The sequence below is a fragment of the Phyllostomus hastatus genome, unplaced genomic scaffold, assembly GCF_019186645.2.
Source record: "Phyllostomus hastatus isolate PE091 unplaced genomic scaffold, TTU_PhHast_1.1 phas_scaffold_755, whole genome shotgun sequence".
In the NCBI taxonomy this organism is placed as follows: Eukaryota; Metazoa; Chordata; class Mammalia; order Chiroptera; family Phyllostomidae; genus Phyllostomus; species Phyllostomus hastatus.
The window spans coordinates 3,920,824-3,992,912 of NW_025334039.1; positions in this window are offsets into that span (position 1 = coordinate 3,920,824).

The window sequence follows — 72,089 nt, forward strand, 5'->3', positions numbered from 1 at the left end:
GAATTTCCCCAAGATTGCACAGTGCAGGAGTGGCAGGGCCAGGCACCCAAACTCAAGAGACCCCAGGAGAGAGCTGACTGTAGCATGACGCATCTTTCCAAGGGGGTCCAGCGGGCAGAAGCAAACCATGCAAATCCCCAGGCTGGGACACTTTTTTGTTGCTGTTATTGAAAGTCGTGGTTTATCCTGTTACAATTAGATTAGGAGGACAAGGAAGAAGCCACTGGTCGCAGGAAGAAGCAAGAGTCCTCCAGGGTCTGGTGTTTGATGAGACAGGCATTCAGTCACTGTGCATCTCCATTGTTTTCTCATAGCAGAACGTACCTCAGAGACTGAGAACACGCATGCCTGATGCCAGGGTGCCCTGTGTCCCATAAATGTGCTGCTTGAAGGGCTTTTGTTGCCATAGCTGCTGGCTGTGCCCCCAGACAGAGGGGTGCTGGTCTGTCCCTGCGGATCTCTATCCCGGTCTTCATCGCAAGGAGGGCACTGCCCTGTGCTCTCAGCCCGAGTCTCCCGTCCAAGGATCTGGGTTTGGTGGACAACATCCTGCTCAATGCAACTTTGTTCTTACAGCTGTCGTTACAGAGATATGATGACTGGTTTTGGCCAAGGAACCTGGTGGATAGCATTGAAGGGACAAGTAGCCAATTTGTTTGTGACATCAGGATGAATCCAGCTGCTCTGGGGAGACACACTCTCCCCACCGTCACCTTAACTCCACATCAGTGCCCCAGCAGCACTCACTTCCGGCCCCTGACCGTTGAGGGGTGGGGCCCCCACTTCCTGTGATGGGATTGTGTGGCTGGGGGCTCAGTGGTGGGCTTCCTGGGCTCTCCCTCCTCAGACCCCTTCTTAGGCCTTTTCCCCTCTTCGGGCTGGAACACTTTTTGCTGTTGCAGAACTGAAGCTTCTGGTGCCCTTGGCTGCACCAAGTCGGGCAAGAATGTAAAACGGTGTCAGGCAGCAGGTTCGGTTTTTGAATGAGAGTCAAAAGGATGATCTGATTATGCCTGTTAATCACACACGCTATCTGGAGATTACTTTGCTCTTATCACTGGACCAGTAGTACCAGCATCTCCTGGGAACTTATTAACAATACAAAAATTCTCAGGCTTCTCCCCAGACCTTCTGATTCCGAAATCTGTGCTCTTCTTGTGGTGTAGATACACACTAGGTTTGGGGAACCATTGCTCTGTGGAATAAAGTAGAAGGGCACAATTGTTCTGTACATACAGGGTCTCTAAGACGTGACTTCTGGCTGTGTCTGTCCTTATCTCCTTGTTGCATGCTGTATTTTCTAGTAACACTGAACTGCCTGTAGTTCTACGCACATGTCTTGTTGTATTTACCCCTCTGTGCCTTAGCGCATGTGATTCTCGAATGATTACCTTCTTTCTAGAGTACTATTCCCAACTTGAAAAATAAAAAATGCGTCTGGCTAATTCTCAGCCAGCCTTGAAGATTTGGCTTTGGTGTCTTCTCCTCCCAAGACTTTTTTGAAACCCCAGATTGCTTCGGTCAGTCAGGGGCCACTCCTGGACTGGGGTCCAGCCAGTTGGGTGTGAGGGAGATGAATATCTAAATATATGCGTGTTTTTAATTTTATCAAGAGGAAGGGACGAATGGATCTCTGATGGCCCAAAGCAGCACATAGCCAGTATTCTTGGTTTACAGATGGCTACACTCCCCTGGTTTCCTCCCAAACCCTTATGTACATTTCTGTACTCACACAGACTCTTCCGTATTGTAAATACTCATTTCTCTATGTTTCTCCCCATGAAGGAGTCAGTTCCTTGAGGGTAGAGCCCAGGCCTTATTCATTTTTAGGTCCTTAGCCCCTAACACAGACACTGACATGTGGTAAATGCACCTCAGATGCATCGATGAATGTAATTGAATGAAGAATGCTTCCTTCTCGCTTAATGGAAAAGTCTATTTCCATAGCAGCAGGAATAGAATCCCTGCTAGAGCCCAGAAGTCAATCTGTCTCTATAAATTCCACCTCCGATGCCCGGGATTTCCACCCCGCAGATGCTTTTCGCATTGTGAAACACCCAGGCCTGCGGGCCGCCTGCGTTCACGTGTTTGCTCCATCCCCCAGCACTCCATTTCCTGGGAAGAAGCGAGAGCCCCGGGGGCCGTGTGCTCGCCGCAATGTTTTCCGTTTCATGTTTCAGCCAATAAGTGAGAGGGCTCGCTCACAGGCCACTTAACATGTATCGCAGACGTTTCCTTAGACAAACGGTCTCTTCTTCTTCCTCTGGGAACCCAAAGCCTGAGTGATCTGCAGACCCGACGGGGACGTAGAGACGGGCTTGGGACACCCAGTGGCTGGGGGCAGAGCATCTTTTACTGAACTGTGTGGCCCGAAGGTGAGCAGTCTGACCTGGCATACTTCACACTCTCACAGCCCAGGTGGGCGGATAAGACTGGACATCTGGGGCGGGCGGCTAACACCTGGATGACCACGCCCAGGGACTGACCCTGGTATCAGCTGGGGCTGGGGCTTCGGCTCACGTTTTTTCTTTCTACCCCTTTCATTTTGCTTCTACAATGTTAGCTGTCTCTGACCATGAACAAGGGGCAATTTCAGCAGGGGTAGAAGGCCGAGTTGTCTCTGAGTCCCATTTCATCTTCCAGACTCATCATTACCAGCCAGAGTCATACGAAATTAAAACTCGGGCTTGGCCGTCCGCGGCAACAAGCAGAAATCTAAGACCATAATACATAAAACACAGCCTCTGACAGAAATAAAAATCTGTGCAAAGCCACAGAGCTCAGAAATAGCATTTGGTTCTTCTGCGAAACTACCACTTTTTCCCCCCCACTGCCAGACCAAACCCTAGAGAGAATTGACTGCATTCTTGCTCCTATCCCTCCAAATGGAAAAAAGAAGGGAGAAGTAAAATAAGAAAAGTGAGACTAATGTTCTAAAAATGGAAATGAAAATGTTTGGCAATTTGGGCGGGGGGTTAGAGGGAAGGACTCAGGGAGAGAGAACACTGTCAAAATGGCATGGCACCAGGCGCGCCTGGCAATATGGCTTATCTCAAGAGACGCTTCCTTCCAGACCTCAAAACTGGCCCCGTGTCGCTCCAGAAATTCTTCGCTGCATTCTAAAATAGAACTTGTAAAGAGAAGTTGGAAGTAACTTTTATGTGGTTGTTTTCTAAAAACCTCTCCAGCAGATACATCCCAAACACTTCGCTCAAAGCAACCGAAGGTTCAAAAGATATTGGATGTTTACGCAAACCTTCCAAGGCCCCTGTATTTATGAAAGGGAGTCGAGAATATCCAAGAACAGTTTGTGTAGTGGAATGGCAACGTTTCCATTTTTGCTCAACTTGGAAACCAAAGATTACTTTAGAGATGCTACCGCATCCATATGACCACATCACATTGGAGCTCATGTCTCATTAGTTAAAACCTATTTTGGAGAGAAAGACTGGGTGTCGAGAGTTTATACAACTTGAGGTGAAGCTGGGCTCCAGCAATGGTTCAATGGTCATTGCACATATTGATCAACCAGATCATATATTAAGGATTTGATGAAATAACATGGAAGTCACTTAGCAGAGCATGTAGCAAATAACAGGAATTCAACATTTACTATTTTAATAATACAGTTTTTACTCCATTGATTAAAAATACACGTGGTCTCATTTAACACATAGGGATTAATTTTTCTGTCTTGTAGCATCTTTAGTCTGTGCCTCATCTAATGTTTCAACCACCCATATGGCTGCCCAAATTGGTAATAGTGGTAACACTAATCATAACTTTTATGAGTATTGTTATAGGTAGGGACGTAGGTAGGTAGATATTATGAGGGATGGAGAGTGGAATCAGGCATGGTCATTCATAAAATAATTAAAATCTTTGGAAAAAAATCCCTCTTCTCTAGTAATAAATGAAATGCAACTTAAAATACAAAATACTTTTTGCTTACCAATATTTCGAAACTCAAAACTGTAATTCTTGATGTTCTTACACACTACGAGGCCGAGTGTCCTTGGACATACCTTATTTTTGGAAAGCAACGTGACAATATGTAAATGAAGTGCCACAAACATGTTTCTATCTGTTTACCCACTCTGAGGAATTCATCTGGAATTTATCTCTAGGAGGAAACGGAATGTCTCCAAAGATCTAAGGACAGAATGTCAACTGCCCCAGATATCCTTGAGGATCTCGTCGGGAGACAGCACACTCAAACCGCGTCACTGGAGGACAGTTGAACTGGAAAAACGGAACAACAACAACAAAACAGCGGCTTACAAGTGGGGGCAGGATGGTGGGGCCAGCCTCAGGGACGCTCTGTCCCTGCTCCAGGACAAAAGGGCAGGGACCGAGTGGCTTCCGGAACCTGAGAGAGAAGCTGGTTGGAGAGGGCCTCCGCCTGGTCCACGTGGCACGGCATAGCGGCCCACCCGCACCTTCCTCCAGCTTCTGGTCTTCTGCCGGCACCTCCCACTGGGAGTCCCAGCAAAGCCCGGGGCCAGGGAGCCCTCTGACAAAGTCCATATGGGCCCGGGGTGCACAGTGGCTCTCTAGAGACAAATGAAAAATATCCAGCACACTCTGTCATTTTTGAAAACAAGAATAAAAATGGAAGGTAACGGAAGTGTCCAACAACGCATCGGGAAATGAGTCCAGCAAGCGTGGTACATTTTGGAGTGGGAGGTTGTGCAGCCATTGAAAACAATGCTTTTTGAAGCAACGATAACATAGGAAAATGTCTTCAATATAGAGTCAGCTGAAGAAAAGCAGGTAGGAAATGATATGTGACTCCGATTATGACCAAAATGCACATATGATGCTTTGAAAAAAGACGAGAGGGGACTTGCCCAAACTTAATTTATGGCTATTTTTGATGTGGAGAATTATAAATGTTCTTCTTCTTTTCCTAGTATCTTAATTTTCCAAATTGTACATGAGTACACATTACTTATTATAAGGAATAAATTATTTAAAATAACTTCTCTTTTGTCCTGGCCAATGTGGGTCAGTCGGTTAGAACGTCGTCTGATAGCTGAAGGGTTGTGAGTTTGGTCCCCGGTCCGGACACATACCTGGGTTGCAGGCACGTACCCTCCTCACCCTGCCGCCTAGGTACACACAGGAGGCATCAGACTGGTGTTTCTCTCCCTCCCTCTCTCCCCTCCTCTCTCTAAAAGCAATAAAAAATCCTCAGATGATAAAAAAATATATTAAAATAACTTGTCTTTTGCCTGCTATAGCTTATAATCTAGTCAGAGAGAAAAATGGATTCCTAACTAATTACAGCGAATGCAATGGAAGCATAAAGGAATAATTGATTTCACAGGCAGGCGGGCCAGGGAAACTTCCTGGATGGGTGGCATTTAACCTGGGCCTTGAAAGCTGAGAAATGACGGAAGAACGAAGGCGAGAGGACAATGAGAACCAAAGATGCAGCGCTCAGGACAGGGTGGAGTATCCAGGGTACAGCACGGATGGATGATTCTAGAGCAATGCATTGGCGAACATCAGAGGAACTTTTACAGCGTACAGATTTTTGGGGTCCCTCTTTGATCTACTAAATTGGTATCTCTCCTGGGGAGCTCAAGATAAATATTTTGAAAATGCTTTCTAGTGATTCTAAGGCATGGCCAGTGTTTAGAAGCACAGGTAGGGAAAGCATACAAGACAGTATGGTAGGCCCTTGCATGGTGACTGCTTAGACATTGCCAGCTGTCTCCCTCCCCTGAGGGGAAAGGGGTCCAGCGGCCACCTTACACGATATGACCCTGCCCAGGGCTACGGATGACCGACTGGGCTGGGTGGGCCTGACCCTCTGGTGCTCAGGTGTAGATGTGGACAGCTTCCGCCTGCTCTGCGGCCTGGAGGAACAGAGGCAGAGGAAGCCCAGAGACAGAGCAACGAAGCTGATGTAAGGAGAAGAGAAGGGACGGGAACTTGAAACAATCCTGTCACCTTCCAATCCCTGACTCCAGTGCTTTCTGAGGACCCACTGGATCCACGGCCCTGTGCTTACTGAGACTTCCTTTGTCCTCGCATTGGTGCCCAGATTTTTTTTTAAGTTTTTTAAAAAGATTTTATTTATTTATTTTTAGAGTGGGAAGGGAGGGAGATAGAGAGAGAGAAACATTAATGTGCGGTTGCTGGGCGTTATGGCCTGCAACTCAGGCATGTGCCCTGACTGGGAATCGAACCTGCGACACTTTGGTTCACAGCCTGCACTCAATCCACTGAGCTATGCCAGCCAGGGCTTGGAGCCCAGCTCTTGACGTGGGCATGGCTGGAAGTGGCCTCAGTTACCTGCAGAGACAGGCAGGGCAAGCCGTATCTTCAGACACAGCAGCAGCGCACATCGCAAAGTCCCAGCTCCGAGCTGTTTGTCTCAGGACCACAGGTTTGGTGGAGTTCATGCGTGCTTCAGCACAAACACATACAAGAAGGAGCTATCCTTTGGCTGAGGAAGTTGGGGCATCTCCGGATTAACAGTCACATTGGTTTCTCATTTACACAATGTTACGTGTCAATGATCTCTCAATAAAGCTGGGAAAAAGAAACTGTCAGGCTTAAATGATAAATACATCTTCCCCAAAATGATTTCTTTACTAGAAAAATTCTCAGAACTTTTATAGTCTCTTGTGCACTGTGAATTTCCTACAGGGGCTATAAAATTCAGTGTTCCCCAAATTTATTTGACTGGGGTATCCTTCTGGTTTTTCTCCTCTGAAAACATGTTTTAGAGCTGGTGCTTAGCCCATAAGAGCTAACTCACTCATTTATCTATTTCTTTGTTTTTTTTTTTAAAGATTTTATTTATTTACTTTTAGAGAGAAGGAGAGGGAGAAAAAGAGAGAGAGAAACATTAATGTGTGTTTGCTTCTTGCATGCCCCCTACTGGGAATCTGGCCTGCAACCCAGGCGTGTGCCCTGACTGGGGATCCAACCAGCAACCTTTTGGTTCGCAGGCCAGCATTCAGTCCACAAAGCCACACCAGCCGGGGCTCATTCATCTGTTTCTTCATTCAGTTAACATTTAGGAAAGTAGCGAAAATAAGAACTATTTCCCAAAATGGCATGTTATTTTATGAAGTGGATACACTAGACTTCTGGGAATTGTGTGTGTTTATTTGTGACCCTTGCATGTGTATGTGTGTGCATGTGTGCCCCATCGATGTGCATGTGTGAACATATGTATACAACTGGGGGCAAATAAAGAACAGGAGAACAAGACAGAGAGAGGGGTGGGTCCCAGCCTTTGATGCTCACATGCTGGGCTTCCAGGCGCCCATTAGTGAAGATACTGTCTCCGCCTCCAAATCGAATGACGCGGCGTCAGGTGGACTCGGGCGAGTGGCTCTGATTCCTTTTGACTTCCGTTAAAGGAAGCCTCCAAATCGTTTACCCTCCAGTCCATCAAATGAAATACTCTGCACAGCGGGGCGTGCTAACCCTCGAACCCGTTTTTAATTCGTGAAAGTAACTGGCCTGTCTCTGTAATCTTTTTCAATGTTTTTTTTTTTTTCTTTCTTAAATGGCCTCGATCAAAAGAAGTTCCCCAGGTGATAATACGGGCAAGTTTCCCAATGATAGCAATGCTTTTGTCAGGGAAAGAAGGTGGAAGTAACATTTGTTGGGCATTCCTTTTAAGCTGCTAGGCTGAGCATTACAAATACGTAATCTTACCTGAGTCTCCCAGGAGCCTTGTGAGGGAGGCCATCCATTTTTTCCTTGTTACAGACAAGAAAGTTCTGCGAAGGTGAGGATGCCAGGTCTTCGTCAGGTGGCACCTGACCTGCAGGTGGCCTCTGTGACACATTTACTGAACGAATAGACACGTGAAGGAGGAGACGGAGCCTACACGCTTTGGCTCGGGGTCATCCAGCTGGTCGGTGTCTAAAACCACACCTGAACCCAGGTCTGTGTGACTCCTCAGCCCGCCCGCTTTCTTCCTCCTCCTTTCAGAACCGAACACAACGTTTTCGCGTGCATCGTTGGGTTTAATTCTGCAGACCTGTGAGGTGGGGAGGCCGCACCATACCATTCTCCTTTCCCAAATGCTGGCACCGAGGCTCGGAAATCAAGAATAGTGTCCAGAGTCACTCAGATTCAGTTCCCCCTCTCAGGCCTCTGGCCCCCACCCCAAGTCCCCACCCCCACCACCCCGGCTACATCAGAGACATTCTGCGAGCAGCTGGCAATTTTCCTGGGAGCGAGTGGTGTTCAAGCTGGTGTTCGTGAGGCAATGCCTCTCCACCCTCTCCTTAGACTCTAGCTGTCAGTCCCCACATGGACATGAGTGCACACGTTTCTCCAGAGCCTTCTGTCCTCATTTGCTGCCCGGTCAGGGGTCTCAGGCCTTCCTTGCCTGGGAAGGAGTGGGCCAGGCCCAGGCTGGAAGTTCTCAATCCCCTGGCAGCTCTCGGGGGCAGAAATGTGTTATTTTTTTTCTTCCTTTGCCCTTCTCTGTTTTCCTTTTTCACTTTGGTCCAAACTCATAATGCGTCTCTCTGCTTCTGTCTTTTTGGTGCCACCGTTATGGAGTAAAAAATGGAAAATGTCCTCAGGAAACCTCGTGGGCCCTTGGTTTCCAGTCAAAAGACCGAGAACCGGTTCGGCTCAGCCTTCTCCTGTCTGCCGCGTGGAAAAGTTGTTGAGGGACCTCGGGGAGACCGGTTCTGGCAACTACTTGTTTCTTGGCTTCGCCTGCCAACACATCTCCATCACGCTGATCAGAAACCTTTGTTCGTAGAGAATCCTTCTCCTTACTGTAGGGTTTATCCAGTGAGATCCCTGGAGGCTGGAAAAGAGAGCTCCCTCTACCACATGGAACAAGAGTTGTCCCTTCAGTATTGAGAGATATCTGCCACCTTCAATGTCCACACCAGTCCCACCCCACTGTTCTTACAAGCCAAACCCAGACACTGGTTTTCCACGGACCTGCTGCCAACCCCAAATGACCAGTGCTTATTTTAAGCACTTTCCCCAGGGTACAGGGAGTATATGTGTCTTTGGGGGTATGTAAATGGGTGGGATAAAGAGGTAATAAATGCCATCGCCTCAGGCTCTGTGGGTGCCCCCAGTATCGCTGGTGCCAAGGTGGGTGCTTTGCCAAATGCAATCCCTGCTAGTTTTCGCACTGTCCAGAGAGAACTCCCCCATTGACTTCAATTTCTAGGGGAGGAAAAGGAGGCTTAGGGAGGGTGAGAACTGGCCAGGGTGGCAAGATGGAGACCAGAAACTAGGTGCTCTTACTCCAAATTCAGTTGCCACCCGATCATTCTGTTACTTCTTTCTTTTTTCAAGGGAGGCTATTGAACAGTACACATTCTTCCTGGCCTACAAAATGCAGTCAGCTACACATTTTATTTATTAAAATTGCATTGCAGTCCACACATTTCTTCATGAAAAATATCAAACACTACGCAATAGTGATGGCTAACATTGAACCAATATTCATTATATAGCGCTCACTGCTACTAGTGCCTTATGTGTATTGGCTATACTCATTATATAATTCTCACTGTCCTATTATTTCCCATATAACGAATTTAAAACATGTAGGCACAAAGAGGTTAAGTAACTTTTCCTGGGTCCCATAGCCAGTGTCGACCTTGGCTCTGAACTAAGGCAGCCTGCCTCCAGGGTCCGCACTCTGAACCATGGACCCACTGGGTTTTGTTATAGACAAGAATAAGCAAACCACGTGTATTTGATTTCCTACTCAAGACCAGCGAACACACGAACCATTATAAATGCATCCCTTACAATATTACTATGTGATTCAAAACAACAGGTGGAATCAGCTAAGTGTCTAGCACTTCTTAGGTAGCTGACACATGTTAGTTTCCCCTTGCCCTCCGCTATGGGGGAGGAAGATCATTCTTTCATCTGTTTCTTCCCAGAGCATTTGGTGAGCGCTGCTGATGAGTGGACCCTGTGCCCAGGAAGGGCCGGGCCTGTGCATTGATCAAGGCAAGGTCACTGCCCTGCAGAGGCTCCCAGTTAGAGCGAGAGGCACACGTGTCAACAGAGCAGGGCTTTCTGTGGGCCCCTCGGGGGGCACGGGGAGAGAGTAATGGACATGGCTGGTGAGTGAAGGGGCACTATATGGGGCTATCTTGAAGGCTGATCTGAAATCGATGGTGCAAAGAACCTGGACTTCAGCAAGAAGAAGTTTGAAATTCAGGTGATAATAGCAATGAATAGTCTGTAGGACATACTATGGGCCAGGCACTGCTCTAAATGATGTATATTTAGATCTATCTATGAATCTGTTAAGCACAGAGAGGTTAAGGAACTCACACAAAGTAACGAAATAAGTGGCAGGGGTGGGATTTGAACCCAGTACCGTCGGGCAGTAGAGTCGGTGCTGTTGCATCATCTCTAAAGAGGTAGAAAAGTTGGGGAACGTGTATCATGTGCAGCCAAGCAGATCCAGGCAATTCTAGGCCATGTTTGTTAACCATTCAAAAGCAGCCGAATCCGCAGCTGGAATCCTCCCCTCTTTGTGAATGAGCAGGAGGAGAAGGAGGCCGGAGCTCACAGCTCTCTGCGAACAGCAAGCGCTCCACGTCGCGGAGGCCAGGCCTCTTCTAGGAAAATCGCTAAAGGAAGAAAACGCGGCAGAGACCGTCGCTGGGCTGAGGAGCCCTTTGCAATCCGGATTCCTTGGAAAACTTCCACATGACGTTAGCCCCCGGCAATCTCAGCAGCGCCTGCACTTGAGATCCTTAAAGTGATCTCAATAAATCACCCCTAATTCATGCAGGGCTGTGTTGAATGGTTCGTATTAAGCTGGATGTCTGAGGCTGTGAGTCTAAAGAGATTTGAGTAAATTGGAGATATATCAAAAATGCTGGAGGAAGGACAAACATAAGTGTTTGGCCCTGTTTTTCTCCGTGGACAAGAGGTTTGCTGTTCTTGCCTCTGCAGCTTCGGGCTTTGTTTTCTAAGGAGAAGGACCCGGGAGAGCCTTGGAGCTCTGTGCCCACCGGTGCCACTGCTGGGACTCTCCAGTCTCCCGACTGTCATTCATTTCCCTGGTGAACACGGACGAGGCCGGAGTAGCAAACTTGGGAGTGAGTGCCATCTGCACTGGGTCTGGGCTCCTGGCTACTACCCCGCACTCCCGTGCTGGCCCACACTGGCCTTTAAGCATTTGTTAGCATCTCAGGTGACTTCTCCCTGCCTGCTTGGACAGGGGCCACCTCTCTCTCCCACATTGCACCAAAGGTGAGGTGCATCCTGCCCCTTTTTGGAGAGGTGTGCTTTCTCTGGAGTGTGGCTTACTCAGTAGCTGTGCAACCTTAGCTCTCTGATAGCCTCAGAAAAGGTAATGATTTTTTTTATGAATTATCCCGTGTTTTCTTCCTTATTGTAGGGGGATCAGTATTCTCTTGGGACTTTCAACATTCTAAGCAGAAGTGGCATTCCTTAACTAATATCTATCCTAATAGTAATTACTGTCATACAACGTTTCAAGAGCCTGGATTTAACTCTTGGCTTTAAAAGTCACAGGTTAGGCAACAGGTGACTTTTGACAGGTTGCCTAACCTCTCTGACACCTGGTTTCCTTGAGTCTAAAATGACAGAATTATCTCACAAGTGTCATTCAGTTCTCATAGCCCATTATTTGGGAAGAAGGTCCTGGAGCACTCCATCTGGACTGGAATGTTCTCGGTTCTGCCTCACTTCTGTTCTATTCTATTCTATTGTATTCATTTTTTATCCTCACCCAGGGGTATGCTTATGGATTTTAGAGAGGGAGGGGGAGAAAGAGAGAGAGAGAGAGAGAGAGAGAGAGAGAGAGAGAGAGAGAGAGAGAGAGAGAGAGAGAGAGAGAAGGAGAGAAACATCAGCGTAAGAGAGAAACATTCTCATACGCGCCTCGACCAGGGACTGAACCTGCAACCCGGCATGTGTCCTGACCTAGAATCGAACCTGTGACCTCTCAGTTCATGGGACAACGCACCAATCAAATGAGCAACACTGGCCAGGGCAGTTCTGTTTTATTTTAATGTTGAGTTTTCAGGATACCTTGTCTTGAATGTATAAAACATATTTGTTTGTCATGTCTGTTTTTTTCCCCAAGACAGGGGTGGAGGGTAAGGAGGTCCTCCTTCTGCGCATTGTGGACTTTGAGGCGCTCCTAGTTACAGGTGAGGTGTAGCCTTTGCAGCAGACAAATCTTAAATACTTCTTGAACTTACTGAAGTAATTAAGGGACTTATGTTAAACTGATTTTTAGTTTATTTCTAGCACGCGGGGAGTGTTGTATTGGTGCCAGGTAAGGTGCTATCTGGCAACAGGGCGTTTTTCATTTTCTGCTCCTCCTGAGAAGTCCAGGCACTTGAGCGGTACCAGCCATGCCAGGGCCTGGGTGTGAACGTTGGAAACGAGCTTCCCAAGCAGATGCCACGGCCAGCTCCCCTCTCTGGCTCATACGGTTTTTCAAAAGGGTTTCTGTGTTGCGGACAGGCCCAACGCTGGCTCCTCTCTAACATAAGACAGCTCCTAGCAGCTGGGGCTGTCTACAGAACGTACGCAGCCTTTCGGGTGAGGACAGCCTTTCCAAGGGTCCTTGGGAGGCTTTGTTTGGAACTGCAGTCGGGACACTCACAGAGGAGGAAAGCCATGCATGAGGGTGCAACAGGACTTGCACTCTTTTCACTAAAAAGAGTGTGAGTTGGGAAAGTCATTTTATTTATTCCAAACATAGCCACTGGGCAGCTATTACACGGCAGATACTGTGCTAGGTGCTTGGGACATCGCAGTAGGTCTTTGACCTCACGAACCTTGTAGCCTACATGGGAATAGATTGGTTAGATACTTATATAAAGTAATATGTTAAATTATATTTGGTATAAGTACTGGTAGTAATAAGTACAAAATATTATAAACACTTTATCTGAAGGATAAGGAAAGACATTGCTGTTAAGCGACACTGGCACTTAAATTTGAACTATGCAGGTGCTGGATAGATGGAGAGGGGAATAGATGGAGGAGGAGACACAGCAGGCAGCAGACACAGCATGTGCACAGGCCCCGAGGCAGGAAGGAGTTTGGAGAAATTGACCCGTACAGGAGAAAAGACCTATATTGGCTGATATATGGGGAGGCCTCCTGATTAAATGCATATATCGATTCTAAACAGCTCTGCTCCACAGCCTACCAGGTGGCAGGCCCGGCCCACACATGCAGGCTGCAGGGCTTCTGGTCAATGTGACAGGATTGCATCCTTCAGTAGAGACAACTAAGGATCTCAGACCTTTGAGAACAGTCCATACCATGCAAGTCAGAATCACAAGAGGAAATACAGAGGGACTTGGAAGAGCAATCTAATTTTCAGGGAGCAGAAAGACATTTTAAAGTGAAGCAACACTATACTAAAACACTCAGAGAAATAAAAGGAATTATTGCATCCATGACAAAAGAGCAAGTTTGTATAAAAATAATATTCAGAGAATAAGAAAGAAAGAGCTCTTGGCAATTAAAACGATGAGTTGTGACAGTCAAAATAAAAAAAATAATCATTAAGAGGGTGGGATATTCAAGTTGAAACTATCTTCTAGAAAGTATTAAAAAAAGTCAAAGAGATAGAAAATAGAAAAGATATGGAACTAATTCTATCGATACTGGAGATTGGTTCAATGGCCTCCTAAAGGAGTTCCCCAAAAGAGACAACAGAGGAGCAGAGAGAAAGGAAATAACATAGAAAAAGGTCTCACAGGCATACAAAAGTAATCATAATACTCTGTCAAAAGGCGGCATCTCTAGCCCTGGCTGGCATAGCTCAGTGGACTGAGCACATGCTGCGAACCAAAGTGTCGCAGGTTCGATTCCCAGTCAGGGCACATGCCTGGCTTGCAGGCCATAACCCCCAGCAACCGCACATTAATGTTTCTCTCTCTCTCTACCTCCCTCCCTTCCCTCTCTAAAAATAAATAAATAAAATCTTAAAAAAAAAAAAAAAGGTGGCATCTCTTTCTCCACTCCCTGAGTGTAAGCCGGCTTTGTGACTTGGCGCAGCCAACAGGATGTGGCAGAAGTTCTGAGCGAGGCCCCAAGAAACTGCACACTTCCACTCTTTCTCTCGGGACCGCCGCTGACTGCTGATAGCCTGTGAACAAGCCCCGCTGCCCTGCCGGAGGGTCAGCGATGCTATGGGGCACAGACAGGGGAGCCCAGCAGAGCTCAGCTTGTATCAGGGGAGCCTGGCCAGATCACTAGAGCTGCTCGGCAGAGTCCAGACCAAATTGCTTTCCCAAACTAAATTTTGGGGTGGGATGCGTGCAACAAAAGCTGATACAATGAGTTTCTAGGTTTAAAAATTCTACCGAGGGCCCATCCCAATGGATGGATTAAAGGCCCACCCAAAAGCACATTGTTAGTAAAACTTCAGAACGTTATAGGAGAAGGAGAAAATCCTAAAGAGAAACCAGATCCCTTCAAAAGGGACAGAAATGAGAACGGCCTTGACATTCTTAACAGTAACACGAGATGTTGGACAATGGCAGAGTGGTATCCCTGAAGTACACAGGGGAAAGTATTTCTAACCTAGATATCTTCTATCTAAACAAGGTCTATTGGTTTGTATTGCTGCCATAACAAATCACCACAAACTTAGCAGCTTAACACAGCACGAATTTATTCTCTCACAGCCTGGAGGTGAGCAACATGGCCGCCCTGGCTCACTCCTCAGGCTGGGGGCTCACAGGGCTGAGTCCACGGGGCTGGCGCAGCCGCCTTCCTTTCCATGGGCGCCAGCTTGGGAATCTTGTTCCAGGCCGTTGACAGAATTAAGTTCATTTCTGTTTCAGGACAGAGGTCCCCGTTGCTTTGCTGGCTATTGTTCTCAGCTTCTAGAGGCCATCCTCCCTCCTAGGCTCACGGTTTCCATCCCTCCCCTGCAAAGCCAGCAGGGGTGACATCATGTTCTTCTTGTGCTTTATATCTCTCTGATACCGCCTCCGTCTCATCTCCTTCTTGGCCAGAGAGCGAGCTCTGCTCTCAGGGGCTTGCATCACATTGTTACATCGGGTCCATCTGAGCAGCCTACAGTGTTTTCCCCAGCTCAAGGTCCATTAGCTTAATCACATCTGCAAATTCTTCTCTGTGATGTAATGCAACCTGTTCGCGGATCCTGGAGATTATGATGTGGTCGACTTTGGGGGACTATCATTCTGCTTACTCAGCTATGAAACACATGTAAGCCTTGGGCCTGGAAATAAGATGATGGTGAAGGGAAGCCCCAACACGAGAACTCTATGGAGAGCTGAGGGATGAACATATGAATAAGCCTCATTGAAGAGGAAGAGGAAAAGGTGCTGAGCAATGTAAGTCTGGAAGTGAGTGCGTCTGCAAGACTGTGGCGAAGGGAACTGGGCATAGCACTATCCTCTAGCTGATAAAGCTGAGCCCCATATATTGGCAGGGGTTAACGACACTGGGACCACTACACGTGCACCCTGGAACTGAGCAACGGAGCAAGTAGATGACCCATGCTAGGAACTAGGTTTTTCACTGTGGGAGCGGGAGATGACCGATGAGCCATGAAAGAAGGCTAGAACGGTGCATGTCTTAATGGAGCAGAGTTGGAGACCTCTGTGAACTCATGTGCACTTTAATATAGATACAGGCGGTTACATAGAGAAATATTTACAGAAATATATCTGTACACCAGATAGGACATACACATGTGTCTCCTTGTTCTCTTAGACGAATGGGTCTAGGAGCAATGACACCCTGGTGGAACTGAGCACACTTCATGCGCAGATCTTAGTGTCTAATTCTCTTCCCCAATAAAAGGATCCAGGGCTTCTTGGAGAAAAGGCTGACACTAGGACTGCAGCAGGAAATGACCAAGACAATTCTGAAGCACCTTCTAGTGCCAGAAAATAAGGAAGAGCTCATATGTAAACAAGCAAAACCCACAGTAATAATAATAAAGATATGCTAAAGGTATAGAGGAGCCAACAAAAGTTCAACCCTAGTTGTTCTGAGCAACAGAATAATTAAGGCAGTAAAAACAGTATTGAATTTTAGCCTAAAGTACAAAAAAAATCCATGAGTTCATACTGATAGAAATAAATGATTGAATAAATAAGTAAATAAGAGGAGAAAAGACAAATTTTCTCTGTGAAAGAATTCCAAATAATTTATGTAGATGCTCCATGATCAAGGAGATAGAGCATAACTCCCCACTCCTAAAGTGTGAGCTGACAGAGTGACTTTCTCCAGAAAAGTAGAGTTGGAAGGAAGGAAGGAAGGAAGGAAGGAAGGAAGGAAATCTGTCAGGGGGTGGAGGGATTGAGGAAAAAGGACTCATGGACATGGGCAACAACATGGTGATTGCTTGGGGTAGGGAGGTATAAGGAGACTAAATGGTAATGAAAAAACACAATAAAGATTAAAAAATTAAAAGTTTAAAAAAAAGAAAGGGTAATTTTATAGTGGAGAAACCTGACCAGCATTGCCTCAAGCCAGCTGATCAAGGTCAACATCAACGTTAGTAAGTCACATGAATAGTGTGTCCTTGATGAGACGCGATGAGAAGGGCACTTTACCTCTGTGGTGCTCCCCCGCCCCGCCCCCAGCACCCATAGCCTCAGTCTAATTGTGGGAAAAACATCAGACAAATCCCAGTTTAGGGGGACATTCTACAAAATATCCGAGCAGTCCTCCTTAAACCTGTTAAAGTCGCCAGAAACCAGGGAAGTCTGGGAAATCACCATAGCCAAGAGGAACCTAAGGAGACATAAATGTAACATGACACACTGGATGGGATTCTGGAGCAGAAGAAAAATGACATTAGTTAAAAACTGAGGGAACCTGAATGAACTGTGGACTTCAATTAAGAACATTCTAAGCCCCTGGCTGGTGTAGCTCAGTGGATTGAGCGTGGGCTGCAAACCAAAGTGTCGCAGGTTCAATTCCCAGTCAGGGCACATGCCTGGGTTGCAGGCCATGGCCCCCAGCAACCGCACATTGATGTTTCTCTCTCTCTCTCTTTCTCCCTCCCTTCCCTCTCTAAAAATAAATAAATAAAAATCTTTAAAAAAGAGAACGTTCTAACATTGGTTCGTTAGCTGTGAGAAATGTGTCATACCGTGGAAGACGTTCATAGTAGAGGTAACTGGGGGTGCGGTATATGGACGCGTTCTGTGATACCTTCACAAAATTGTTGTAAATCTAAAAAAAGTTTTAAAAGATATTTAAAAAGAATGGATTAGAACATTTTGGGAAGCATTGCAGTAGTAAGAATAATGATCGTTTCATGAAATGTTTGCTTCACCTAACTATAAATATATATGTAGACCACACTAGGTCTAGAGGTAAAATGCCCTTCTTAGTGAAGATTGTTTATATCAGGTGTGAAAAACATGGATTAGAGAATTGCTACTAGCTTGGATATTTCTTCAAATTATTCATTTTAGGTTGTTTAATGAGAGGTTTCATTCATTCAGTCAACAAGAGTTCAGTGATGAATCACCTTGTCCGAAGCACTGTGCTTTGTACTGTGGGGCACGGAACAGGTGAACTGGACACAGGGTGTCACCTGCTAGAGACACACGTGGAAAAACAAATACAGTGTCATGAAAAAGGCTGTGAAATAAATGCTAGCTAGGGGTTAATAAAATGGCCATGAAAACACAGAGGACAAAGGAGTCAAGAGTTGACTCAGAGAGTCAGGAAAAGCTGAATGGGAGTTGGCATTTCAGTTAGGCTTGAAAAAAATACCTGAGACTCACTAATACTTTCTCAGTACTTCCTGTGCTGTCCGAGTCTCTGCAAGGGTATTACAGGGATCGTGTCATTTTATGCTCATATACCCAGCTGGCTAGATGCTCATTTTACCCTCCTCTAAAGAAGAGCAAACGGAAGCTCTGAGAGGTGGGCGAACCGCCCCAGGATGCACAGCGCTGAAGTGGTGAGGTCAGATCTCTGCTTTATCCTGTGCCTTAGAATTAATTACCCCACCGACACCACCTCCCAGCCGTTCCCTCCTGTTTGTTCCCCCTACTCAATTTTCCTCTAGCCACAAAGCATGATTCAGGGGTTCCAGTCCCCAGAAATAGTGTCTTTTTTGTTGCCTTGCTACCCCTGCACCTTCTTCTCCCTTCTTAAAATGCTCCCACACAGCCTTCACAGGCGAGCACAACTGCCCCTCCCTTCTGTACGTGTTCTTCACTCGCGCCTCTCCAGCAGAATCCAGTGCTCCTGGACCCTTGCCTCTGTTAAAGCTTTTGTTGAAAAATGCATCTCCCCGCACTGCTGCCCCAGCTGCCACACTCAAATCAGGGCCAGTCATCTTTCTCTTCATGTCTCTGCTTCCCAGCAGAGTGTCTGGTATAGTCTAGTGCCTGATAAAGGAGACGGGAAGGAGAAGTGTGGGATTTGATGAGTAAAGTACAGAGAATCCCAAGCTGAGAGGAACAATACAAGTACAAGTGGAGATGTAGAGAGCAGTGGAGTGGTCTGGCTGTGATGCTGGATAAGGCGTTCAGATGCACGTAGCACAGGAGAGATGGCCGCCTGGGGCTTTATTCTGTTAAAAAAAATAAATAAGTGCACCATGGTAGGGTCTTGGGGTTGAAGGACAAGATTTGAATTGAGTGAAACATTTTATTTTTATCTTCTCACCTTTGAAGAGGTTGGAGACAAGAGGAGACATGAAAACTGTTTATTATGTACCTATTTTATTTCTGGAACTGCCCTAAAGCCTTTACATAAACCCTCTCATTAATTCCCATGATCACCCAATGCGCCAGATGGTTTTCCTTGTTTTACGATTGAGAAGATGAAGCTTAGACGGGGGAAGCCACTGATCCCACATCCCACAGTTGAGAAGTGGCAGATCCAGGATTCGAAACCGAGTTTGTCTGGCTCCAAAGCTCAGATTTTCTTACCACATCATCTTGTCTCTTTAAAAAGTTCTTCAGAGCCCCTCCTCTTCCTCTTGCCCACTTTCCTTCTTCCTTGACCCACTTGTCTTTGCCTTTTCATTCCTGTTTCCCAGGACCTAAGGGGCAACTTCCCCTGGGAGAGGGTTTTATTTCCCTCCCGCCATGGAGGACAAGGACGCTGAGTCTGGGACACGCCGGTGAGAGGCGTGGCTGTGAGCACAGTCCCTGGAAATGCGGCCGATGTCCCCGGCTCCTGGGACTCTCCCAGCTAGCTTGAAGGAGACCTTTCCTCCAGCTCATGAATAACGTAAGGTTCCCTATTTTAATGTGTTTGGTGTCTGCTGGTTTGAAATCTCCTTTTAGAGGTACTTTGTTGTTTCTTTCTAAAATGCTTTTCTTCCAGGCCTTTCAGGCTAACGAACCAAGGACATTCACTGGAGGAGTTACAAACTGAAAAAAAAAAAAAAGGCCAGTCCTTCCTTTCTTTAACATGCCATTATGATTCTGACTTTCCAATTCAAGCCTCTCCAAAGTCTTCAAGCAATATGTGCCTTCTGTGTGCTGGTGATTAAAATATGATGTACCTTAAAAGCCATTCCAGCCTCCTGTGATGCGGTCATAAAAATTATTTCAGCATTAAATACCTCATTCCCATCATGTCAGCTTTGAGACCGCGGCTAGATGAATCATGGGAGAAATGAAACGCTTAGCAAAATGTTTTTCTTTCTGATTGCAGGGCTGAGGTTTATTCGATTAAAGGATAAAGGTAAATTGATTAGATATGTGGATGTTGAGAGTTTGCTTTTATTGCTCCGGAGCACACTTGGAAACGCCGTGAGCTGATTGGATGCTCCCCTCGGTGGCTCGCTGTGCAGGAGAGGAGCTGAGGAGGAAGGGCTGACCGCCTGGCTCTGTGCTGGCACGAGTGGCTGGTTTTCACTGTTAGTTCTCGTGACGCTGCCACCACCTGGAGAGATCGTACCAGCGTCAAAACAGCCTCAGAAAAGCCTCGGGGCGATTTCATGACAAGCTGACTTTGAAGTTTCAGGGAGTTAAAAAGGAAACAAAACAGAACCAAAAAACCCCATAGCTTTGCAGACTCAATCTGCATTGTCCACTTCCATTACCATTTCTCCTTTCAACTTGGGGTCCCTGTGGCCCGTCACTCTTCTCCGCTGCTGTCACCCTCACTGTCCCATCGCCCCGGGAGCTGAGGTTTCAGGAAACGAGAAGCTGAAGGGTGTGCGGGCAGCACAGGGACCCTCGGTTTTAACTTCAGCAGTGTTCTCAATCCCAACCCCAGCGTGCTTCCAGAAGCTCCTGGGTCTGGGGGCGTGGCCAGTCGCGTCCCTGCTTTGCAGTCCCCGACATTTATTAAATTTTGTTAGTGAGAACTATCACTGATCGTAACCATAGTAATAAATAGTGAAGTTGGCTAAGTGTATTCTTTGTGCCCAAAGCGCACTGCATCTCCTGTAATCCTCACAACAACCCTATGAAGTAGGCGTCAGTGTCGTGCTTACAGATACAGGCTGACTGAGCTGCAGCCCATGCAAGTAACTGGTAGGAGAAGTAGAACTCGGATTTGACCTGGACCTCTGCATTGGGACTTTGGGTCCCCAGCATGTAACCACTGCATTAAACTGCTTTCCACAGATTGGAAATGTAATATTCAATAGTTTGTTAAAAGTCAGTTGCTACAAACATCGTAATGGGGAAAGTTAAATTTTTATCACCCACCCCGCCCCCACTAGTCTCTACCTTCCAGAACATTCCAGCCTAGATGAACTCGTCCAATTCTGTCTCCTCCCAACCTCTACAGAACAAGGATCCTATAAAGGGTCCCAGATTCTGCATGGAGCCAAGCTGCCTGGGGCAGGTGGTGTCTGGGAAGGGACGCCCCCAGGGGGTCCAGCAGACCCTCGCCTGGGGATGGCGAGACTGGAATGTGGGCGCGTGTGGTGCATGGAGCGTTCCTCGTGTAAACCGAGCCTGGGAGGTCCCCGAGCCGCGCCCCCAGGCTGTGCTTCTAGAGGATGACAGTCTCCACAAGCTCTCCCCCTGGCATTCAGTGTAGGCTGACCCAGCAGCCGGCTAGCCTCTGAGGCTGAGCCTGAGTCCCTGAGGTGGGAGCAGCAGGGAGAGAACCTTAGGAAAATCAACTTAATCCGACCTCCTTGAGTGGGTTATCCCAAATTTCCTGCTTCACACACACACACACACACACACACACACACACACACACACACACGGGAATTTATTTCTCTTTCCCTGCTCTTTTCTGCACTAGGAGGTGATGGAGAAGGAAACAATGTTTCATTCATTCATTCATTCACTCACTCAGTAAACATAGGAGGCCAGTTGTTTGGCCTTCAGAGGTAAATAAGTGGTGAACAGCATGGGCCTTGGGGGCAGTTCCCTGTGTTTGCCTCTGGCTCTGCCCCTGCTCAATTGTGTCAACTCAGTCACAGTTTTTCACTCTCTGGGATGCCGTTTGCTCATCTATAAAATGAGATTGATGATATTTACACCCCAAGGAAGTTGGGAGGCGTGGGATTACCGTGTGTGGAGCCTGCAGTGCCTGGCTCGTAGCAGGTGGTGAGCAAGGACCTAGGTGCAAGTGTAGGAGGGGAACAATTCAGCCTGGAGGGGTGTGGAGGGGGGATAGGGGAGGGGTCACTGGGCATGGCCAACTCCTAAGTCCGTAAGATTGAGACTTTCTGCTACTTCCCTTCACCCATGCGCCTGGCCGAGCGCCCTGCCATGGAAGGCGCCTCTGGATCATCGGCTGACCGTGCTTGCAACTAAAACTAGGCCGTACAAGGGTCTGGGACTGGCCCTGTGTTCTGGGAAGTAAAGACTTGGGAGACCTAGAAAATACTGCTGGACACCCTGACAACATCTACTGATCAAGTTGATAAACACAAGCAGAGGAAGTTCCCTGTGGGTATTAACAAGATGCAGGGAGGGTGGACTTTCTCTGGCAAATGGTTTACAAACAGAAGAAGGGATGGATGGATGTGCTGGGGCCAGTGAGGACAGATGCCACCATTGTGACTGACGAGGCCAAACCATTTACAGAAATAGCAATATTTCTTGCACAATCAACCTCTGAAAATGCATCAGCAAACACAAGGCTGCTGGACAAGCCAGAGGCACGCTGGGAGATGCTCATCTCATTAAGCGACCCGGGCCGACCCAGGCCAGCGTGGGCAAAGGAGTGGGTGATGCTGAGACGCAGCCTGAAGTGAAGGGGAACTCATCCAGTTCCCCCAGCTAAAAGGGCTGGAATGTATTATTAGACTGGGATTTTTTTTTCTGGCTCTAAATTTAGCCAGCTGGAGTTCATTGTTAAAGCACCATCCTATTCAGACTTCTGAATTGAAGAAGTCGCCATTTGATGGGATTTGCGTACAGGCAGAACAGGACCTCCTAGGCCTGGCTCCGCCTTTTGTACGTTCTGTCGCCACCGCAGCAGGATCGCCCGCAGCCGTGGGACATGTTCACAGAGCAAATATATCCATAGACTTGACCTTTCTTTGTGGTGACACCGCTAATGTCCTTGTGACTCTTAGCAGACCAGGAGAGAGGAAAGCGCCAAGAGTGAGGGAGAGAAAGGAGGAAAAAAAATTAGAATGAATGAGGATGTAAGAGAAACAGTATACCTGCAAGGCAACCGCACCTGCAGGATGTACACACACACCTTCCTCTCTGTGCTCAGGGGCGGACGCTTGTTGACACGGGCTTTAGCCAAGAACTCAAGTCACGTAAGCACTGCCATGCTTGACTTCACGTTAATATGAAAATTCATCCTCTGATGCACAAATAGCAATCACGCCCAAGTGTGAAACTCCCTCCCAGTCGGTTTATATATCAGAAAAACGTTGTGGGGAAAGGCTACTGAGTGTGTGACATTGTCAAACCTTGGATCCACACACGGAGCAGTTACAGTAGAAAGGAGAATGGTGGAAGACAGACTAACATTACGTAGCACAGCCCTATTTTAGGCATATAACAGACCCACAAACACAGTTCGAAACTCTAGACGCATTTGTATCAAAGTGTTAACAATGGGTATGTCTACGTGGAAGAATTAGAAATGGTTTAAATGCATCTTCCTTTTTCTCTCTTTTATTAAAATACTTTAAAAGTGAACAAAAGCTACTCTTGTAATTGGAATTTTTTTTAGTTTAAAAACTTGACGAGCTGATACATGAAACTGAATGAACTATTCACTCCTCCAAAATGTGTAAGAGGTGCTCTGGGTGGGGCTAAGGCAATGCGTTCGGGACTGGAGGGAGATGAAAACCTCCTGGGGGTGATTCCTTCTAACTGCTCCATGGGCAGGTTTGATGGGGTCACACACTCAGCAGCCTTTCCCTGCAATGTTTTCCTGATGTATAAACTGATTCGGGCAGAGTTTCACGCCTGGGAAGGATCTTTTTGAAAAAAAAAATCATATCATATTCATTATTTTTACCAAGTGATCAAAGACATAATATCAACTGTGGGTAAACTGTGCTTAACATATAGAACGTGTTGAATGAGTGAGTGAGTGAATGAATGAATGAGTGAATGAGTGAGTGAATAAGTGAATGAACGGAGCAATAACAGACACAGTCCTTGCCCTGAAAGAAATTACAGCTTAGTGGGAGACATAGACAGAATCAAGTGCATGAAACAAGTGTCAAATGGAATGAGAAAGGCAGTCACAGAGGGACAGCTGGAGGAGGAGGTTACTATTTATCAGACGCCTTCCAGGTGCACACTGGACGGAACGCCTCCCATATGGTGCCCCATTTAGTCCTTCAACTATCCCGTGGAGTAGGCATCATTTTCTCATCGACAACTGAAGCAACCAGGGTTCAGAGAGGTTAAATTAGTTTCTAAAGATGTTACAGATGGTGCAAGACTGAACCGAGAAAGGAAGATAGGGTCTTCGAACGCCAAATCAGTGTTGGATCTGCTCTGTCCCAAAGCTGCCCCCATGCGTGATCTCGTGTAAGTGAGGAGACTACAGGGAAGGTGGGCGGCACCCAGCCAGCCCTAAAAGCAGAGACCAGACGTGAGGGCTGTGCCAGCAGGGGATGTGCCTGCAGTGTGACGTGGCAGCCTGGCCCTTGAATCTGTCAGTCTTGCTTTCATACGTACCCACTAACACATGAAAACGTGCGCTTGGAGTCTTCTCCATCCTCATCCCAAAATATTCACCCCAACGCACTTTGCGCCTCACATCCCAGCCTGCTCCAGGCCCCCTCAGCCCCGATGCTGCCAGCAGACCTTCCTCAGCGACCCCACAGTCCCCTCGCATCTGGCACTCAGCTCTGTCTCTCCGCACCCCCTCGTGGCTCCTCCTGCACCACAGTGGAGCTGCTCCCCGCCGTAGTGCTTCCTTGGCGTTTTCAGTAAAATAAGTTGCATGAAGCGCTGAGCACGATGTCCCAGGCATTGTCAGCTGTCAGGAGGCGTGGGCCCTTGAGCCCTAGAGTTACGTGGACTTGGATTCAAGTGTTTGCTCTATCATCAGACTAGCTCCTCCTCCTCTATTATTTGATGAACCTTTAGACCTTGGGCAAGTCACCAAACTTGTCTGAGTTTCAGTTTTGTTTTCTGGAAAATGGACAATGATCACGGTTTACTTATAAAGTGGTTCGAATATTCAATGAGAAAGTGTAAGTGAAGCATTTAGCACAATGGCAGTCATAGAGTAAAAGGGAGAGTAAAAGGACAATAAACAGTATCATTATTATTAACAACATTAGCCATCACATAGTTGCCGTGGTTACAGAAATTCAGTTGGGAAGACTGCAGGCCCGGGGCCCTGTACCTTGGCAGAGGCCCTGTGAGGATCAAGTGCACTGGGCTCACCCAGCAGAACAAGCAGAAGCTAGACTTTTGGAGTTCAAAACCAAAAACATGAAGTGGATTCAGCACAAGGGCACACAGAACAGGGAAGATAAATAGCAGGAGTGGGCATGATGCATCTGTAGGGCAAAGTATAAAATCGACATTGAGGAGTTTTTCAGCAGAGGTGTTATAGAAGGAAAACATCATTCACTCATTCATTCATTCATGCGTGTATTCAACATATGCTGCCCGTTGTTTGGAATCCAGAGATAAACAAGGCAGTTCTCCTAGCTTCCAGTCTAACAGGGGATACAGTTCCCTAATGAGATGAGCAAATACAGTGTAGAATGATCTACCCTGCTGTAGTTGGAGAACAGACAAACGAGCAGCAGTTATTGAAAGGGCTAAGGGAGAAGCATAAAATATTTTGATAGTAAAACACATTTTTGGTAAAAACATACCCAGGAACATGCGTATGCTGTGGCTTGTGATGCCTTGTCTCACGTGCTCTTGTTCATGGAGCCAACTCAAGTTCCTAGTGAACTGCAGCGTAAATGCCAAGCGCCGTGGAGATCCCACCAACGGTATCTCCTGCTGGCTGACTCCCATGCTCCCCCAGGCAGCCCCGTCTTTTACTGTCTGCAGAGCATTGTGTGAGCATCTGGGCGCTCCCCTTCACTCGTGACTGGTTGACCTAGGAAACTCTCCTCCCCCGCCCATCCTTTCAGTCCTCGGGAAGTATTTACAGATGGCTAGATGGTGACTCCTGGACAAGATAACAAAAGGCTGGAAACCTCAGCAGCAGGGTTCATAGATCGGAGTCACCAGGTTTCTTTTTTTTTACTCCTTGCATGCTTTTGAAAACGTTTCCCCATTCTCTCTGTTTAGCCAATGTGGTCACCATCACGATCCTGGTGGGATGATCCCAGGTTTTGGGATGATAGACTTTGAAGACCCATTCCCTGAGGTCAAGGGTAAGTGAGGACACTCTGGCTGGGCCGAGGACTCTGACCCACCCTGTCAGGGCTTTCAGGTCAGAGACTGTCTGTGGTGAGCAGAGTCCACACCTTCGACTAACTGAGCGCGCTGCATTATGTAGTTCAACTTTGTCCATGCCTGGCTTCTTGTGAGACGTCCTCACTTTGGGTCAGAGAGACATAGTGGAAGATGATGGGAAGCCAAGAAACAAAGCTAATCCAGCCTTGAATGTGGTTCTGACCCAAGAAGGCCAAGGTCAACAATGAGTGGGTAACAGGAGAGAGCGGAGAGAGGCCCTGTGGCGTTGAGGCTGGTGTCCTTCCCAGACCCCTTCAACTCCACTGTTGAGAGTGAGGCTGAAGACGAGCCAGGGCTGCCTCCTCCAGGGCATGGACCTCACCAAGCAGGAGACACTGACCCTGCGAGGGGAGGGAGGGGAAGAGAGCCTGATGACGGTGGGGCACGGAGATGAAGAGCTTGAGTCATGCTCCAGAGCTCCAGGATCAAACGGAAGCCCATCTGCAGCCAGCACTGACTCCTTCCTTTGCTTCCGTCCCCTGCTCTCTCCGGCTGCCTCGTCCCTGCTCATGAGAACAGCCCCCCAATACATTGTTTTCACAGAATCCTCATCTTAGGCTCTGCTTTTAGAGAGCCCTCACCTCTGCAGGGAGAAAGCAGCTAAGGACCAAATCCAGGGTCAACGTGAAGTTCATTTTTTAGTAAAATAAAATTTAAATACACTTTATTGATTATGCTATTACAGTTGTCCCATTTTCCTCACTTTATTCCCCTCCCTGCTGTACGCCCCTCCTACCCACATGCCCCTGCCCCTTAGTTCATGTCCATGGGTCATAATCATAAGTTCTCTGACTTCTATATTTCCTATACTATTCTCAACCCCCCCCTCTATTTTGTATCTAGCATTTATGCTACTTATTCCCTGTACCTTTTCCCCCTCTCTCCCCACCCCGTCTCTGATGATAAACCTCCATGTGATCTCCATTTCTATGAATCTCTTCCTGTTCTAGTTGTTTGCATAGTTTGTTTTTGTTTTTGTAGGTTTTGTTGTTGATAGTTGTAAGTTTGTTGTCATTTTACTGTTCATATTTTTGGCCTTCTTCTTTTTCTTAGATAAGTCCCTTTAACATTTAATACAATAAGGGCTTAGTGATGATGAACTCCTTGAACTTGACCTTATCTGGGAAGTACTTTATCTGCCCTTCCATTCTAAATGGTAGCATTGCTGGATAGAGTAATCTTGGATGTAGGTCCTCCCTTGCCTTTCATGAGGCAAGGGGCTGGAATTTCATCTTTCCAGCCCCTTCTTACCTGTAAGGTTTCTTTTGAGAAGTCAGCTGACAGTCTTATGGGAACTCCTTTGTAGGTAACTCTTTCCTTTTCTCTTGTTGCTTTTAAGATTCTCTCCTCTTTAATCTTGGGTAACGTAATTATGATGTGCTTTGGTGTGTGCTTTTTTGGGTCCAACTTCTTTGGGACTCTCTGAGCTTTCTGGACTTCCTAAAAGTCTATTTCCTTTGCCAGGTTAGGGAAGTTCTCCTTCACTATGTTTTCAAACAAGTTTTCAATTTCTTGCTCTTCCTCTTCTCCTTCTGGCACCCCTATGATTCGGATGTTGGAATATTTCAAGTTGTCCTGCAGGTTCCTAAGCCTCTCTTCATTTTTTTGAATTCTTTTTTCTTCATTCTGTTCTGGTTGAATGTTTATTTCTTCCTTCTGCTCCAAACTGTTGATTTGAGTCCTGGTTTCCTTCCCGTCACTATGGTTCCCTATATTCCCTATATGTTTTCCTTTATTTCACTTTTCATAGCCTTCACCTTTTCCTCTATTTTGTGACCATACTCAACCATTTCTGTGAGCATCCTGATTACCAGTGTTTTGAACTCTGCATCTCATAGGTTGGCTATCTCTTCATTGCTTAGTTGTATTTTTTTCTGGAGCTTTGATCTGTTCTTTCATTTGGGCCATTTTTTTTGTCTCAGTGCGCCTGTTACACGTAAGGGGCAGAGCCTTAGATGTGTACTGTTATATTCAGCAAACGCAAGAACAAATTCGGAGGCTTTCAGGATATCAAAGATGTTGCTTTATTGGCCTAGTTTAACCTGTGCAGGGGCGAACTCTTAAAGTGTCCGGAGACACAGTACCCACAGGGGCTGCAGAGTCACGCCGAGTGCTCACAGCTAGGTTCTTATATAGGGGTTTTGGCGTGAGCAAGCAAGCAAGCGTTTTACAGAAGCTGATGTGGCAGTTAGCTATTTGCTTACAGAGACCGCGCGGGAACAGGGTAAAATTCAAATTTTTAAAACTAAACAAAGCATTGCTTATTTAGCAGCCCCAGGGGAGAATATTTGCATGACACAGGACATTTGCTTAGCTACATCCTACACTCTGTCTCCCTTGTTAGTTCCTTTTAGCTACAATGCGGTTCCTGTTTACTAAGGTCACATTTAGTTCTTAATTTTCTTGTTCCCAACATGTACCAGGGTGAGGCGACCCACATGGCTGCGTCATGATGCTGTATGTGGAGGAGGGGTCCAAAGGGGAACAGTGCCTCTTGCTCCACTCTCTTCTGGCTTCCAGTCACTTCCACCCCTACCCACAAGCATATTGGGCCCTTGTGGTGCTGATTCCTGGGTGGATGGGTTTGTGTACATTCTAGGACCCTGTGCGTCTCTCCAACAAACTCTCCTGTGAGGCTGGGAGTTTCTCCTGCCACCACAGGTTTTTTTCAGTCAGAGGTTTGAGGCTTTACTTCCCCACTCTGGCATTGTGGGTTGTGAGGTCTCTTTGGCTTCCTAGTTGTTCCTCCTGGTTTATCTGCACACAGATGTGGGACTGCTGGTCTGCCAGTCACCACTTCACTCGCCCACCGGTCTTCCAGCTGCCACCTTGTTGCGAGTCCTCTCCACCCCGGCTGCCTATCTCCGCCCCTCCTACTGGTCTGGATGAATATTTCTTCTTTAACTCCTTGGTCGTTAGACTTCCATACAATTTGATTTTCTGGCAGTTCTGTTTATTTTCTGTTTTAATTTTGTTGTTGTCCTTCTTCTGGTTGTGCCAGGAGGCATCATGCATCTACCTACGCCTCCACCTCTTTAGTAAAATATTTTAACTACAGACGCCACGGGTGTCACGGAGCCAGAGCTGTCTAGGCAGGGGTGTGCCAGCACTTGCCCCGACTCTTCCTGAGCTCAGCCTCAGGAGCCACAAGTCCCAGAAAGTGCTCCCAGAGCCAAGGTGACCTCTGCACTCAGCTGATCACAAAAAGGTGGGAACACATCCTAAAGCGGTTCGTTGTTGCATCATCGAAAGCAAAACAAACTGCTGTGAACAGCTTGGTGTATGCCTTTAATGAATGTTATGGCACAGGATTTTAATTACATTCTATGTTAACTGAGTGGTGATTTTTCACTTAATGTTAAATGTTAGCATTTCTCCTCAGTTACTTAAATGTCTGATGCTCCCTGTGTTGTAGCTACCTACCGTTCTCTCATTTGTGTGCATCATAATTTACCTGAAGATCACCTCACAGTTGGCCCATTATACAGATAATTCGGACTGTACTTTTGGGTTATGCCTTTAAGTTAGATGCCCACAAGTGAAACGAGGGGGACAAATATAAGCATATTTTAAGTCTGAGAAGCCATATTTATTTCCCCAAGGGTTACGTACATTGACTATTTTACCATATATTCCCTATTCACTATAGATAATATTTCACCAGTAATGTATGTGAGTACTTTTTGTACCCTGCCACCTCCCACCTTAAATATCATTTAAATGTTGTTTCCTGATGGCATGAGGAAAGTAATATTTCAGTGTCATTTAAATTTGCTTATAAAACGGGGCGTTTCTCCATTTCTCCATGTGCTGTTTAGCAGGTATGCGTCTCTTTCCGTCAGTGTTTTCTGTGCGTCCTCTGACCAGCCAGCACTCAGGCCCTCACGGTCCCACCAGTGGAACGAATTCTGTATTTGTAACAGTTTTGTCGTGTGTGTGGCCAGTATTTCCTCTCCCCTTTTCTTGCTTTTGTTTTCTAGTATTCCCTTTAAACGCACAGGTACGTTACGTTTTTGTCCAGTCAAACCTACTGACAATTTTCTTCGTGATTTATTGCCGTTGTTTTTCAACTTAGTAACTTAGTAACAAAACCGTTTGGTTTTTTAAAAGACTATAAACACCAAAATGTTAGCAGATGTACATTTTCTCAGGATTAAAGGATGTTTGACTTTTCTCTTTTTCTTATTTATATTTTTCCACATATTCTGGAATGAATCAATTTTTGGTAATAAGGAAGAACTTTAACGTATTTCCTAAAATGTCTTCTTTTTCCACATCTAACTTATTTTAGGTAGAGGTGACTCTTTCAGATTCTCCCAGGGACTTGTCATTGGCATCATTTAAATGATCACTTGCTGGGGGACAAAGCAACAGTCATTTCTTATCATAGCTCATGCGTCTGTAGGTCCTCTGGGGGACAGGTGGTCTCGGCGGGGCTGTCTCCTGGGTCTGCAGGGAGACTGGAGGGCTGAATGGTGCAGAGCTGGGCTGTGGCTGCTAAGCTGGGGCGCCTCTGCTCCGTGTGTCTCCCAGCACCTCCCCATTCCCCGCCACCCCGGGGCCCACCCGCTAGCTCTGACACGTTCTCCATCTGGCGAAGGGAGATGCTCAAGAGGGCAAATGTAAACACACAGTGGCCCCTGAGACCTGGGCGCACCTGCATTTCTCCCTCTTTCTTTAGACCCAAGCAAGTCACGTGGGCAAAGGAAATATAGTGTGCCTATTGGAGAGGCCCCCAAGTCTCGTGAAGGAAGCCTGAAGAGTTGGGGTCAAGATGCAATCAGTCTACGTGCGGCAAGACTAGACGTCTCTCCTCTTACTTGCACTTACAAAGAGATGTCTACTGTGTCTGGTTTGTCTTATCAATAAAAATTGTCTAGGGAATATGGTGAACAGACTCTTCACTGGTGCAGTGACAGATGGCTACTAGATTTATTGTAGTGACCAATTTGTAAGGTATACAAATGTTGAATAACTCTGTTCTACACCTGAAACCCATATAATATTGTATGTCAACCATACTTTAATAAAAAAAAAGGAAATGAACGTAGTAAAAGAAATGTAAAACTGATAGAGGTAAAAATCTACTGCATGTTTATTGATACATATTCCTATTATTATTTTTTTAAACTTTTAAAAAATATTATTTACTTATTTATTTTTAGAGAGGGAAGGGAGGGAGAAAGAGAGAGAGAGTGAGAGAGAGAGAGAGAGAGACATCAATGTGCGGTTGCTGGGGACCATGGCCTGCAACCCAGGCATGTGCCCTGACTGGGAATTGAACCTGCAATGCTTTGGTTCGCAGCCCGCGCTCAATTCACTGAGCTACGCCAGCCAGGGCATGTTCCTATTATTAAGACATATGTTATTTAAGGTGGAGTTGCTTAGAAATTGTGCAACTTTAGGTAAATACAGTTATTCCCTACCTTTTTAAAGCTAATTAATATGATGACACAAATTCCTGTCACAAAAAAATTGTCTTTTTCATTACAAATAATGTACTACAAATGGATGGAGGATCTTCCTTAAAAGTTCCACAAAAGGAGATACCCAGTTCCAGACCAAGTAAATAAATGGGGGAAACGCAGGCTCTGGTTCAGACGTCAGACTCAGAGAAATTAGAAAAGGCAGAGAGGGATGAACAAGGCGGGGGGTCTGAAATGCCCCATTTACGGGTAAGCAGCTACTGGGGCACCTCAATACAGAAGCAAACGGGCCCCAGGGAGAGGCTGTCTTTTGTGTCGTCAGTCCCTGAATAGCCGTCAAGAGCCGTGGGCCCCGATCATAGCCGGGAAATTGAAACAGGCAGGTGCAATGACAAAAGCGATTCCTTGGGGAGGCTTGTTTGCACTGATGCCGGCCGTCTGAGAGGGCAGGTGTGCAGGGACAAAGGGAGCGAAGCCAGAAGTTACGGGCGGGGCCTCTCAGCCGACTCCTGTCCCCAGCGTGGAGTCTGCGCCAGGTTTAACTGAGACATTGTCTTTCTGGTCCCATAGGGGACCTGCTGGCGAGGCGATCATTTTAAGAATGGCTATGGTGGCCGTATTAACCCTCCTGCACATTGACAAAGCATGTCAAAAGTTGTAAAAGCTTTTCGTAGACCTCATTTCATGCGTGTCTCACAGGAACCATTCAAACATACAGGAATGCTGATTCCCGCTTATCTCAAAGGGCATGAGCTCTCAGAAAGGTTTAACTGTCGTAAACCAGGTGAAAAATACTTTGGGTCACAATCGTCTAAACTCTTTGCAAGTCCCTTTTGCGCAGAAAAAGAAGTGCGCTTGTAATCCAAGCATTACAGTGAGGCAAGCTCAACCTTCCCGACCAGCAAGGAGCACTGGGATGTAAAGTAGGATGAGGCCAGAAGGGGGTCCCAAGAGAGCCCTGGGATCCCAAGTCTACTCTCTCTAAGGGAGGAGCTGAGGCCGTGCTCAGGGTCAGGGAGTGAGAGGAACAGGCTGACCTGACGTCAGCGCCTGGCCACCATCTTCTCATCAAAGCGCTCACTGAGACCTGGGGTCAAAGGTCCAGCCGTATTTCTTGCTGATCCTCTCAGAACACTAATGGGCTGCTTGAACAGCTCACTTGCTAAAAGCCCCACTGCTTTCGGAAAGAGGAGCTTTTAAAGAAGAGGGGCTTGTTAAGTGGGCACTCTGGAATTCTCCATGGATGTGAAAAGGGCGTTTGATACTCAAGAGGGTGGTTGTCATTTGGGGGAAAGGTTAAGTCAATTATTTTGTCTACAGATGGAAAAGATGAAGAGCCAGCTTAATAACAGGTTTCAGGTCGATGAGGGGCTGTTCTGGGGAAGATGGCGACCACCTGTCCATCCTTTCTGAAGCCGAAAAAGAGGTGGGCTTTTGTAGAAGAAAGGAGATCTAAGTGAGGCCGGTGGGAAGATGGTTGATCTAGAGCACAGCCTGTCCCCTCTTCTCCAGGTTATCAGTGGGATCTCCCCGACAGGAGGTCATCACAATAGGACCCTTAGGGGGCCCTTGGAGCTTTGCTTTGGCTCTGGGTCCCTGGGGCCAGCTGCTGTGAGAAGATATTGGACGACTGCAAGACAAACAGTACCGGGACCTACGTATAGGTCCTGATTACCGCGTTCTTGCTGAATATAAGACCATTTCCCTGCACCTCAGTTTCTTCATCTATGTAATTGGATTAATGGTTACTCTCCTATCCTAGAGTAATGAAGATGGACCGAGGTAATGTACGCGAGCGTGCACCTCAAACTGGACGGCACTGAGCAAATGAATGATACTGTTTTTCCTGGAATAGGTGCTGATTATTTTTCAAGGCTAGTGTGCACTAAAATTTTTCTTCCCGCTTTGGATAAGGTTGCCAGACTGCTTTGGACCCAGCCTTGAAATGAGGTGCCAATTCTTTTTTTTTTCTTTTAATTCTCAGGCCTCTTGCTTCATGGCCCCCTTGAACAAGCCCTGCTTGCTCCCAGCCGTCCAAGGACTTGTGCCTTGCGGCGAAACCGAGGGCACCTTCTAAACCAGCTCTCAACCCATGTTGCTTTTCCTTTTGTGGGTGGTGGTTCGGCTTCATCTTGAATGCCTTTGGTGATGGAGAAACTCACTATCTCATTTTTAGAGCTATTCCAACGAAATAAAAGTCAGAGCGTTAATAATTCATTTCTTCTTATGGGAAGCCCAAATCTGTTTCCCCCACAGTGGAGTTCAAAAACTGAGACATATCAGCTGGAAGCTGGTAAGTAAATGAATGATGGGGGCTTGCTGAAAACAGGAGTCATGGGGGGCGCAGTTAGCTGGGGATAGGGGCCCTCCCAAAGCTGGTGGCAGCTACGCTACACCGACAGCCTATGGCCCTGCAGGAATGTGGGCCAGGCTTACCACACCCAGGGCCTGGCTTGGGCCTAGGGGGGCGGGGCTTCATGCGTGTGGAGTGTCCAATGAATCCCATTGAAAAGAGGTTACAGTTTGGAGTATTGTTATATATCAAAATAAGAAATTGAATTTGAATTTTCATCATTTTAATACACTTTTACTTCTCCAAAAGAGGAGTAAGGTATAGCCACCTCCCCCGGGGGTGCTGTCCCCCAGCCCTAGTGCGGAACCTAGGGTGCCTCCCCAGTGACCCTCCCAAAGGATGGTGTTTCCAGACCCCCCTTAACTTTTCAGAGACAATGGGATTCTTTATTTATGCGTAAAATTTCAAGGTTTTGGAGTTAGCTTTATGTTACACATTTCATGAAGACTATATGAGCCAGACAAAATATTCTCTGGGAGGTGACTGGGACCCCCCCCCCCAACATCCCCAACCTGCCATCTCTGGTGCCTGAGAGCTGCCACCCTCAGCTGAGTTCTACCCTTGGGGGCCCCTGGACACAGCCGGTCCCCAGCTCTGGAAGGTGGGCCTGCAGAGATGCAAGGGCGCTTCTGTACCCTCTCTAGGGATTTTCACTACCCAGGTAAAAATCACTGGCAAATTTTCACATCCCTCTTTGTCAGAACTTCCAACCGCATCCCCATGTCCTTTGGCTAGGACTCTTCACGCTGGACTATTAGAAGAAGAGCAGTCTAGAGTAAGTACAAAGGTACAAAACGTGATGAAGGCATTTAGGGAACTTGCACAAGAAGAATTGAGAAAGGCAGCCTCAGAGCGGGTTCAGCCACTCCGTGACGGTCATCCAGTTGTTTACACACTTTGTTTGTTCTTGTTCAGAACACCAGTGATGTCTCCAAAGGTGACGAACTGTCCCAGTTATCCTGGGACTAAAGGGATTCCCAGGCTATGGGACTCTTAATGTTAAAATTGGGAAAGTCACAGGCAAAGTGGGATGAGTTATTTTTTAAAGATTTTATTTATTTATTTTCTAGAGAAAGGGAAAGGGAGGGAGAAAGAGAGGAAGATATACATCAGTGTGTGGTTGTCTATTATAAACCCCCTACTGGGGACCTGGCCCACAATCCAGGCATGTGCCCTGACTGGGAATCAAACCAGCAACCCTTTGGTTCGCAAGCCAGCACTCAATCCATTGAGCCACACTAGCCAGGGCAGTGGGATGAGTTATTTATCTTACTTGTCTCCTCTCAGCCCCAAGCTGTCTATATCACATAGAAAATGGGCCGCCCTTTCACCTACTTCTCCCTCATCCAGAAGAAAATAGACTTTCCCTAAAATCCCAATAGATTTTCCCTTATATCAATAACCAGAACCCTTAGCCCAAAGAGGAATGAGACCACCATCACTGGCTTAGGACAACCATAGCTCATCCCCTTGGTGTGGGCACATTGGGACCAGATCTTAAATTGAGTGCCGCTGGTATAGAAGAGGGGAGGAATGGCTTGTGGGCGGGCAACCCACAGTGTCTGCCACCAATGCCATGCTGCAGACTTTGGACTTCATCTTGAAGGGAGTGGGATGTCATCAGCTTTAAGCAGAAGGCAATAGGCTTCACCCATACTTTAAACTCGGAAGCCTGATTGTAACTGGATTAGCAGGGATTTGGGAACAAGACTGAGAGGAGAGAGATCCATTAGCAGGAGACCGCAATAATCCAGACACGAGATGATAAGATTTGAACGAGGACGGTGGTTATAGGTGTGTAAACAAAGTGATGAACTTGAAAGCAGTCACAAGGCGTCATCTCGCATGTGAATGAAAACTCCGCACGACGCCCAGGTCGGGCTGTGGTTGCTCCCATTTGTGAATGAGAACATAGTGGCACAGATTTCAGAGGCAAGTTCCTCTCCGATGCCAGACATTATCTGTTTAACAAAGCTGAACTCCCATTGCTACCACAGCGGGGCTTCTCCCATTTCTTGGCTCTTGGACAAGTTCAACACTGGCTGAATTACTCTCCTGGGGCCCCCGCATCTACCTGGCGCCAGGTGGGTGTCAGACTGGGCAGAAAGCCCTCATCCTTTGTAGTGAAACACCTTTATAGATGATGGTTGGGGCAGGATGTGCTGATGAATCAAATCGACCTCAGCAGAGATGAGCAGTAGTGTAGACTTGAGAGAAAGAACGTGAGCTTGGCAATATCGGTTCCAAGAGTTGCCTCCCACTCCCAGGAGCAGTCTTACATTATTTTATGCATGTTTTGCAAGTGAAATCAGCTAAACTCCCAAAGACCTCTGATAGCGGAAAGTTAACCTGGTGGGAAATCTAGCCTGGGGTGATGCATTCTCCCTGGTGAGCCGTGAAAAGGGTTAAGAGGGAAACATTTGGTGAATGATGGCTTTGGTGCCATTGCTGAATGAAAAGAGGAGTTGAGGGCTGTGAACCAAAGTGTCGCAGGTTCGATTCCCAGCCAGGGTACATGCCTGGGTTGCAGGCCATGACCCCCAGCAACCGCACATTGATGTTTCTCTCACTCTCTATCTCCCTTCTTTCCCTCTCTAAAAATAAATAAATAAAATCTTAAAAAAAAAAGAAAGGATACTTAAAAAAAAAGGAAAGAGGAGTTGGGACAAGATTTAACATGTACTGTGCCTGTGTCACAACATCCTATTACTTTCCTTTGCGGGTCTTATCTCATATGGCAGTTACACACTCATAAATGTGATTTCTAAGTTGTTGTCTGCCTACCCCACGAGGGTAAGTGCATTGCTCACCACTCAGTCTCCAACAGCTGACACAGTGCTTGGCACATAGCATATGCTCAATAAATATTTGTTGAATTAATTCTTATTAAATGATTACTCTATGCCAGTTTCTTTACCTATGTCACCTCTTTGAAACCTTCCAAAATCCCCATGACACAGATCATGACACTGAGATTATTTCTATTCTATAGATAATAAAACTGAGATTCAGAGCTGGATAGTGAGTTAACAGAGGTCACACCCAGGCTGTCCTCCGATCCCATGCTCTTTTACTCTAAATGCTGTTGGGTTTTCATTTCATGTAATGATATTTCTCAATGCAGAGGAACTTCATGTTGGCTTAGCTCTACCTCTCACCTTATAGATGAGAAGCCTTGGGCCCACGGAGGCCAAGTGTCTTGGCCAAGTTAAATTAGTTCTCAAGTTTAAATCTAAGCCAGCATTGTTTTCAACTGGACCTTGAAGTTCCTTTCAGATAAGGCAGCCACTGATTCAGAAGGAGCCAGAGCCTGCGGGTGGGATTTGACCTATCTCTACAGCATTGCTGCCTGTCTGCATAGCAGAGAGGCATGAAAAAAAAAATCTCATCAGATACAAGTTTTAAAATCTACACAGTTGTTTTCTGGTTCTTAGCTTTAACTGGCACGGTCCTCTTTTTGACTGAAGGGAAGGCAAGCCTTGAGCTTTTGGAAAGCCACTGTAAGTTTGTTGTTGAAAACTTCCAGGTTGGGATGTGATCTAGACTCTGGTAAAGCACTTAAGCTAATAAAGGTCTGACGCTTCTTCCTGACTCTTTACAAATGTCCCACTGGCTCAGCATGCGCAAACCCACAGGAGAACGCTTTGTCCGTGGCTTGGACAGCCTCATGCACGTGATTCTGGCCGGGGCACTGCCCTAAAGCCAAGACCTTTGCACTCACCCGTCCTCACCCTCTCCTGCCACTTTCCTCCCCGATGTGCTACCCGAGCCACTTCTTCCAAAATTTGACGTGTGTGTCCCTGAATTTCATCCTAGGATGCATATTACCTGCATGAGGGTAAGCTTTCAGTTCAGCTGAAAGCATTGAGAAAACCCCAGGTCCCCAGGTTCTCAAACCAACCACCTGCTCCTTCTCCGCTTCCTGAGCTGAGCCCCGCCCTGTGGCAGGCCAGCTGCACAGACACGGGTGAGGAAGACCCAGCTCCTGCCTAAGGGGCCCTCGTCATCAAGGCAAGGAAAGAGTCACATCACAAGACCCAGCATGATCTCAGGTCATTTTCTGGTGGCTCACTGGATTTTGTCCTCCACTGTGGCCTGGTGGGGTCCTCCGAATAGGAGAAAGATGACCGCCTCAGGCCACACACAGCAACCCCCAAGGCAGGAGGGAGCATCTTTGTTTTAGTAGCAAAAACTTCCTCTACCAAAAGCCTCAATATTCCCTCAGGTCCCATTGGTGGACTTGGTATACAGGTCCTTTTCTGAGCCAATCCCAGAGGCTGGGAGATAGCATCAAATGAGGACTCAGACTCGATTTTCTGAAAACATATATGTATATTTTCCCTCGCAACCCCAAACCAGAACTTGCTAATAAAAGCCATTCATATTTTTAGATTGCTGCTAGGGAACTAGTATTTTATTTCATTGATTCCTCCTTTTCTTCATCATCGCCATCATCACCACCACCATCGTCATCAACACCATCTGGAAGGTGGATGTTTTAAGCAAATCAGCCCTGAAGGAGAAACTGAATGGACCTGTGACGTCCGAGTGGTAGATTTCTCACTGCTAGCACAAATAGGAATTTCTCATTCTCATTCCAGGCTGGACTTCCTCCGGAAGACAGCGGGAGGCCATCAGACATTTCTAAGCAGAAGGTGGTAGTCAGGCTCTCGCTTATATTCCAGTGACTCATGTGGGTCAAACCTGGCAGGAGGCCAAGGCGATTAAAACACCCACATGGGACAGCAGCTTGAATCCACGCGAGGCGGACTGTCTCGGATGGGCCTTCCTGAGGGACACGTGGGCCGATTCGTACTCGCCACCCTAGCGGGCAGTATCCCTCTCCCTGGGCCTGGCAGTCACCTCTCATCTCAAACCATTAGTGACTCCGATGGAGGAGGTGGCCACAGGTCACACCTCTGTCTCAGAAGGACAGAGAATGCTTCTCTTTTACACTTTTCAGGGCATCAGGTTTGGGGTTTTTGTGCCGCCACAGAGGGGTTGACAATTCTCACCTTGGCTCGGGCAGAACAGAATTTGTGAAGGGGGTTCTGATCCTGGGGCAAAGCTGCTCCCCTGTGGTCCTCCCTGCACACCCACACCGTGGGAGTGAGCTTCTGAGCCCTGTGCTCATGAGAGCAAACGTTCCTGACGCAAGGACTTGCCCACGGCGTGGCTAAGCCTGTCGGCATACACTGCATTCTAGCTAAGCCCTTGTTTCGAATTGTTCAGGCTTCTGGAGATCCATATGAGGTCCATGAAAGTTCTTGGATGGGCTCCTTTAAAGAATTCATCTCTGACCCACAGGGGGGCGCTGGGCTGTAGAAGCCTTGCATCTGAGTAGCGGGCCCCCACGTCCTAAACCTGTGACATCGGTGAAGTCACCTCTTCTTTCAAAGCCGTCTGTGTCCTCCGCTGTGAGGTGAGAACAGAACTACTTCTCACTTTAAGAAGTCAACAGAATGAAATGTCTTAGACTCCTACGGCCCATGATTTTTACCCATCGGAGAGACCTACCTTCCCCCTGGGTGAGTCTGTTTTCTCACCTGTGTGATGGAAATAACACAAAATGCCTTGCTTGCCGCTGAGTGAACAAGACGAGGAAGCTGGAAACATTTGTAAACTGTAAAGCCCGTGAGGCCGATTGTCGTGAGTATGGCACTTGGCTTCCAGGATGATGCCCTGAGGGGACCAGTGAGCATCAGGGGACTGACCAGTGGCACAGGTGACACTCGGAGGGGTTGAGGAATGTCCCCGAGGATCCGTCTTACCAAAAAGCCAGAGGCTCTGCTTCCCCCTAAAGCCGGGGAACACTGCAAACTTCTCCATTTGAAGCGAAATCTTGAGGACCTCTGTCTGCCAGGCTTATTCGACTGCAGCGAGGCGACTCGGCACGGGGCTCCTGCCCAGCTCCCCTTCTCACCCAGGGATTTCAGTCAGCGGAGGTTCGCTAACAGTGTTTTCTTCCTGTTAATTTTTACCTCCTCTAAAGCTAAAGACGTAAATAAAGGAACACAACTTTGAAAGATCCAAGCCAGAATGTTCCCTTCCCTGAAGACTTCCTGTCTACAACTGAAGTCACCTTTCCTAAAATTAGCAAAACATTTTCTTGCCACAAAACAACATTCCCTTAAAAAGCCAGGCCATTTCCTTTCTGGATGCAGATGGATGTAAGAATACTGGAAGGGAGAAAGCGAGCTTCCATCCAGCTTCGGCAGCAGCTTCCCCATTGGCCCAAAGTCCGCCTGCTATTGGGATTACAGTGCGCTCATTCAGGCAAGCGCGGCTCAGAGGCAAACGCTCAGATCAGTTGAGACCAGATGATTTAACTCAGTGACTCTCATGTTTGCCTGTGCATCAGAATCTCCTCGAAGGTTTGTGAAAATGCAAATAGCTGGGTGCCAACCCCGGATATTCTGGTTAGTCAGTCTGGGCTGGTGCCTGAGAATTTGCACTTGAGACAGTTACTGAGTGACACAGATGCTGACGGTCTGGGAGGAAGTCGTCCTGGCCAGAATCGTGTGACTGGTGGCGGACTTCCAGTCTCCTGGTCTTGGAGGGCAGGCCGTACAGTCTTGGCATTTGCACTGGATCCTGGTGTGGCCCACGCAGGGATGCTCAGGTCCCGTCTCTGGCTGGCCTCCCTGTGTCACTGTTCCTGTTATTCTGTACGGGATGCTCCGATCGTTTCTTTCCTTTCAAGAGCCTGTGTGAGAGTTGTCAAGAAAACAACACAGTTTTTGTTTTTTAAGATTTTATTTATTTATTTTTAGAGAGGGAAGGGAGGGAGATACAGAGAGAGAGAGAGAGAAACATCAATGTGTGGTTGCTGGGGGTCATGGCCAGCAACCCAGGCATGTACCCTGACTGGGAATCGAACCTGCAACACTTTGGTTCGTAGCCCGCGCTCAATCCACTGAGCTACGCCAGCCAGGGCTAACAACACAGTTTTGTGCATCACTCAAATATGATTGGTGTCCATTGTATCAACTTGGGTCTGAAACCGGGTCCCTTCGCTTACTAGATATGTGAACTTGAGCCAGTGAAGTAACTTTCCTGAGTATGTTACTTGTCATCAAATATAAACAGTAATACTCTATTGTCATGGTTTACAAACCTGGCTAAGGTCTCTTTCCTCTCTCAAACCTCTTTCCCCTTGACAGTCCCCCTTCTTGATAAAGGACATCTCTACCCAACCAATTGTTCATAGATGCGTGGAAGTCATTTCTGTCACCCCCCTCTCTCTCACTTTCCACATCTAATCAAGCACCGTGTCCCGTCCATCTTACTTCCAAGATGTGCCTTGGCCCTGCACACTTCTGTTTCCATTGTCCCTCCCACCCCCACTAGCCACCATTCAATGCAGATCCAAAAAACCTTACCAGTTCCCCTCTCATGTAGAAATAAAACATAAGATCCATAGAACGAATGACCAAAGTCCTCAAAGTCTTCGGGCCCCGCCTATTACTACTAATAGGTAAGCTCCTCTCCATCGCTGATCTTTTGACCTCCGAACTGTGCTGGAGGAGCTAGCCTCAGGGTTGCTGAGTGTGCCAAGGACTCTCCCGCCTCTGGGCCTTTACTCATGCTGTTTGCTCTGCCTTGGGTGCCTTCCCTCCCATCGCCTTTCCAGGCATGCTCCTCCCGCAGGGCATTCGCACCTTCTCCTCTTCTGCCTGCATTCTTCCAGGCCTAAGTCTCCCCGCGGGCCTTCCCCTCACGTCACGTAGGCCTGCTCGCCACCACTTTCTCAGCGAGAGGAAGGGGGAAAGGTTGGGGGAAGGAAATGAAAGGGAGCCAAGACTGACTTCGAAAGAGTGCATTACAAAAAGACCTTTCCATTGCTATGACAAATGCAGCTTCAGTTTTTTAGTGTCCAAAACAGAAAGGGGAGAAAAGACAATGGTGCAATTCACCAAGTATATGAGGTAGAAACTGAACAGTGTCTCTGAAGCCCAATGATTTTTATTGTGGAAACCAGACAGGACCCCACTCCGATGTCATGAACGAGCTTGTCACAGCAGCCCAACAGGGGATGTGAAGGCGAATGTCATGAGCTGTAGCTTCTTCAGTGTAAGCTGGTGCCAGCAGAGCACAGCCCAGGCCCTTGTGGGGTGCAGCTCAGGGCCCCAGTGTCCTGCTAATCTGGCTTCCTTTGTGACAGATTTCAGAGCTGGAAGAACAAATAGTGTTTAAATATATATCTCCCAGGTGATTTATGCCACCTTAAGTCCTGAAATATGTATTTATATTTTAATGCAATTAAACTTACTGGACACCAATCATATCAGACATTGTGCTAAATACCGTAGCAACTCAGCCACTACCTGGTGATCAAGAGAATGGGACTCAGTGATTTCTCGACAAAAGAGAGTGAGGTCACTGGAGTTATTTCTTCGTGTGTTCATCCAATTGTCCGTCCAACTGTCTATTCTCCTACAAATATTTACTGGCATTCTGCCACATGGGAGAAAAACCATTTTAGTATACTGCTATATTGAAACTGTGTACCAAATCTTGTGGGTGCTCAGAGGAGAAAAATGGACACATAAGCTATTTACCAGTAGTTAACCCCAAGAGAAGGGTCTCCTTTGGTCACTTTTCTTAAGTAGATGGTGGTGAAGGGAGAGATAAAGTGTATGAGGGCTGAGAAATGTAGCATGGTGGCTTAGCATGCAGGCATTAACAGGTGGGCCCTGGGGGTTGGTAAATCTGGGCAAGGGATGCCTCTGCCATTCAGTAGATATGGGACCTAAGGGGGACCCAATGCCACCATGCAGAGCCATGAGCATCAGGAGAGAAAATGCCCATGCAGTCATTAACACGATGCCTGGAGCAGGGTGCCTGCTCAGTGCACTCTACTCGTGCTTGTATTATCCCGTCGTCATTTCTACTTTGCAAAGAATGTACGTTCAAACGTCTGTGGGATTTGGATACTGGGTACTTGTGCGGGGACCATGAGGACAGAAATAGAGCTGGTCTTCGAAGGACCAGTATCCAGGCGGTGAAAGATCAGAAAAGGGGGAGTTGTGATCTGAGGGCCATCTGGCCTTCGTGTGTCCCCCGAAGGGCAGCACGTGCTATGGCAACAAGAGTTGAGAACTAACTGTCCTCTGCCTACAGTGTTAGGGCTCGTTGTGCTCGGAACAGTGCTTTCATGCAGTGCGGGTGGTCCATTACCCTAAGGCTGGTTTTCATCCATCTAGCCTCCTCAATCTGCTTTGGTGGTTTATATCTCAAATATTGATCTCTTTGGTGAAAATGAGTCAGCTCAGCATAATTTTGGGGGCGTAATCTTTGACCTTGATGAACTCTGAAAAACACTTTCCTATCTACCAAGTTTTCTGAATTGTTTGAGAAAGTAGAGCATCCGTGTGTGTACAGTAGTAATAATATTCTATAATATCATGTTATTACATACTTGACATACTATATGCAATACAATAATAATATCTCATTTATTGGGTGCCTATTCTGTGCCAGGAGCTGTATTATATGCTTTATATAAATTATTCATTTAAGTTCTTACAGTATCCTTACGAGGGGGATGTTTTTGGATGAGGACACGGAGGCCCAGGGGTGCTCAATGATTTGTTCAAGGTCCCACAGCCGGTAAACTACTGAGATTGAATTCAGGCAGTCTAACTGGAGGCTAGCTCTTAATTTTTAGGCTTTTGAGTATGTGCCCTTATCTATATATCTATATCTATCTAATTAAACAAATTGTTTGTAAAAGTTGGCACAGTGCCTGGTACATGGAGGGGGTCAATAAATGGTAGCTATTACCAGCAGTACTATAAGTAGCTAAGTCTATGACTGTTTGTTTCCTAGTCATGAGCTCTATAGCATGGTAGTTAAGGGAATGGACTTGGGAGACAGAACTGCCTGAGTTAAAATCCCAGCTCTGTCACTAATTATGTACGTGATCTTGACTGAATTCACTCAGTGCCCTCACCTGTAAAATGAAGATAATAATATTTGCCTATGTGGTTGTTGTAATGATTAAACAAGGACAATGTTCACATGTATCTGAGTGAGTGCCAGTATTATTATCATAATATTATCATTAATCCAAAGAGTGAGAATCAAGCTTCCTTTTTTTTTAAGATTTTATTTTTTTATTTTTAGAGTGGGAAGGGAAGGAGATAGATAGAGAGAAAGAAACATCAATGTGTGGTTGCTGGGGGTCATGGCCTGCAACCCAGGCATGTACTCTGACTGGGAATCGAACACGCGACACTTTGGTTCACAGCCCGCGCTCAATCCACTGAGCTACACCAGCCAGGCAAGCTTCTTAAAGCAGATCAAACAGATACTTTCTCAGTGACCAGTGCGACTTTGGGGTGAACTTGTCGATCTTGGTGAGTCTCACACATGTTCTGGCTCAAATTTGAGAAATGGAGGTGTATCAGGCATGTCAATCCAGGCCCCTATCCCCACCCCCCATGGGAAAAAGATGTGTCAGGCCGGCGGTACAGGTCACTGGGTACAGATGCCCCCAGCCTTTGAAGACCCGAGCTTGTGGGGATTGAAAAGACGGGTGCCCCACTGGGCAACGGTTCAGCTCAAAGTTCAGACGGCTGCACATTTGGGAACTTCCTGACCAGCCGCCCTGGTGTCAAAGGGATCTGAACCCTCCTTGTCTTGGGCCCTGACATGGAATTGTGAGTGAATGCTCACGTTCTCGAGGCAGCACAAGGCATCAATGGGCTGATTATGTCAAACATCAGAAGACAAAGCAAAATGGAACTTCAAAAGACGGAGGAAGGGCCCAGAATACCCTTTCAGAAGTCAGCGAGTCAGCAGATCCAGTTGTTGCTAAAATCCCCATATTGGGCTCACATTTTGGCTTGGAGACGATAGCTCAGATGGCAAATAAAATTCTTCAATGTATTTAAACTTTGATGGAATCATTTCACCCTCTAACTTTGACCTGAGATATTTATTTTTTTCATGAAGTTTTCCCTTTTGAATGCCACTTTTATGTTTACATTGCCCCGTCACATACCTCTCATAAATGTGTGTGCATAGTTACACTTATGTATTTTTCTATCTAAACTGGAAGAAAAGAGTTGGGTATTGGAAACCTTAATACTCTTTTTTTTTTTTTTTTTTTTTTTTACTATATGGCGGATTGCATGTTCCTTGGACTTCGAAAAGGAAATACTTTCCAGCTATTTAACTTGGCAAGTCCAGAAAAAAAGTGCATAGACTCTTCTGAAAGGCTTTTTTTAAGGAAGGAAAGGATTTTGTAAAATGGGTTTTAATAGAGGCTCTTAGGGAAATATAACTCCATCTGAAATATAGTCTTACTTCCTGCCTATTTATTCCTCAAAAAAAATTAGAGTGCATTTTATTTTCACACATAGACATATGCAATTCACCGTTAAACAGGTTTTTTTTTTAAAAAAATTAAACTGTAAAATAAAACACAGATACAGAAAATTATTGAAAGCTAAACCTATAGCTTAGTGAATTATAAGGCTAACACTCAGATTAAGCAAGAGAAGTTTTCCAGGTTTTCCTGAAGCTCTTTACCAGTGTCCTCCTCCTCTCTCCAAAAATAACCACTATCTTGACTTTTGGAGTAATGGCTTCTCTACTCTTTTGAGGATTTTGTTACCCAAGTGCGCATGCTTAGCCCTGCCATTTATTCTCACTCGCTCCACATTTTGGTGTCTTAAATTTTCTTTTAACCTGCTGGTTTTCTCTCCATCCCTTGCTTTAGCTTTTAATTTATCTCTGAAAGATCCTTGGTGGTTTGACTTGTGGAATTTCCACTTGTCTGGAGTTTGCTGATCGTGTACGCAGGGTGCATTTTCACATCTTGCTCTGCCTCTGTATAATCTGCCAATCAGAAGCTGCATCCAGAGACCGATAAAACTTGAACTCAGTCATTTTGGCAAGACCGTCGGAAGTGCCATGTTATTCCATTAGATAGCATATGTCTGGTTGTCTGTCTTTTTGTAACGTCAACAGCCTCTGAGGGTCATTGCCTAGACCCATTAATTTGCCGGAGTTGAAAAATGGCGACATTCTAATTCTACATCTCATTTCACTTTCTAGCTGGAGTGATTTATAAAGAGATGCTTCTCTCATCTATCATTTGGTTACCCAGCTGTTTAGTTTATATAGGAAAGGACCAATTTTTGATTCCTTCCCTTGATTTACCTGTTCTCAAGGTAATGAATTTGTTCATTATGGCCCTGTGCAAGTGACTACTTTAATTTTTTTAAAAAATATATGTCATCCCAGACTCACAAATGTAAACATATTTAATGGATTTAAAGACGTTGCATTTCTTATCTTTATTCAAACTCAAGTTGTTCCATTTTTGGCCAGCGGAAATGTCTCACAATTGGCAGCCAAGTCCTTCTGACACGACCCCATTAGTCTTCGCCAGCATCTTTCCTGTTTGGAAGGACGAGATGTTCTAGCCCCGTCTTGCATAGTTCCCGCCTCAGATTTGGAATCTACTGTGTCTCCAAGGAACCCTGGTTTCTTATATTAGGAAGTGGTATTTGAAGATCACAATCCGGGCACTAAGATGCTCACTGCAACTAGATCAGCCGTGTGTTTAGATCTTTTTGGTGGGTAGGATGAAGAAATAAAGATATTTGGAAATAGAGAAATATCCTGTAAATCCCTAATAGTGCTTTCAGTATAAATTCAGGGTGGTAGGATTTTTCACTTAATTCCTTCTGTATCCTGTATGTAGCTCCTTTTTTTTTCTTCCATTCCAAAAATGCCTGCATTCATGCACGGTGGCCATCCGAGGCCACTGCAAGACAAGCAGGCAGCTCTCCTGCAAGTTACTCTCCCCCACTTCAAGGCAAGGGTTGGCTGCAATAAGGGAAGGAGTGGAAAACAAAACTTCATAGTTGCCTGAAATTAGGAAGACCCTTCTGCTCCTGGAGAAGGGGCAAGAAAACGCACGCATGCATTGTGTCAGGACCCTGCATTAGGGTAAAGCAGAGGTCTGTGACCACTAGTGATAGACAGGAAGCTCACTCTCAGCCAGGACCCTCTGCCATCACAAAACAGAGTCTGAACGTACCATGGAGGGAGGGGTGGTTTGCAGCAACTCTGAGAAAGCCAAACTTAAAATAATATAGACCATTTACACTTAATGTAACTCTAAGTACAGTTGCATTTAAACTTACCATTTTACCTATGTTATTCAACTCTATTCTGCCTCAAAGTGTGGCCCAACAGTCTGGAGGTAATCTAATTTTCTTTTCTTGATAAAAGTGACTAGTTGTTTTTGCCTGAATGCCAAGGGTTTTTTTTCTAAATTGTAAATCTAGTAATACTGCTTGTTATTGTTCAGTCTATGTTAATATCCTGAGACATACTATACACTCTTTCAATATGGAGTTTCAAAAGTTATTTAATTTTAGGAAAGCTTTCTTGAATTACATAGTTTTTTAAAAAATGTGTTCCATTTTCAAGAATTTGGTTTTCTTTTCAGGGGATTTTGGTTATTCATACATTGAATCTTTTTTATCTATCTTTAATATTGGTCATGTTCTCTTGAATACTTTTTTGCTCTTTCCTCTTTTATTTTTTATTATAAAAATGTTGCTCCTGTCTCCTTCTATTTCCCTCAAAGCATCGTTTGTTGTGTTTACTTGTTCTGTGCTCCTTAGAGTTTAGTCCTCGTTTCTAAAACACAGAGATACTGGCCCTGAACCAACACCTCTGTTTGAGAAAACGTGAAAACAATAACAAAACACCCCTCTATTTGTTTAATCCACCTTTAGGTAAGTGTACTGAGATTAATAGCCTGAAGTGTCCCTGGCATGCTTGCCTTTGATATGAATAAGAACATTATGCACTTTCAAAACTTTCCTCATTCTAAGCAGTAGGAACTAGCTAAAAGAATTATTGTAACTATAAAAACTGATTCAGATACAGCAGGGGTGAGAGTTCCCATTTTGATGGACCCACTTTTTAAAAAAAATCCTACAATGTTTAGCTTTATATGGAGCCGCACTCAAAGCAGACTAGCAGCTACTGTATTTGAGCAGGCAACATTCATGCGGTTTCTGTTTACTGAAGCATTAGCAGAAACATACACTAAAAGATACACCAGCATATAATAGATCCCAGATGTGTTATATTTTTTAAGGAGGGGGGAAAAAAAAGGTAGTTGGAGAAATAAGGAACCAAAAAGCATTTTCTGTCAGTTTGGTCAGGCTTGCTGGTAACTCAAAACCTGGAGTTAAAAGGCACTGGCGTGGGGATCTGGTTCGCTCTGTTTCAACTCCACAAGTGATCACTGACTCTTCCTCAGGGCCAGATTACCTGTGTTATCGCCTTTCAACAGCCTGTGCCTTTCGGATGGTTATCCCAGTTTTAAAGGCAGTTAAAGGGAAGGTTAGTGGGCTGCAGAGGCTCCAGCCACAGGGAGCGGAACTGGGATTCAGTCCCGGCCTGTCTTGCTCTAAAGCCCATCTGACTGCTGCTTGTGAATATTTCCAAAGCAATTATGATGTCTATAAACAGACGGGGGTTAAGGCATTGTTTTCAAAAAGCAAAAGCTCTTCTGCAGGAAGGAGAAAGCTTTTTTGGGATGGCTGCAGTAAGTGGACCAACAACATTTGCTGAGTGGACGCCACCAATTGGACTCCGCTATCACCACCCAGAGAAACCTCTATGTTCTGCTCGCTGTGATTTGGACAACAAGGCAGGTGTGCCTCTAGACATCATAAATAAAAGTGTTTCCCTATCCCTATAGGGGGGAAAAGCTCCCTGGGGACATGGAATACAGACAAAGTGGCTGCACATCTATCCTTGTGGGTAGTCCCTGGTTTGGGTCCATGTTCGGAATGCCTGAGGTTGCCCAATGGTTCATTTTCATGTCACAGAGTGAGCGGAGAGAAAGGCGAGTGTCCCGCCAGAGCTATCCCATTAGCTGTCCTCAAACTCTGCCACCATAGACTGGGTGGATTTGTGAGCCATAAGAACACACCTGCAGGGCTGGGCTCAACAGGAAGGGAACCTCAAGGCCTGCCGTGGTCTTCCATATGCAGGACAGAGGCAGATTGTAGAGCAGGTCCTGAATAATGTCATTTCATTCACTGTCATTTCGTTATAACATTGATGAGATGCCATAGGAAGAAGCTTAACAATTACTTACACTAATTAACTTATGGTAAAATTGGTTTCATTATGCTTTGTTTCACTTAAAGATATAAAACCTGTTGATAGAACCTGTTTGTTTCACTTAAAGATATAGAACCTGTTGAGAACCTGTTGTTAAGTGAGGACCTGCTCTCTACACCTTCACCCTTGGACAATTTTCTCTCTTCAGAGATTCCTGCAGGACACTTCGGATTTGGGGTATGAGTATTACCTGGGTCCTGTAGAAGAATGTGTCAAATAAGTAGAATAGTAGACATTCTACAATTTCTACACATTTTAAGGCAAGAGAGTAGCTGTGGACAAACTCTCTAGGTGCTAGAATGTGGATAGTGCTTCAAATTTAATCCAGATGGATACACTACCTGTACACCACACCTGAGACAGTGAGATCTCATGGAGACAGAACCCCAGGAGCTAGCACGTTACTTACTCTCCAAAAAATACTTTAAAAAATTCTCATTGCTCTCAGGAGGCTTGGTGAGCCTTAAAGAAGAAGTAGACAAAAAGAGGCTATAAGTTACTTTCAGCTGGACTACTTTCACCAAGGCATCCCAAATTTTCATCAATACAGGGATGGAGGCAACTGGCGGGGTGGAGGGGAATCCACTCCATAAACCAGTGTGGAGTGGTGATACTAACCCTATCCCAAAAATCCAACCTCTAAAGGATACTCAGGACTTGAAGATTACTATATAATGATCTTACCCAAATCCTGGGGCTGTCGCTGTGGATATTGCCCAGCAGAAGGGTGAAGAAGGTAAATTACTGCTCTTTAGTTGGGAGTTAGAAGCAGGGTTATCAAAGCAGAATTCAGTCCCCAGGGAGGGAGGGAGTTAGGCAGTAGGGCAGGGCCTTGTTAAGGCTGGCTTGGTTGCTGGAAACGAAGTAGCACAAAAGCTCAGAGTTAATGAGGGTCTTGCAATAGAAGACAATCCTATAGCCCATTCTCACGTGGGGACCGGGAGAGCTGAGATTTAGACATTAGGACTTTCCCCCAGCAGAGACGTTCTTGGTCTACTCAACAACCAGGAGAATCACAGGGTCTCCATGGGAGCTGAATGGTCATGGTCATGCACCCCCAAGTCCTGAGACTGGGAGCTGAACCAATTCCAAGCCCCATGAGGAGTGAGATGTGGGCTATCACTGCAGCCTCTCACAGAAGGAACTGGTTTATGAACGGCCCCCTCCTTTGGTTGCGTCTCCATCAGGCAGACATGGGCCTTGGACACCTGTACGCATTTCATGGCCTCTGCTCCCATCAGCTTGCCTCAAGTTGCTCTGAATTCTGCTCTCCCTTCCCCTGCCCTGCTGACTCATATCTCTGTTGATGCCTCACCTCACTCTGCAGACTCGATGTCTGGTGCCACTCTCTAGTTTTGATTTTTGTTTCCCTGATCAGCACAGTTCCTAGTTGTGCTTCTTTCACTTGTCCCATATAAGCCCAGGGCTCTTACACCTCAGCACAGGGGCCCGGGGACAGCACCTCTGCTGGGTGTGACCAGGTCCATGTTCAAAGCCCAGACAGGGACTGGGTGGGCTAAAGCCCACAGGTAGGTGACATCAGTGAGCCACCGGAAGAGCAAGAGAACAAGATGATAAGGATTAGGTGGGAGCTCTGCTCTCTGTAGAGATTCACAATATTTTTCAGCAAATTGCTTTTTTTTTTTTTACTTTTTCTGAAGGTTCCCAACATTAGGGGGTGATGTTGGTGTTAGAACCAGAAAGGCCCCAATAAAGGGACTTCTAATAAGTGAAGGAAAGGGAGACCACACATCACAGGAATTTCCCCAGGAACTGGTGCCAGTCAGGCTCTGCCATCATGCCCAGGCAAGGACAGAATGTGGCTCCTTAAACCTGGACACTGAAAAGGTAGGGAGGAGAAGGAAACCTTTAGAGGGACATGGCCAGCCTGAGGTGCCTTGATGGGAAGATGCCGGAGCACAACACCAAGACCTCCTTCTCCTCTCTCCCAACTCCTGCCGGTGCCTCCCACCGTCGGACTCAACGGGAAGACAGGTGGCAGGGAAGCCCATTGGTAATGGCCACCCAGAGCTGGGTAGAGAAGGGGGAGAGTAGGTCTCCTGCTGGAAGAGTCTGGTGAGATAAGGGGCTGGGAAAGGAATGGTGTCATCTGTCACCTTGGACTCATGGCCCCCCCTGAATTGGGTAATTCTTCACTTAGGTCAACAAAGAGAAGAATGTGATTTGGGGACTGTCCAATCACAAAAGATGGGTCAGAGAAGACTTACTCCTGCTTTAGTAAATGAGCTATCACCACCAGCATCAGAAATAATGGAATATACTCCCAGCTGCCTGAAGAATAAGGAGGTCACTGGACTCAATTCAAGCGTCCACTTTGAACTTGGCATTGTGCTCTAGGGGATGTTCTTGGAGTTATTGCCCTTTTAGAAGATCAAGAGCTACACACCCTGGAAATTACCAAAGTATTTGAATAAGGTAAATGAGTAAGGGGGAAAAACACTGATAAAATGAGTATCACGTCTCCCAGTTAGAAGCACTGTGAATGCATGTCTACTAAGCTTTTCTCCCGCTCTCCTAAGCAGTAATTTGGAGCTGCTGAATGGTTGGCTGGGCACTGTGTCATTCTCCAGGTGAATAGTGATGGTCTGTCCTTAGCAGAGGTCCTGGCAAGTGAGGCAGACACACCACCGCTGTAGGTGTGAAGCTGAGTATGGCCAGAGTCTGGTGAGATGGGTTGATGAGGCCCCTCATGAGGTTTTCTTAAGTTGGCTCTTGATAGAAGCCTTGGACTTCTGTGACAAGATGACAAGAACCTTGCCTTTATCAAGGGCCAGATTATCTGAACTATTTTGCCATATTCCTATGGCTGGACAGGGGAAGAGGCACTAACAACAGAACCTGTGCCGCTATGCAGTCTGACTCAATGCCCCCCACCGAGCCCTCCTCACCGGCATCCAGTCTGCAGTTGCTCTGTAAAAGGCCTCTCTGCTGCATTTGTAGGGACTAGTCACCAGGCCTTACATCCTACCAACCACTGGGAGTCTGTCTGTTCAGACTTGATTTATTCATTTTCCAACATATTGTTTCATAACAGTGTCCTGTCTCCCTCCTTGTCCTTTGAGCTTGACCTTTTGCTTGGACCAGGGCCTTGGACATGTGCTGAAGCTCTCCCTTCCCTGCAGCTCCCCAGCCAGTCCCACTTAAGCCCTGCAGCCACCCTGGCTCCTGGGCCCTGGCCCAGGGCTCAGGTCCCCACACAGTCAGGGAACCTGTGTCATGCATGGTACAGTCCCTACCGGGAGCAAGGCCAAAGGGATGCAAGGCAGACTGTTACATGAGCATTATTTCATGTTCTCCCACAGCAACTCTGTGAAGTAAGCAGGGGCCCTTATTCTCATTGTCAAAGGGAGAGCAAAGGCTAAAGTAATCTACCAGAGGCCACGTGGCTATTAAGTGGCAGAGGCAGAATTCAAGTTCTCTGTGTCGGAAGCACAATGCCCCGCTGCTTCCTAACTTGGAAAGCCGGTGGGACCCCCAACTAAGCCTTTGGGACCTAGCTCCTCCAACTGAAGAAAATCCACTTTCATCTCATAAAGACAGGTTTGTCTCTTTTTTCTAATTATTGAAGCCCAGAGATAAGGAATGAGGATTGGCTGTCTCACTTCTGGCGGTCAGCAAGTTTGTCAGAAATTCTGGGTATTCACTCCACATCCTTTGCTTCCTAGACCAAAGGAAATGAAGGAATCTCCACCAGCTGGTGCTCTGGGGGCCTGGACAATCCAATTTTGGCATGAGAACAAAGGTGGGCCAAAGTTAGGACAAAACGTCCTCCTATAAAATGATCTGTCTCTCCCATCACTCACACACACACACACACACACACACACACACACACCTCTTGACGCACTTGCTGATTGCAGCTGCAGCACCCTGGGGGACACGCACACATCCACTGGACTTCCTTCCTAAGCTGCACACGTGTGCGCCTGCTTGCAGAGTGTGGCCGGCAGGGGAGCAGTGGTGTTCCCACTTCACCCGTCCACTCAGCCACACGCTTGTCCATGTAGAGGTGGGTGAGCCAAGGGGTGTTCTCACACCAGACGGCTCTTACTGATGAATGGACTCCCCGCATCCTGGTGCCATTGGTGACTATCCCACGAGCCCTCCCCCTGATCTACCAACATCCCCGTAAGATACTGCAGGGAAACAAAACACTGCTCCCAGGGAACCTGTGTTCCCTCAGACCTTCCCAACCATTTCTGACACTCACGGGGCAGCCCCACAGTTAGAAGCAGTTCCAGCCATGAGACAGCTGAGGCCTACAGCATCTGTCTCCTAGCCGGGGAGGTGTACCAGGAGATTACGTGTATAAACTTCAATTTTGCTTTGGGGGCCAAGCTTGACACAGGCTTAAGGACTAGGACGAAACACATTTGCAAGTCTCAGCTGAAATCTTGAAGCAGGTGATCTAACATCTGGAGCACCTAACCACTAGGACAAACTAAGTGCTTTCTCATCCTTTTTAAACATGTGTTGTCAGTCAGAAAGAGGAAGAGGAAACCAACAGGGTTTTGATGATGCTTGCAAGTCAATTTCCTGCCTTCACTCTCAAATAGTTCTGCTGACCCCTCAGGCTGCTAGTTTTAGAAACTGCGCTATAAATATGATCAGTTATAGTAATGCTGCCTAGTATTCACAGCAGACCTCTTCCTCAGCAGTGATCACCAAGTGCTTTCCTGATTGTCTGATCTGTCTTCTCAGCGCAGAGGTCTGCTACACCACAGGTCTTCATCTCGGTGGCTTGCGTTCCCCTCCAGCACACCTAGAGGGGAACCGCCTGCTCTGCAAGTGCTCTTCCAGTTTCTCCTTCCCTTATTCTCTCGCTCCTCTGCTGCCCCTCAGTCCCTCCTGCCTCCACCTCCCCCCCAAATCCAATGTCATGGACAGGCAGGTGTAATATAGGAGTCCTGGGCACCCGTGGTAGAAAGCAGACAATGTGATCAGGGCAGTGAGGAAGAGAGGTTGCTTTCTTCTTTCCCCATCTGAAGTCCTGATTTAAAAAAAATTAGTCTTTTCAGTTCTTTGTCTATAAAATAAGGGACTTGAACTTGCAATTCTCTGAGGTTCCTACCAGCTTTGATGATAATTATTTCACGAACATTCAATTGTACTCATTTCTGAATACAATTCCATCAGGATGGAAGCCTATTGCTTTCTTTTGTCCCAAGTTCTTCTCCCCCAGCAAACCTGCTGTGAGATGAATCTTCTCTCCTCCAAAATATCATGTTTTTTTCTATAAAAATTTAATCAAAAAGACACTTCTTCTATAACTCTACCCTGCTTTTGACTGGATATATGTAGAAATATTTTTCTTTTCACAATGATTGGGAGAATTCTACTAGCACTGAAGAAGTGTGAGGTCAGGGATCCCCTCCATCCTGCAGGATTCAGGAGAGAGTACATGCCTGGACTGCTAATAGGTGCTCAACAAATATTGTTTATTGAATGAGCATAACCATGAGTGTAGCTTTCCTCTCTAATGCCTCATTGTGTAGGGGAGTAATTTGCTCATCTGAAGATCATCAAGGAGGTTGTGCACACACATAGAAGGACAATTTCCTCCTACAGTTTACTGCTCTAAACTGTAACCTTCTTGGGGGCAGGGGAGATGGTCCATGCGGTGGTCTTTAGGGCTGTTCACAAATATTTCCAGATAACCTCCTTCTTCACATGACAGGGTTACACTTCGCCACTCCTTTGGAGGTTAGCCATGATCAAGTGACTTGCTTTTATCAATGAAATGTGACGGGAGGTGATGGGAGGTATTTCTGGAGGGGTGCGTGAGAACCAGTGTGCAACTCACCATGTTTATGTCCTCCCTCTGAGGCAACCGTGGACCCTTATGATGAGGTAGGGTCTCTGGGTGACTGAGTGACTAGGATGAGTAGTCTCCTGCTGAGCTGTGTTGAGTGTTTAGAATCCAGGTTCCACCTAGGAAGGCTGATAACAGAGTGTGAGCCAGGAATAATGCGTTGTTTGGTTAAACCAGTGAGATTTGGAGGTTATTTGCTACTGTAGTAGAAGTTGACTTATCTTGGCTGCTATGGTCTAACCTAGCGTTTTTGAGGAAAATAAATAAAAGATATGTCCACTACTTCACCCAACATCCGAACAAAATGGGAAAAAAGACAGATGGAAGGCAAATGGAGGCAAGCTGTTACCAGTATTATTAACTCAATCCAGAGAACGCTGGATTGAAGGGTGTGACGATAGTGTGAGATACCTGCTCAGCTAAGTCTCACAGCTTTATCTGGACATGGGTTCTCGCCCAGGTACAGTAGGCTTCTTAGTTTGTCGAGGTTGCCATAACAAGTACCACAGACTGCATGACTTAAAAACCAAGAATTTATTTTCTCACAGTTATGGAGTCCAGAAGTCCAAGATCAAGGTGTCGTCATACTTGTAGGTGGCTCTTCTCCTACCTGTCTTTTTACATAGTCTTCCCTCCATGTGTGTCTGTGTCCTGATCTCTTCTTCTAAGGACACCAGTCCTACTGGATGTAGGCCCACCTCCAAAAACTTCATTTAACCCTAATTACCCTATTGGAAGTTCCTATCTCAAAACACAGTCACATTCCAAGGTACTGGAAGTTAGGACTTACTGCATGCATGAATTTGGGAGCAGGGGAATACCATTAGGCTCATAATAGTAGACTTCTTAGTTGGCGATGCAGCAAAAAGGTAGAGCTGAGCCAAGCATGCCCTACTACAATCATTGCAAGTGTACTGTTCACAAGGCATTCTTTCCAAGTTGACTGACCGCCTACCCCTCAAGCTCTCCAAGGGGGACGTGGCAGAAGGTGTGCAAAGATGTCAACCATTTCACACCAGATCTACTTCCACATGGAAGAGACATGGGAGTGGGCTGGAGCATCCCCCTCCAACAGTCCCATGTGGCTCACCCCTGCACCCTCAGCACCCAGTGTGATGGAACTTGGCTTGGTTCCATTGAAAACTTGGTTCAGGGAAGATACTCAGTAAGATAAAAGTCTCTTTTGTGACCTTTCATACATTGGTTTTTGGAGGGAGGGTGTTGGTTCCACTGCTGTTGTGTCATGTTACTCTTTAATGCACGTGTCTATTTTTTGCCTTCAGCACCCCAACCACCAGTTCTGCTAGGAGAAAGGATTCTCTGACTACACCCTGCCTTGTGCCAGGCTCACAGCAGCTGCCTAATGGGGTGGTAGCAAATTGAGCTCTGGGTTTATTTTTGACTTCTGAGTCTCTCACACTGCAAACAGGCCTGAGGAATAAGAGCATGGTATAGCTGAGCCTGGCTAGGCACACTGTAGGAGAATGCTTCAGGGACAGGGCTGACAACCCTCTCCCCAGGTGAAGATGAGCCACTGCGGTACCAGCCCTTGGTCCCCGTGGTTCTAAGGGGTATTGGGTGGGTCTGCCAAGTTCCATTGCTGTTGGGGAAAGAAAAAAGAATGTGAGGGACCCAAGCCAAATGTGCACAGCTCTGCCACGAGAAGCCAAAGTGGCCTTTTTGAAAGATTAATGGGGCATTTGGCTCTCAGCTTCTTAACAAGAGAGAAGGGAAAAAGCTTTCTGAAAAATAGCAGCGGCTCCTGGCAGGGATTCCAGAGGAGAGGGTTGAAAGCTGCAGGATACCCCTTCCCCCAGCACATTTCCCCTCAATTCTTGCTTTCTCTTTTCCCACAGTCTCTCACCATGCTCCTTCTCTTGCTTCCTCTTGTCATTTCTTCTTTGGTATTTTGGCCTCCCAACATGAGGTCTGCCTTTCCTTTTAGTTGCCCCGTCATCTGATCTTCTTCCTGTTCACATTCATCAGGATGGGGACACTTTGCTGGTGGAAAGACACAGACTTTGCAATTTAGCTTGGGCTTTCAGCTCCACTCTGCAGCTTTCTGAAATCTGTGCAATGGACATGGATTGTGTTTGTCCCCTTCCTTGGGGGATGGTACCCATATATTCCATCGTGGAAACGTCCCTTCCTGCTTCAGATAATTCTGGTCAAAATGTCAATCAAGTACCACCATCTTTGTGTGATCCCAGCATCCAATCCCACTTGACTCGGGGATTGGTTCAAGGCAACCAAGCAGGGCCAATCAGAATGCTTCTGAGAGTCACTATGGGAGGCAAGCTGGAAGGACCATTGGATCCTGTGGCTTCTGGGAGTCATCTTTTTCCCCCTTGGAGGAGAGGCTTTCTGAGGATGAAGCAACACAGAACAAAGCAGAGTCAAAGACAAGGCACAGATAGAGCACCTGGATCCAGGAAAAAGCTAGATCAATCCCTGAACCCTGTATTTTCCATCACATGAGCCACTGACGGTTCCTCCCCTGCCCCTGAACTGGTTTGAATTTGGTTTCTTTCACTTGTTAACCAGTGAAGCCCTGATGATCACACTGTGTGACTTTAGGCAACTCATTTAACTTCTTGGAATCTCAGTTTTCACCCTGACCCTCATGCCCCCAGTTTAAGTGGGATGCATCCAAAACGAAGTATGTTTCCCTCGACTCTAAAATTCAGCATTATAAATATATATATATATTTATATATATATATATATATATTTATATATATATATATATATATATATATATATATTTATAACCCTTCTTAAACATTTCCTCCCTCTAGACTCTCCTCCCACTAGGCTGAGAGCTCAGAGGTTGTGTCTTATTCATCTTAGTATTTTCAGCACTTACCCTGGGACATAAAAGGAGCTCAATAATTATTTATTTGCTCCCAGTTTCTCTCTCCTTTTAGGAATCTAATTATAGCCTCCTGCTATAAATTCTATAAATCAGTCTCATTAGTTAGGTGGTGATTGCATCTCATATAATCTTGTTTTCAAAATTAACTGTCCTGTCTGGCTATTTAGCTGTGAGATTTATGGTCATGCCTGAAGATTCTCAGTTTTTCTTATACTAAAGCTCAAGATAAAAAGCTAGAACATTGTTTTTTTTTTAAGATTTCCCTGAAAACAAGTACCTAGGTTAGTAAGTTAGACAATCATCTGCTTATTATTTCAGTGTTTAAGCACTTTTCTCCCCCCAACTCATTGATTTGAGGAAGACCTAGAACTTATGGAAGCCCCTGGTTCACCTATGCACTCGGGTTCTTCAGCTTTTTGGTCATGCCTGTTTTTAGCTTAAAATCAGATCTGGCTTAAGGCTACAACCTTTAAAAATAGCAGACCCTGGTCAGCTGCCAGAGCTTCCAGGAAAGCAAAGCAGCTTAAGGAGGAATTTTGAAAACCTTGATATATGTTAACAATAACCACTGAGGGTTAAAAATGAAACAGAGAAGAGGAACCAACCCAGAATGAGAGGAATACTGTAGATTGGTCAGGGGAGGCTGGGTCATGCCGCAGTGACAAACTCCCACGTCTCAGTGACTCTCGCATGACTATTTTGCTCACATGGGGTCCACTGCAAGTCCGCTGTCTCTGCAGGGGAACTCCTTTCCTAGGGGTGATTCAGGGAGCCAATGTGCTTCCATCTTGTGCTTTCAGAATCTCAACACATGACTTCTGGGGACCCTGAGTTGGGAAAAAGGAGTCATGAAGGAGCTTTTCACTACCTCAGCCTACATGTGACCTTTGCTTATAGTCCATTAGCCGGAAACAGTCATCTCTCTGGCTTTGCCCAACTTGCAGCTTTGAAGTGTGGGAGACCTCCTGGGTGTTCAGTAGGCAATCAGCACTCTGGCAGGAGGGCAGGGCTCAGGTGGATTCACTTACTTTTCATGCACTCACGAGGCAGTGTCCTAAAACTTAGGGAAATTCCATCTTTATACTTCCGTACTTTCCACTCTAGAAACTGACATAGAACAAGGAGAGGAGAGGGGTCGAAAAGAAGGAGCTGTAACTTACTCTCTGATTTGACTTTCGTCTCTTTGGCAGACAATGTGAAATGTACATTTATATCTCATTTTAGAGACCTTTATACTTTTTAAAGAGCATCACAAAACAGTCTGGCAATGAGTATTCTAATCCTGATTATTTAATTAACTAATCTGTGACCTCGAATGACATCACTGATTCTCAGGCTGCCCATCAGTGCATTGAGAATGATCATTCATAGGCTTCACTGAGTTTTGGTGAAGTTCACGGGATGTCTGAAATGCCTACAAAGTGCTCATGTCCTAGTATGTGCTAAAGAGTTTGTTGAATGAATATCCACGAGCAAGTTAGCTGTTTCCTGCTTAATCTAATATATGCTGCTATCATCAGGACATTAAACATAAATGGTATGAAGGGCACAGAGTCATTTTCAGTCCATCGTGATGTCATGGTTGGTCAATTCACTCCCGAGGGGAGCTGTTTTCACATGAAGGCGACCCTCATTCTGCTCCACTGAGCTACTGTGAAACTCAAATTAGATCTGTGCAAAGGCTGTGTAAAGGGTAAAGTCCATCTCAGGGTGAAATATTGGTAAAAAGCAATGTTGTGACCAGGGCTGGCCACACAGGAACATGACCTGTGCAGCCACACAGGCCCCTGCTCTTTGAAGGGCCCCACACTCGGCTTCACGATCTGTGGTCGCCATCTTGAAATTCTGAATAATTTTTTAAATAGAGGTCCCACATTGTTATTTTGCCCTGGGCCCCACAAACTATGTAGCTCATCCTGACTGTAACTGAAAATGTTGCTACTTTTTGTCTAAGAAAGGGAGTTTTAGATGCATTCTGTGGTCCCTTTCAGCCCTAAAATTACATGCTTCTACAACATATTCCAAGTGTTGTACCATTTTTATTTGTTTTTGTAAAACTGTTCTGCCATTCTTCTATTTCTAATCAAACGTTTTTTAAAGTATCTGCTATTTCTCACAAGCTCTCAATCTTTCAGTTTCCACTCCCATGAAGCTCTGGGAAAAGATTTTATTTTCCCTACTAGATCCCGTCTACTTAGCACGAGTCCTTAGAGACAATTTCGACTTTGTGTTTTTATGAGGCCTCTTTCAAAGGATGCCGTGCCGCCTGCTTGATGGTCTGGATTCTACTCCGAAGACACATTGGCATTGAGCAACGTGTTTCATGCTTTTGCAAAGTTTGAACATATTTTTAAACATCTACTTTGGAAAGAGAACCTTGGAGTTATGGCATCCTGTTCCTGAACAAGGAAAGCTGCAGTGTAGCAGAAAATGTAGAAGACTTGGCATCAGCAGATTTATGTTTAAGCTCTTTTTTTCACCATTTACCGGATGTGTGAGCCCAGCCAAATTACTTCAGTCTCTCAGGGCATTCGTTTCTTCTTCTGTAAAGTGGGGCTGTTAGGATTAGGGGCAAATAGTATCTGATTCATAGGGCTCTGGGGAGAAGAAATGAAAACAATGTTATTAAAACTACATGCTATAGAGATGTCTTCATTCTGAATAATTTCATCCTGTTAATGAATTAATCAGCCATGGTAACCTAGAAAAGTAAAATGACCTCCCTGTACTATTCTGCTGGGTTATGTAGAAAATGGGTTATTTTGTTGGTCGATACACATTTAACAAATATCTTTTGAGCACTCACTGTGAGCTGGGCACTTTGCTAAACACACAGCAGGAATTCTGAAATTAGGTCACAATCTAATATATCCTAAAAAAACCCTGCATAGCTTTATATATCGCATTATAACTATTCCTTTGGCAAATATTTAATGGGCATCCACTATATTTCAAGTTCATAATATGAAGATTTTTTTACAGTGGAGATAGAAGGTGCTATGGGAACTGTACCAGAAAAACGAACCAAGTCTTTTTGAAAAATAATAGTAATGTGGCAAGGAGGGGAAAAGTTAATGTAAAAGCTGAAAGCAGAAATCCTCAGGGAATTCATAGCAAAAGCATCACATAGGCCATTTCGGTTAAGAAGGGTAACCCTTGGGCCAGGGGTGAGATGCATAGGAGAGAGAAGTTAAAAAAAATTAATACTAAAATAAAGTAAGAATTTATGTGTTGCTAGTCAAAATAAAGTAAGAATTACAAGTTTCTCCAAGGAACCTCGGAAGGAGGAGAGTAAAGGGACCTAGAATAGGAGGAACCTGGTGGGGATTCGAGGAAGAAATGGATTGGGGAAAGAGAGTGAGCGCCAGGCACAGAGCTGCAGGAGGACTGAGCCCTGGGAAGCAGTGACAGCCAGGAGACGCTCCCGGTGGCAGGAAGGGCCGCTGATCCCGGTGGTGGCCATTGTGCGAGGCAGTTCCCAGGCGGAGAGATCAACCTCACAGTTCACTGAGTTAGTCAAACAAGTTCTCAGCAGATGATACTCAAGGTCTTGAGGAACTGAGTTTTTTCCCTAATTCACACAAGGTCATTATTTGGACTAGCAGGACTACACTGGGGAATGTCGAAAATTGCTCTTCTCTTTCGTGTTGCTGCCAGCAGTGTAGCCTATCCAGCCCTTCTCCCTTGGGAATCACCCCCAAATGGTCACTTAAATTATACTATACCGAATCTCCTTGTATATTTGGAAAGCTCCTGGTATATTTGGAAAGCCCAAGGGAACAGTCAGTCAGTTGTGATTAGAAAAGAAGAGACATTGGTAAGAGAGCGGGAACTCAGTGGAAGCCCGAGGTCACCGGGAATATCCAAAGTACCTAGAGGATCCCTGAGGGTATGAGGGGTTGGGGGACTCACACTCGGGCTTTCTTTGTGACATGGATGTACCAGCAGCTTTTATTTAAATATCACAGGACCAGGTAACTCCACCAGGCTGGAGAACTGAGGTTCTTAAAAAGCCAGCATTTGTGTTACAGGGTAAAATCCCCCCTGCCCTGCAGATACATGAGCCATTCTGTTAGTCCTGGATCCTTGAGGGAACACACAAAATGGGGCTCCTGGTGTCTAAACTCTACCCACTAGGTATGGTCTGAGGGATACATCTCCAGGCAACATCTTCGAGAACCCCGGAACCATCTTTCTCCCACTCATCGTTGTAACATGACTTGAGGAAAGATCCTAACCCTCCCTAAACCTCAGGTTAAAATACCTGTCTCGTCTCTCCCAGCAACTATGATTGAAACAGAACAAAGCAACACAACAATAGCAACAAAATCATCCTTGGATGCAAACATCCTTGGAAAGTGTGAGAAGGCCATAGCAATGGAGGATATTATCTGTGCAAAGGTACACGTTCTTGTTCGGGGACAATGCGGGACCACATTCAGAACTGCAAGGGACTCTGGGATAGGCCATTGTTCTCTGCGAGGGAAGACGTGGGCCAGTCTAACTGGTTCCAGCTGTTCGGAGGCGGTGCTCACGGGGCCCAGGAGGTGTCCTCGCAGTCCGCAGCAGAGGCTCTCCTTTTACTGGAAATCACAGATTTCTCCACCTCTCACCACCCCCGGAATTGTACTCTTAGATTCGAAACCACATGGAGTCATGCCGATCATTTTTTTCAGAGCTTGTCAAACTTTTGCAGCTAATTATCAGTTGGAGTCAGTGCAACAAAACCTGGGTCTCTATGCTGGATTTTATTAAAATGCCTCTGATATCAGCCAGGGGCTGTGGTAAGTGTGTGCAGTGATGTTTTTTCCTTCCCCTCGGAGAAAAGCCCCAGCAGGCTTTGTAAATCAGTACTATTCACTGGAATGGTAGAGGCTTACTCAAGTGAACGCGATCACTTCCGCTTTTAAGAAACAATGAACTATTTCCTGGCTTCTCAATTAGGAAGGCTTTGGGGGCTACGAAGGAAAAATGTAACGTTCCTAAAGATGAACCATGATTAATGGCAGTTCAAAAGGATCCTCTAAGCTGTGCTGATGGCCCAGGAGTCTGCATTTACTGGCATCCTCTGAAAATCTAGCTTCCATAAATGCTCTCATACTCCCCTCACAACACACACACACACACACACACACACACACACACACACACAAACTCCCCTCAAACTCTGTGGATTTGTCTCAAGACAAATCTTCCTTGAACGGTGGAATAGGTTCAAAGACTGTGAATGCCTCTTAGTGTTTTTATTTCTCATTGGCATTGAAAATTCAACTTTCTTCTGTCAATGATTTGCTGGGGATGGAGGGAAGGAAGGAAAAGAGATTGGGCCCTAACATCATCTTAGGATTTCTGAGCCTATTGATATAGAAAATTCTAGAAGAGGTCATCAGATCTTAACACGTCCCCCAAATCACTTTGTGTGTCCCCACCCCACCTTCCTTCTATCCTATCCCTGGCCACAGAGAACCAGGTTTCCCTCCCGTCCGATGCCTCACCACCTTCCTGGTGCTATCCTCATCATATTTACTCTGGCTCCTTGTCTCTGTAGAGGTGCCCGAGTCCCCTCCATCCTAACGATGAAGGATGCCATCTCTTCTCTTTTCATCACAGCTGCATTTCAAAATGTGCTGCTACGCACTCTTTACCTGTCACCCACTGCAATTTTGTTTCTTCCACCACCACTGGCCCTGAAACCTGTAAGAATCACCAGGTACCTTCTGCCAGGCACACCCTAAAAACCTCTCTTCACTAGAAGTATTGTCACTTACCTTTCTGCCATTCTGATTATTTTCACATGGATGCCTCTTTCTTTCCACCAGTTGGATGACGATGGTCTCTCCTTTTCCCTCTCCTTTGGATTGCTTTTCTTCCATTTTCACTGTCAGCTCTTTTTCTTGAATGGTTCTTTTAAATGTGGAATCATCACAAATCCCATTCTCTCTTTTCTATAACATGAGTCTCTTCATCTGTACAGAGTAGAAGGAGCAGCTATGATAGCAATTAGGAGGTAGAATCAAGTGGATTTTGTCATTAACCCAGTAACACTACTAAAAATAGGGTTACTCCCTCAAGTAGATCAGGATTCGTTAGGAATTGGGACTATTTGTTGAGTTGGACCTGGGAAGAGAGTGTCAGTGTGATAAGGAATTAGCTGAGGTGTTGCCGTGGCGATCCTCCCAACTCCATGCTAGCCATGTTGAAAGCATCATGTATGATACTACATTAGGACACTGATTTTTTAAAAATACCAGATCTCACACATTCAAATAGGTATTGGCCTCTATGTCATGATGGACAAGGGCCACTTATTCCAACAACACTGCCGTTGTTGAATTCCTTTCTGAACTCCTCTTTGGCATTTGCATTTGGAGCCAGGATATGAGACACTTAATAGTCTGGCCTCATTGCTTGAAGGTGACTTTTGATTTTTCCTCTGAATAGCTTTAGCCATCATACACATCTAAATTGCTTTCCAGACACCAAGACTAAGCCTTTAACTTAAGAACCTAAATTGGGACACAAGGACAGAAGAGCCTATGCTGAGGTTCATGGCTGGGGGAAAGGACCACAGCCAGCAGACATATCAGGAACAGATGCCAGAGCCAGTCCTGCACGCCACTGCACTCCCAGCTTCCTGAGCCCCACAGGTCATTGGAATGCAGCCCAGGCCACCTCCTCCCTAACTCCCCCATGTGACACTTCATTCCTGGGATGTGAGACACAAGAGGGATTCAAAGAAGAAGAAAGGAACAGAAGCCTAGAAATGAGCTTTCTTCAAAAAGTGCCGATGCCAGTTTTCAACAGAATGAGGCTACAACTGTGTTTTCCTTGAATGGACTCTGCTCATGGCCACGCAGTAATGGGAAGAGGAGTCCACGTGCTTTCTTCCAGGTGATGGTGGTTCCCAGTTCGTGAAAGGGGGGGCAGATGGTTCTCAGGCAATGACTTGGCCCCATGAAGCTCCTTCATGGTGACCAGTCTCTGGACATTGACCTCTGGCCCTCTCTCTGCATCCTCCACCTTCACTGTCAAGGTTTGGTCCTCTTGTCTGAAAGTTCAAAGATATTCTTCAAGATCAAGCCCCATCTTCCTTCAGCTCTACTGTAGCCCACTGCCCCTCAACTTGTCTCCTGAGGATGGTGGAGGGAGTGTCCTGGGACTCCCCCCGACCTCACATTCTTGCCCAAAGTCTCCATTCTGTTCCCAATGTCTTGACCATTAAGGCTCTCTTTTTTCTTTGAGTAAAATGGAGCTTTACAAAGCAAAAGCTTCGGCTTTTTGAACTAATGTTTCTAACAGAGGCTTCAACATCCTAAAGTTAAACTGAACATTGACAATTCCTTTCACTTTTTTTTTTGCTTCTTCATTTTTTTAAGATTTTATTTATTTATTTTTAGAGAGGGAAGGGAGGGAGAAAGAGAGAGAGAGTAACAGAAACATCAATGTGCAGTTGCTGGGGGCCATGGTCTGCAACCCAGGCATGTACCCTGACTGGGTTCCTTTCACTTTTAATTTTTGCTGTGACATTCTCAGTACTCCATGAAGCAATTTAGGTACTTTTGATGAGTTAGAGAAAAAGTCATGGATTCATACAAAGAAACTGGCACAAAAGCAACAAAAAAGACAACTAATTTAAGATAGTTTTTCTACATATTCCTCTGGCTGCTGTGTGTGCATGCCTCTGTGTGTGTGTGTGTGTGTGTGTGTGTGTGTGTGTGTGTGTGTGTGTACAAGTTCTGGGAGGAGTGGTTAAATGGGTCCAGAAGCTGCATGCCCAGTCTTTTCCACTATCCATCCAGTCCACTGAAACTGCTCTTATAAGAGGTACATTCATGTCTCCCCAGTGTGGTCAGTTCTCAGTTCGATGGTCAGTCAGTGGTCTGTCCTCTTTCTGGCCCCGCCAACAACATTAGCCACAGCTCAACACTCCCTCTTCCTTGAAATTTCCGCCTTAGTTTTGCAAGGCCGCTTTCTCAGTCCTCCTGCTCTCTTGCTAGTTGTTTCTTCAAGCCCCCTTTACTGGGGTTTCCTTTTCTCTTCTATTATTAAATGTGGACGTGCCCAGGACCCTGTCCTTGCCCTCTGTATACACTCATTCCATATTGAGCTCATTCATGACTTTATACACCATCTCTGTGCGGATGACTCACTAATTTGTATCTCCAGCCAACAGCTCCCCTTGACTCGAGACTCATAAACCAAATGCTTTATACCCCATCTCCACTAGATATTTAACTCAAAGTGTCCAACAAAAAACTCCTTACCTCCCCTCCCAAAACTGCTCCTCTCCCCAGAATTCCATAAACAGCTCCATAAATGGCAATACTTTTTCTAGCATCTCAGACCATAAGCCTTAGCCTCCTTTTTCTCTCACCCAACATTTAATCCACCTGCAAGCCCTGGCTGTTACTCCACTTCTGATCGTTTCTCTTTCATTGTTCTCTCCCTGGTCCAGGTCACCACCAGCTCTGGCCTGGATTTTGCACAAGTGTCCTCACTGGACTCCCTACTTCCCCTTAGCACTCTACAGCCTGTTCACCCCTTACTTTGAAATCTAAGTTGGATCTTCTCCTTTCTTTTCTTCAAACCCTACAGTGACTTCTGATGGTCCCACCTAGGTTTGCAAGCCTTCCATGATTGTGTGCCAAACCAACTCTCTAGCTTCTTTTCCTGCCACTGAACCCCAGCCCTACTGGGCTCTTTGGTTGCTAGTTAAATACACCAACTCATTCCCTCATCAGAGACTTTGCACGGATACTTCCTTTCTGTCTAGAGAACTCTACCCCAAATATCCATATTGCTCTCTCCCTTATTTCCCTCAGGCCCTTGTTATTTATCACCCCATTCCAAGTCCTTCCCTGGCCACCTGATTAAACTTAGGACTTCTGTCTCCCTGTGTCCTTACCTGTATATGTTGCTTCTTAGCATTTACCATTATCTGACATATTATATATCATTTGTTTACCATTGGTCCCCTTATTAGGAAGTAAGCTCAGCCCGAACAGGAACTTTCTCTGGTTTTGTTTTCCAGTTTATTGCTGGTATTTAAAACAATGCCTGACATCCAGCTGGAGCTTAATAAGCAGTGAATGAATAAATCCTGTGAGGAGGTTTATGAAGTACTTCCAAAAAAAACCTAAAGTCCTCAATTCTTCTGTTTTACAGAGCAGGACCTGAGGCCCCTCAGAAGACTGGAGTAATGGCTCGAGATCACCCAGCAGTCAATGGCAGGGCCAGGGCCAGATTCTGGGTCTCCCATTTCCCACTCCTGGTTTCTCTCCATTCATGTCCCAACAATAGTGGAAGGAATGGATGACAGCTTCTGTCTGTTGGGTGACATTGTGAAGGTCATGCTTCAAGAATTTACCCCAATAAATTAAAGACAGAGAGGCCAGCCAGGAGACTGAAGTTATGGTACCACCAGGAGAGATATGTTGGGGACTTGTCTCCCTAGTCACTGGGGAAATCAAGAGGGAGGGCAGAGTTTGTGAAAGAAGCTTGTTGGATGCACTTGCTTCCTCTGTCGAATATTAACTGGCTATAAAGGTGTGGGTTTATTTCTGGGATCTCTATTCTGTTCCATTGATCTATGTGTCTGTTTTAATGCCAGTGCCATGCTGTTTTGACCATAGTGGCCTTACAGTATAGTTTGTTATTAGGTAGTGTGACTCCTCCAACTTTGTTTTTCTTTCTCAGGATCACTGTTGCTATGCAGAGCCTTTTGTGGTTGCATATAAATTTTTGAAACATTTGTTCTATTCCTGTGAAACACGTCATTGGAATCTTGATAGAGATTCCATTGAACCTCTAAATTGCTTTGGATAGTATAGACATTTTAATGGTAGTTTATTCAACAAATGGTATTGGGAAAATTGGACAGACATCTGCAGAAAAATGAAACTAGATCACCTTCTTAGACCACACACAAGAATAAATTCAAAATAGATCAAAGACTTAAATGTTAGACCCAAAACCATAAAAATCATAGAAGAAAACATAGGCAGCAAAATATCAGACATTGTTTTTAGAAATATTTTATTGGATATAGCTCCCAAGGCAAGGGAAGCAAAAAAAAAAAAACAAACATGAGACTACATAAAACTAAAAAGATTTTGCACAGCAAAGGAAGTCATCAACAAAATAAAAAGACAACCCAGGGGTTAATATCCAAAATTTATAAAGAACTTACAAACACAAACAACCCAATTAAAAAATGGGCAAAGGATCTGAATAGACTCTTCTCCAAAAAGGACATATGGATGGTCAATAGACATATGAAAAGATGCTCAACGTCACTAATCATCAGAGAAATGCAAATTAAAACCACAATAGAGGTTATTTCATACCTGTCAGAATGTCTATCATCAATAAATCAACAAATGATAAGTGCTGACAAGATGGACAAAGGAGAACTTTGTACTTTTGGTGGGAATGCAAATTTGTGCAGCCACTGGTACATCAGTGTGGAGATACCTCAAAAATTTGAAAATGGCTCTACCTTTTGGCCCAGCTATCCCACTTCTGGGAATATATCTGAAGGAACCCAATACACTAATTCAAAAGAACATAAGCACTCCTATCATTCATTGCAATGTTATTTACAATCACCAAGATATGAAAGCAGCCCAAGTGTCCATCAGTAGATGAGTGGATACAACAACTATGGGACATTTACATAATAGAATATTACTCAGCCATTAAAAAAAGAAGAACATTTTATCCTTTGTGACAGTATGGGCAGACCTGGAGAACATGGTGCTAAGTGAAATAAGTCAGTCAGAGAAAGACAAATACCATACAATTTCACTCATATGTGGAACCTAATGAACAAACTGAACTAACATGAAAAATGGGGACAGACTCATAGAGGGAGAGCAGATGACAGCTAGTGAAGGGGCAGAGGAAAAAGGACTCATGGACATGGACAACAGTATGGTGATTGCTGGGGAAAAGGGGGATAAGGGGACTAGATGGTAATGGAAAAAATACAATCAAGATTAAATTAAGAAAGGAGTTTGTTGAATAAGTGAATGCGGTGTTTAAAGGGACAAAAGGAAAATAAATCAGAGTGATTTCAAGGAAGGAGGCCCAGGCTTTATTTACCTTTGCATCTTCTGTAGTAGTACTTTAGCATACAGTGGGTATACCACAAATATTCACTGCCAGTCACATTAATGAGGAAGGCCAGAGGATCACGGTTCATGGTTGTGCTGATGAGTCAGGCTCTCTGAGTGTAATGGACAGAACACACATTTGAGGTCAGATGAACATGGGTCAAATCTCACCATCCTTACTTAGTAGCAAGGTGATCTTGGGCACAAAGCTATTCTGTTCTCACACTCGCTAAATTAGTGAAAATATGAGAGGGAGAGAGAGAGAGAGAGAAAGAGAGAGAGAGAGAGAGTGAGAGAGAGAGAGAAGGTCTAAATACCATTGTGTGGATAACACAATCCTATCTTAACTCAGTGGGTCCAAAAGCTCAACTTGATTTAGTATCTCACGGGTATCTGTCTTTTTTTTTGAAATCCATGCCCCCTCATTTCTAGATCTGTAATGTTGTGTTCTCAGCTCCTCTCCTGTCCTTCTTCTCAAGGGGATGTAGAGAAGAGAGAGGGCTCCTGTTGCTGAACTTGGGATTGGTCTCCACCTCTGAACCTGGGATTGATTCGGTGGTCTCCATCTGCTTAGCTGGCATCTGTCTCATGGGGCCTGGGCACCCTTATAAACACATAAATCACATCAGCTCTGCTGAACAGTCATGACAGTAACTCAGGGGCCCAGATATGGATTACAGACCAACAGTGGGCCCACTATTAGTGCTTCCAAGTGGTGATAATGTATCCCTGTTTTCATGCATACCTCCCATGCTTTGTCGATATCTCATCTTTGACAATGACATTGATTCCAGAGAAGTCACAATTCGAGCCCCATCTCTGGGCTCAGAGGAAGGACCTCGGTATTCCAGCTTGAGAACAAGAGGAAAGCTGCGTTTCTAGCCTGTCCTTGCGTACAGGAGCGGCCCGCATAGGCGCTTCACAGAACTGTATGCTGTTCCCGTCCGAGGCCTGCCAGCGTCCAAGGTTAAGTCTGCAAGACGAAAGGAAAGCGGGGGCTGGAGAAGTTTTGGAGGGAGTCCAGAACTGCTGGGGCAAGCCAACCCAAATAACCCAGTCAAGCAAAAATGTGCTTGGACCTGAGCTGGCTGTCTAGACGGCCATGATTGCACACAGGTATGACCTTGCACTTCATCTGGCCTGTGTTGAACTTATTTAAACATGCCTGTCCATGAGTGTCTCCATTTGGGTTCCCCCAGAAACGGATTCAGAATAAAGGATTTCAGTGCAAATGATTTACTTAGGAAGTGATCCTACAGTATCTTGGTGGGAAATGGGGGTGTACAGTGAGGTAGAAAAGGGAAAGAAACTACTAAAAGGGGTGTTGTTCAGCTTGTGAACACTGTGGGAAACTGTAACTCAGACCTCTGTGTTCACTTGTAGAAATGCTCCCAGGATCACATCCCAGCAAGAGGGCAAGGAGGCTCTGGTGCCTGTTGATTGTCAGCTCTCCTCTGTCATGGGCTGAGGGCATGTGCAGCCTGCCAGGAATACAAAACAAGCCACATCCTCTCAGGCTGAGAGTCACAGAGTAAATAGCCTTCCATTCATGAGGGAAGAATGTCTAGGGCCTGCAGGCAGGGCATCGCCAATATCTGAAGCCAGTAAGTCACAACACACAGCTCCCTAATTCTAAAGCTTTGAGTACTCAGACACTAACCCGTTCCTCCTAGAGACTGTTGCATCATGGCCACTGAGATAAAGAAGTTGGGAAACTTGGCGGGTGATATTCCCAGTGCCAGGAGTCCTTTCTAAATAATAACTACATCTACTGAGTGCTCACAATGTGCCAGGCACTTAAATCATCTCATTTAATGTTGTAACACCACTAGGAGGGGAGAACCGTTAGTATTATCACTCACGTTGCATAGATGAAGTAACTGAAGCTCACAGCGTCGGGGAACTTGCCCAAGGCCACATAATCAATGAGGAATGAAGCCCAGATTTGGTCCCAGGTGTCCCACTCAAGAGCTCACACCTCAGTCTCCACGCCCTCCTGCTAATGTCCCCACACAGCCTGGGTTGGGGATCCCGCAGGCCAGCGTGGCTTGCTCTGGTCTCAGAGCTGTCTGCTAGCAAGCCGGTTGCTCCGTAGGTTGAGGAGTGCTTTGCCTATTTGCATCCTGCTCTTTCAGGCAGGAGGGGAGACGACAGGAACTTGGCTTTTGCAGAGCGTTGCCCCTACCTGCTCTTCTGCAAGGCTCAGGGTGGTCTGGAGGTTGGGGTAAAGATCTGACTGAGGTTCAGAGAAATGAAATTTCCACAGTCTGGCCGTGGAGAAGCAACAGGGTGAAATGGAGGCAGTGTGGGCTGCAGAGTCAGCCACCTGGCCAGGGAGGAAGAGCTATCCCCTGCTTCTGATCCACACCCACCTCCTGCCAAAGTACCGGGGAGACTGCATGCCATTGGCTTACAGATATGCCTTCTCCCGCTGGGAGTCCTCTGATGACCTGTGAAACGCCGATTTAAATAATTCTGTATTGAACAAATGAATCAAAATGATCAATGAACAAATGAAAGAACAGGACCTGGGTTTAGCTGTTCACACCACCACGTTTCTGTTGAGGCTTTGCACTCGGAGAGGCCTGGACTCCCCTGCCCTGGGATGGGCCCCACCTCCCAGACAGTCTGGAGCCTTGCTCGTCCTTGTTCGGGACCAGTCCCCACTGGACTGTCCCCTGCCCCTCACTCCTGCTGTCCTGTCAGTGGGCTCTCCCTCCTCCCCCGACCAACTTCAAATCTTACTTTGTCTTTTGTCCTTTCCCTCAAGGTCCAAAAAAGTGATTAAAGCATTTCTGTCCAATGTATTCCTTCTAAAGTGTCAATGGCCACGAAGACCTCAATGTATACCTTCGCATGGGAATTTATGTTTTAACAAGGAACTGGTAAACACCCAATGCCTTAGCTCAGCAGAATAACAGATATAATAATTAGTAATTACTTCATTGCTACCATATGCCAGGCGCTGTTTTAAATGGTTTACAAGTTCAAACCTCACACTAATTATATAAGGCAAGTTGTTCGAATAGGCTCTCAAACTTTCATCAAACATCTTCCCACCAGCCTGTCACTGGTGTCTAAAATCTTATAATCTGGCGGTTCTTCAATCAATGGATTGTTGCCACAGTGCCTGGCACACAGCTGGGGTGTGGGTTCTTCAGGAGTGGACTCTGACACAAAGATTCAAGTGGAGGCAGTTCGTTTTGGAGGGAGGTGAAGAAACACTGGTGGAGGTGGGGAGGTGTACAAGGAAGAGAAGGCCACCCATAAACTGAGGTCTTATCACGCCAGCAAAAACAGTGGGCCAGTGGAGCTGGGTTGAGGGAACGTGGGGAAATGGAATAGAAATCGCCCCGTAGTATTATCCCACCCCAGGAGTGGAGGAGTTGGGGTATTTATCATCAAACTCTCATTAGTCATTGGTGGGGAACTGCTCCCAGGAAGCGGTAATCCCTCATCACCTCATCAATGGAGAGAGCAGAGTAGCTTTGCAGAAATCCCTCAGGTGGAGA